This window comes from Ambystoma mexicanum, chromosome 2q (genome assembly GCF_040938575.1).
Source record: "Ambystoma mexicanum isolate Mex_15411 chromosome 2q, UKY_AmexF1_1, whole genome shotgun sequence".
Classification (NCBI taxonomy): Eukaryota; Metazoa; Chordata; class Amphibia; order Caudata; family Ambystomatidae; genus Ambystoma; species Ambystoma mexicanum.
In genome coordinates, this window is record NC_090924.1 from 733,042,481 (window position 1) to 733,114,569 (window position 72,089).

Below are 72,089 nucleotides of genomic sequence, written 5' to 3' on the forward strand. Positions count from 1 at the left end.
GAGGTTTATCGGACCAACATTCAATTTCTTTAAAACAAATATCAAAACAGCCCGGGCGAGTGCACACTCCCCGTGCGGATGGTCGAATTCCTCACAGTGTCTGTGTAGTGCTAGGCAGTGTGCATGCTGTTCCGGTGGTGTGCATGTATGTGAGTAGGTGTCTGGTGTGTGGGTGCTCGCAATACTGTGGCTGTTTCAGTGAGAAGTGTAGTGCTGGGCAGCGTGTTTAAGCAAGTGCTAGAAACAGTGTGTGTGGACAATGCTGGAGGTAGTGTGTGCAGAAATGTGGGACTTTTTGTGTGTGTATATGCTTTAATTCCACTTTACCTTAGTAAAGATAGCATAAATAACAATGATCTCGACAAAACAAATAATGCTTTGTGTTAGATGCTTTGCAATAGAGAGGCTCCCATGGGATAGGCTAGGCTGGGAAAGACTCCGTTTCAACACAGCCACTCAACTTGCCATGACCAAACAACACTTGAAGGCTGCATATGCCTCCTCACTTCCATCTCCCCTTTACCTACACTCTTATGCCAATAGTTTCACCAAACTAGATGCCATATTGTGCTACACATGGGCTCAAACTAAAAGTTAAGATGATCTAAGGAGGGGTTTTACACATGCAAGCATGGTGACTACCTTAACTAGTCACTGACGCAGGTTGCCCCAAGTAACATGCATGTCTTGGACTCAATTAGAGAGTCACCCTGTCTTTTCAATGGGACGGAGTGGTTAATCAGGGCCTAAAAGAAAAGCGCCCTGCTTTTATGCCTTGATTTACGTCCCTGCCCCATTTTCCACAACTGACAAGGCAGAGGAGGGGCACGGAGGGCAGCTAAACTCTTGACTTCCTATGTCTGGTCAGTGCATTTCGTTTTATGGCTGCACGAGGTTTTAATGTAGGCCTAAAACGAATGGATTCCTATGCAAACTGCATTCTCGAGACCATAGGAAGACATTAATAAATACTGCCCCAAAGTGTAATTTGCAGGAAGTATGTATTAATTCACAAGACAGAGAGGACAATGAAAGAGTAAAAGTAATGCTGCCTCACTTTACCATTTCTTATTCCTCTCTGCCTTTTGAACGTTTAAAATTGCACACAGGGGACCCCACAGCGCTGCTAGCATTGGGGTCCTCTGCATGCAATTAACATGTCATATAATATGACCCTTTGGGGGCAGGTATACTGCTGACTTCTGACTAAGTACTGCCATATACTTTCCTTGCTTAACTACAAAATATGTTTCAAAGAGTGGGTGTCGTTGGGTGCTACAGTAAGCGCCTTGCCACAGAAAGGATATGAGAACACGGGGGGTGGCCCCTGGTTTGGTATTGTTTCGTAGGCTAAGCTGTAACCTCTTCCTGGCACTGTGTGCTTTAGACAGAAACTGTGCAATTCCTCAAAATTGCAACGTGGTGGCATGGTGTCGGGGTCTACCTATTTTGTTCCCAAAGGCATGCTGGCTACATTTTTATGTCTTATTTACGTTGTATTGAATAACCCCACCTCTTGCTCTTCACGGAGTGGTCCTCCGCCATACCCCCACCTATTTCTACTTTACCTCACCTCCCCGCCTATGTATACCCCCACTACAACACTTACTGACTCAAATACTATTTTCCATATTAAGGGAGTTCTGCTATATTTTTAGAAATGTTCATTAAATAGATGCAGGCCCATGGTGGTGGGGTAAGGCAGTGTTTACACGTTGTCCAGTTCCCTACAGTGCTAACATGTCCCCCCTGTGCAAATAGATGTCAGATTGCCTGTACCATGTAACCTCCCACCCCTTTTGTTCTTGTACCCTAGGAGTCACGTTCTTCCCCTCATTCCATTCTGTTTAGGTCTTCTGAGATATGTTGTATGTTCTTAATAGAACAGGGCCATCAACCTTCCATAAAACATAGCCCAATTGCTCAGCTTCACAGCCATAAAGTTTAATTATGGGTTCTTGTATCCTATTGTTTGACCTTGGACTAACAATTGCATATGCTGCTGCATCATAAAGGTTAATGGAGACAAGCTCTTGGCCCGCCCAAATCTCCCGAGGGGGCTAACAGACTATCTCCTGGTATCATGCCTTCAAATAATTCTTGTTTTGGTACATTATTGCTGCATTGCTTTTCAGAACAATTGCTCTATGTGTTCCCTCTCAGGTCAAGGACTCACCATCTTGCTGTTCATTTGATTTTCCAGGGATTATGAGCTGAGAGGTCAGCCATCTTGTGTACTTTGCTGCAGGGTGGATTTAGTTTGGGTATCAAGAATTCCAGTTGCCCATGACGTTCCTCTTCAAATGTGATTCCATTGTTCTATTTGGTTCTACGTTGGTACATCGACCCTTGTTTGGTCTGTCATTTCGGTTGCCACTTTTTCATGACCATGGTCGACCACTCCCTTATTTTCTTCTTTTATGGGGGTGGACAACCCATGCGGACCTCTGTCCCTTACGCACTCTCCCTTTCCACACTCTACTCCTTGCTACCCCCTATAAATGTGGTTCTGGTCGCCATGATAAAAAAATTACATTTACCTAACAGAGGGCGATTTAACAATGATCAACCGTTGGTTGATGAATGCGTTGATGACATGAATAAGCTTGTAGATATGGAAAGGGCAATTTACAAGAAGGGTAGGAGAATGATCATGTATGATAAAATCTGGGGGAAGTTTTCAGATTTGTACTAGTCTCATTTTATGTTTTGTGTCTTCTGTATTTCTATGGGGGGGGAGGGATTTCTGAAATTGCATATATGTTTACTGTGCTTGTATATAGTTTTAGTGCTGACATTTAGAGTAATTATTGGTTTCTCTGTTGCAGATCTTTATATGTAATGTACATTTCTTATGCAAAATGTTAATAAATAATGTTTAAGAAAACAATGATCAACCATTGTACTTCGAATGGGGAGCACTCCTGCATGTTTGTCAAGGAACCAGAACTATTTTATAGGGGTAATTTGTATCTGTACGTCCATTTGCCCGCCTGCATGTCACACATTTCCTATGTAAGCTTATTTGTCATGTAACTGGTTTGCAACAGCACCCTGACCAAAATGACAGAAAAAAACCCCAAATGCGTGATTTGCCCTATTTTCGGCCGTTCGAAAAATCTGATGCCCGAAAAGTTTGACCAAATCACCCATTCTGTGCTGGGGGCTGCGGAGGTGTCCCCTCCACCATTGGTCACTATATTGTGAACAGGGGTTGCAGGGGTGTACCCTGCAGCATCCCCCAAAACAAACAAAAAAAGTGCTGCGGGGGTGTCCCCCGCAACACCTGCTCACTATACTATAGAGTATATATTACTATAGAGTATAGTGAGCGGGTGTTGCTGGAGACACCCCCGCAGCTGACCCGAAAAGAACTATGTAAAAACATTTTCAAAAAAGGGCTGCCGGGGACACCCCCGCAGATGACCCAAGACAAAAAAAACAAAAACAACCACAAAAAAAAGTAAAGGACTCTGCGGTGCCAGTTTCCGATTACGGAAGTGAAAGGGAACTGGCGTTGCAGGGACCAGCGAGTCGGAGGCAAGGTAAGTAGGGGGTGTGGAGGGGGTGTGGAGGGGGTTGGAGGGGGTGTTATGGGTGTGGGCAGGGGTGTGGGTAGGGTTGTGGGCAGGAGTTTGGCCAAGTCACAAATGTTCAGGAGAGAAAAGACCGAAGGTTATTTTGAAAAACAAATCTCAGTCTTTCCTCCCTCAAACATTTGTCACTCGGTCTTTCAACCCCAAACCCCCTGGTGCCTCAACAAAATAAATAAATTATTAATATTAGAACCTTCTCATAATCACATTGCATATTGTAAATATGTTTTAAAAAATTATTTGTGCTAACTAAAGTCACCTTCTGTGTGTCCTGGAATCAACTGATACATGTTCGGAGAACTAATCCACTCAAGACTGGAAAGAGTCCCTAATGTAAAAGTGACACAAACGGGAGCACTTACCTGATTGCCCAGTGACTAAATGACATTGTTACTAGCCAGCATCACGTGCAACTTATAAGCTTTCAGAAAGAAAAAATAACATGTTATGACAAAGACTCAAAACAAGCACTTGGACAAAGGGGTTAGTAGGAAGGAACAGAATTATCTACAACAAACAAAAGAATGCACGATATCATTCACATGTTGTATGCGAGGAAATGCAATAAAAAGCTGGCAAAACATTTGGTAAATGATCTACAACCTCGCCAAAATTCTTCTCTTCCACTTGGTTGACGTATGTGACCTCAGGGTTACCTTCTTGGTCTCAATGGAACGCCACTGTCGGCATAATGATCATAATGATATGTATATAATATGATTGAATAGTAGTACAGCTTGAAAAGGTTATCGACGAACACCTCCCACATAATGACACTAGCCAAGCTCTCTATGAGGGTCAATGGTCCAAAGGTTGTGCATTGAGTAAACTGCACACACCCTTTTTTCAAAAATGTTTGTTAAATTCAAGGACGTCGTGTGAATTGGCAGCAGTGTGAATTGGCAGCAACACTGCTTCCTTGACCAGTTGATAGCATCTTTATAATGGGCGTAACAGACACAATTATAACACCATGCAATTTAAGGCCCTCTACTCTGTGAAATGTGCCCCTGCACTCAACAATCTACAATTGAGTGGTTTCTGCATGTGAGTGTTCTATTACAGCTGGCCAGTATTTCACTCGGTTGTACTCTGTGATACAACAGATCAGCCCAACTCTGATGGTTTCTTTTTGTGTGAAAGGGCATGCAGCTTGCGTTTCATTAAGCATATATTCTACTAGTTACTTTAATCGCCCATGTGTTCCTAAGCGGGTGTATTTCCCACATGGGAATATTGAGTGATAATACATATCAACCGGTGAAGTTTTTCTTTTGCACTATATGCAATTCAAAGGACTTGTTTTATCATTCCTAGAATGTATGGAAAATAGTTAATGGGTTTGCCTCACTGCCTTGAATTATTGATTTCAAGCCAGGGCTATTTGTTCCCAATAGCCAAGCATGTGAGATATACATGTATATATATTGTTGATAAAGTAAGAATTTTTCATGGTATGTGATTGGTCAAGAGTGAGACGCTATTTTATGTTATTAACTGATCTTCGTTGAATATTGCAAGTTTCTGAAAATCTACTTTGCATATTTGAAAAAAAGCCAGAGAAGGCAAAGGTGTTTATAACTGCACTGTTCTCATTGGATTGTCTCAATATGCTCAGTTTTTTATTTTCACATGTCATCAATTTACCTAAAACAGCGAGAAAACATATGTCATAATGCACACTTAAGTATATTGCAAGTCACTGAGGAGATTGATGACAAAATAGAGGAATGAGCCCAAAGGCTGAGTTCATTTATAAAGTCACAGAAAATCAAGGTTTCAGTGGTTTCCCGCCATAATCAGTTGCATCTTTGCCGGGACAATAATTGACCACTAAACCTGGCATTAGGCTGGGCCTAGACTTCCTTTATCCTCATTGCCAGTCAGTTGACACTAAATAACCATGGCCACCCTCTCAACAATGTTTCCAGCCTGGCCACCAATCCGGGAGCCCTTAATGGGTTTGGGGTCCCAAATCCGGTATCAAGGACCCACAGAAAATATCTGTGATATTTTGCTTCTCTTTTTTAGGTATATTTGACCTCTCTACTCCCCCCCCCATCCCTCTACCACCTTGCTAAGAGTCATGGGGCCACCTGGGAGATGCAATATGCATCTTTAAAATGTTATTAAAGGGTGGGCAAGTTCAGGGATCCAGAAAGGGAAAGTGGGAAAAACAGCATTTTTTCTGTCAATTTAGGGGTCTATTGCCCCCCTCTGTGGTACCCACTTCATCTTACCTAGGATGGGGAGGCCCAGGGGGGTGCAATAGGCCCCTTTAAAAGGTTTTAAAAAGCACAAACTTGAGGCCTCAATAAATGTTTACAAAAAATGGCAGATCTTGCGACAAAGAAATTCCCCATTGGCCACCCTGCAGATTAGCTTTCTTTCATAATTACAAGCTAGTTGCCCCTTCTTAGGTTGGCACAACCAGAGTTAGGTCCCCCAGAAGACGGATGGGAACCCGAACACAATGTCTCAAATGGGCAAATATAGGTCAGCGAAATGTAGGAGTCAATATTTGGATACATTGGAGGAACCTTTAAAAGAAATCAGAGATTTGCACCAAACCACTCCAGCAGTCGAGTCAGGGTCAAGGTCCTCGTGAAGGTTTGACTGACTTTGTCCAGCAGATCCAGTTGTAAGCACAACCAAAAATTGCTCTCTGGGGAATGTACAGGAAACCAATAACCTTGCCACAAAATTGCAAGAAAGTTCAGAAAAAATATGTTAGGTCTTTATTTATGGGTAATGTTTCATGCAGATTACAGCACCGAAGTTATAAGGCACCCAAAAAGTGGTTGAACGCAAGATATAATATATGTATATATGCAGGATAGTCCATTTGAGTCAAGTCACACATTCCACAATGCCATCGCTGGAAGTTCACCTCCAGTTCTGAGCTACATCAGCAAAGCATTGTGGGTATGCAAATTAGGCCAAATGCAAATCTTTCTCTCTGGGAAATTGTCTTGGAGAGCAGTGTTACTTTATGCAGACCTTAATCAACCCAAGACACACATTTTGCAAGGCAGACAGACAACTACATAACTGGTTTCAGTCTCATTATGGATCATCAGTGCAGTATAGTCGTGGCAGCGTTGTGGTCGGAGCATGCTTTCAAAACACCAGAAAGGTTATGGTGGATTTATAAAGACTTTAAATAAAATCTTTCACCAGAATAATACATTTGAGCCAAGTCATTCATTCCACAATAGTAGCCATCGCTGGAAGTTCACCTCCAGATCTGTGCGACATCAGCCAAGCACTGTGGGTATGAAAATTAGTCCAAATGCAAATATTTTTCTCCAGGAATTTGCCTTTGCCTTAGAGGGCAGTGCTGCTTTATACATAGCTTGTATGAGGCACAACTTAGAAGACATTTACCTCAATGTGACTGAGCTGGGAGATCACATCCAATCTGTAATAATCTCTCTTTTTTTGGAAGGCGCAGTCTGGGAGCTCAATACAGCACTCAAGATGAGATTTCATCAATGGTATGTGAACTAAATATCTGGTTCCCATCACCCAAAGTTGAACCACATGGAAAGTCATAACCTTGTATGCGGCGCTCCAAAACTCCGAAAAACCTTCTCTGATGTCAGATGTTAAGGTCTCACCCCCCCTTTTGCTAAGCGTACTAGAATTTTGTAATCTTACCTATTCAATATCTGCTAGCTTTCAGGAAAGTGCTGAAAAGCGACCTCTTGAAACAAAAGCTCAGACCCATGACTATGAAAAACAATGCATGTGACTCCATCAGGGACAAAAAAACAGGTGTTCTTGAAGTTCTAGCCCAAAGGATTATGTTGACCCATGAATCCATCACATGGCCAACTCTGCCTCTTGAACCAGGCCTCCTAGATAAACCCGAAAAAAACCTTAAGCCATGCCACGCTGGAATCAAAATGCTGAACTGTGTCTTAAACGCATACCCAGTAGGTGAACTGTATAGCTACCAAGTAACCGCTTAAAATATTACTCTATTTCCTGTTGTATGTGTGCCCTTTCGAGCAATATTGTGTGTAACACCTCTTTATAGAAACAAAATTCCTTTTTTCCACAGTCATTACTACTCTTATGTATCCCAAAGTTACCTCTGCCCTCCTGTTGGTCTTGTCACATTGATCAGTCACTCAAAGGTGTGATCGAGATCATTTCTTATTTCGTGCCCAATAATAAAGACACCCATGTTTCTGCAGGCCCCCTAGATTCTTACTAATTTAAGGATTTTTATTTATTTAAGAACAGGATGCCGTTTTGAAAACAAATGACTTAAAAAGTAGGCAGTAATAGAGAGCTGAGGCCGTCCTAGTGTTAGGTGCCTTTCCATAAGAACATTGTTGTTCCTTATAATGCATACTGGGTGGTAAAGGCGTAAGGGTAGGAACATTAACGAGAGACAAAGACTGCAAGTCATTATAAAATGTTTATGACTGACAGCCTGGGATCAGCATTTACAAATGTACAAATTACATAGCGTAGTCCTGAGGGCAAAATGCAGGCAAGGTGGGTGGGGTGGTTAGTTTGTATACGAGGGTGGGGCCTTTGAGGGGCTCCCTCCATTGCTAGCTGAGTTACTCACAACGTACAGCTTCATTCCTTTCTGGAGGGATTGGCTGATGGAAATTGTCCGACTGATACCACAACTGGAGGTCGGGCTATTCAAAGGCCACTCTTGTCCCTCTTCTTCCCATTCAGATGGAGACGGATCAAGGAGTCTCTACTTGCCTGTGCCAGTGCCTGTTGTTCGGTGCTGTCACCACAGTTATGCAGTGAACCCTTCACAAATCTCTGACGTGAGCAACACCGTGAACATGTCCTTGGCAAGGATGAGCAATGGCGGCTGCACATTTGCAGATTGTGCCAAGATTTAGCCGATTGCGCCAAGATTTAGCCGGTGCAATAAAACCAGGCAGAATCCACCAGCATGATCCCATATTGTGGTAAGAGGAATACTCATGTTTCTCCAAATGTAGTGCCACCACCATGCATGAGGTGTTGGCATACTTGTGATGGGCCTCCATGTGCTGAAGTTTGGAATGTCTGGTTGGGATACATTTGCGGATAAAATGCTTTGCATGGATATTTACCATAACTACTCGTCTCATAGGGAGACGTTTGCTTGCCACCAGCCAAAGGTCCTTTCACATTTTTGCTATCCCTCATTTATTTTTACACCCCTACTAGGTGTTATACATCCCATGAAAAATCAGTGTATTGTTGTCAAAAACCCATATCAATTATATATGCATTATAGAGCACTAGATCAGGCACTGGCCCTTATGAAGTGTGATACTCCCCACGCATTTCCAAGGCATACTCGTGCACGTCAACGGTTAGGGGGAGTGATAAAAGGGAGAGGGTGAGAAAAAAAGTCATAGCAGAGAACAAACTGCAAAATATAGGCCGTTCTGTTATAGAACCCTAGTTGCTGCATTAAGGAACTTGAAACTGATTTATAGTTTCATTATTTCTTTCCATCAATGCCTGATAATATTGTTGTTTTTTTATTGAACCCGTAGATGTGCCCTACTGTTTTTTGCTGGTGATCAGAACTTTAGGTCACAAGCAGACATTGCAACCCTCGTATGCCTTAGCTGGAATGCCTAGAGTCCATGTTATAACTGGGAGATTGGTATTTAGTGCTAGAATACACACGGTGCCAAATGCTCTGATGTGTTGAAGAGAGCCCAGCGAGTAGTGTCAGCTGCCCAATTACAGTGGTGTCTACTGTGACCAACCACCTGATTGCTGGATAGTTTACTCAACTGCTTTGGAGACAATTTCAGTGGATTGCAATTGCTTCCTGAGACCGGGTGTCGCGGCAGTCAATCTTTTAATTTAGCCAGAATCCCTCCTCAACATTAGTCCAACTGTGGGTGGCTTGCCGGCGCACATTGCCACCTGCCTGGGATGTACATCTTTAAACAACAGCATAGTCCAGTGGGAAAGAACATTGTTCACATTTAACTAATATGAAATTTGCCAAAAATGTACGTCATTCTCTAAAGGCATAGAAGATACAGCCTGGGAAGCACCCACCGGGGCTCAATGGAGCCTACTATCCATGATGGGCCCAGGCTGTGTTAAAATGGTTGTGTGGGGCACGGGTTACGCCATAGAGTCGATAAGACCATGGGTTCCGGTGTCACAGAAAGGCCCGGGCATTGGCTGCGAACCCTGCAACACCGAGAGATCCTTGTTAGTGCTGCGCAACAGTTGGATTTATCGGCCGCCCTCTGCTCAAATCAGAGATTACACTTCCAAGTAGGACAACAGAGTGAGATGTGCTGCAGGGCAGCGGAACTTAAAAGACATGGCGCAAAGGAGGGAACGTAACGTCTCTGTGCGTGCTCCGCCCTCCTAATGGTGTTGCAGCCGCGCGCGCAGGTGCACCGTCCATTTAGTTCCTCCGGGGCCCTGTAGTCTGGAAAGAGTTGGGGGTGGGCATGCCATGGCTTGCTGCCAGTGGCCACATTTCTCGCTTTATGTGGCGTGTGGCGAGTAACGCCCCTCTTGGTAATATTGACACGTTTTTACAGTGTTGAAATGTCCCCCAGCTATGAAAAGAAGCCTACCCTGGCACGCGCACTTCCAGAAGGCGATGAGTGGTCAACCGTAACTCGGCCCTTTAGGTTAATTTCCATAAAAAGAGGAGTCCCACATATACATCAAAAAGTGACCCGACCCACATGGCAAAAAAATCAGAAGGTACCCCTAAAAGTTAACGGTTTGGTAAACAGAAATCGTGCGCTTTTTGCACACCCAATTCTTCAATACTTGACTTCAAAAATAAGACTCAATGAACCAGAATACATTTTTGTTATATCCTAACCAGGTTGTGCATGGCACAATTTTATTACTATAAAACTATTACAAAATATTAAAAAATACATTTTAGTAAATTTACAGCAGTTACTCATCAATGTATTTATGTAAAACGGCCGTGTATCCCCTCTGCACAAACTACAGCCTTCATCCTCAGGAAGTTGTCACCGTATGTGCGCGTTCTTTTTTTTAAAAAATATTATCTTCTAATATACTCTTTTCGAAGTTCAAAATAACAGTTACTGCCGGCAAATAAAAAGTTTGTGTAACAGTCTTAACTTTATAGGAAGGGGTCGAAACATTTAGAGCGGAAAATATTAAAACACAAATAGAAAAAAATATATAAGGGATGTCGTTACGTTTTCGAAACTATTTTTTTAAATTAAAATAATATATTCTCATATTTTACACTATTTCAGAAAACGAAATGTGATTTCGGTAAGTATTGATCTCGCAAAAAAACTAATTTACAATTCTGTGTATAAAAATATAATTTAAGGAACCTCGAGAAATATGACTTTTTAACAAGTTGCCTTAACCGACAAGACAGGTTTAGAGAATTGCGAGAAAATTGTTTGTTCTACTGAAAGTTCCGGGACACAAATGATACATAGAAAAATAGACTCTGCGCATGTTTTTTCCTCTTGGCCTTCCAAACCCACCGCTTTCTGCGTGTTCCCGATGCGGCCGGAGAGAAAAAAAATCATGTGACAATAAATTATCAAAACAAGTTATTAAAGGCTCTTGAAAGTCCCATTCACATCGTTAAAAACATCAACTCAAACGCCAAACAAATAAATATCCAGTAGGCTGCAGAAAACGGAACAACAAAGAGAATACAAACAAAGGCAAATAATATAGGTCTACAACACAAAGGACAAGAAAACGTCTGGGATCTATGTTTACTTTGTCTGCTTTGCTTTAGAGTGTCCTATTTTCATTTCTTTTGTTTCGGAGTTCTGAAAAGCCTGGTTTTCAGCTTGACGTGTTTGCCAGTCCCATACCAATAAATATCCAAGTTGCCGAGTGGAGAAGAAAAAAAATGAAGGCTATTAACGGGGTATAGAATAAACAAAGAAATCAAACTTCCGGGGTCTTTGTTTCTTTGAAGTCTACTTTGGACAGTCCTACTTTTGTTTTTATTGTCTTTGAGTCTTTCTCCGGCCACGAAGAGGTGGGCTTTCAGCTGGACTTTGCAGCCATTCCCCAAGGGTGGATGGTGTCCGAGTGTAACACCCATGTCCCTATGTGGTAGAGGATTTCCGAGTACCAGTGCACGCCCTCTTTTTGGGAGGGTGCCGGTGGGGAGTGGGGGGAGTAGTCTTGTGGGGAAAAGATGGACAGGATGCCATAGCCCAGTCTCAAAGGGGCAAAGGCCCAGTGCGCCCAGCTGTGCTCCTCTATGACGGCATAGCAGGAGGCCAGCACCTTGTCTATGACCACGGTGCCGTGTGAAGTCACAGGGGCGTATGCACCTGCACCCTCCTCCAGGTACACACGCGTCACCGTGGCCTCCTGCAGACCGCGACCCTCCTGGTCTACTGTGAGTACCCGGTGGCCCGGTCGGACTCTGCTGGCAAATATGGACTGGAAGCCGGTGCTGCTGCTGCTGTTCGCTGGGTGCCTGGCCGCAAAGAGGAGGTGGGCCGCGGTCAGGCGCAGCCTCTGCCGGGGGCGCTCCGTCTCTATCACGTAGAACACTTTTGTGACAGCCTCCTCCTTGTCCAGGAACATGAGGAAGTCGCTGTAGACCAGCCTGCCCTGGCCATCCGCGGCCAGCACCCTGTCACCCGGCCTCAGGTCTTTCACCGGTCTGGTCACTCCATGCTCCAGGGTTACCTTGGCGGATGCGGGAAAACAGCCCCCTGACTTCGCAGCCACCGAGTTCTCTGTAAAAGAAACGACACGACACATATTAATGCATTGCTCTGCAGAAAATGGACTGAAATAGCTGGTTTATGCGTTTATTAATAGCGAGAGAGAGACGGGGACTCTATTGCAGTGGTTTCCAAACATGATGTTGACTCTCGCTTCAGTGAAAATAATGTCGGCTACCCCTCGCCCCCAAAGTCCAGAAGTACGTATAGCTATTTTTTTTAAAAAAAGTCACTAGCCTCCATTTTGAAATAGCCATGCACGACCCCCTCTATCCACTCTTACTGATCCCCCCTAAGAGTGGGACCAGCCCCACATGTTTAAGATCACTGGACAATGGAGAGAGAGGTGTTGACAAGGAGAGAAAAGGTAACGTTAAAGAAGCTGAGGCGAAAGAGGGCGGCTGTGAAAAGCGTAGACGGAGGCAGTAGATTGAGAGGTTGAGTTTTACAGACACTCGCGGGGAGTCTTTTTCTTATATATGATCGCGCAGAGAGCGCCATTAAACATCTCCAATTGTTTGGGTAGTGGCGCAGATATGCGCACTGACTGTTGTTTTTGGCTGCACATTTATCAAGCTGACTTGTATCCACGCATTTGCGAGTCCCGGGGGTGAGGGTTGGCAAGTGCGCGACATTTCGTGCTAGAAAGAAGATACTGGCCCTTTGACAAATAAAGCGCCTTGCAAATGCTCATTCAAATAAAATTAAAAAATTATGCGAAGGCAGGCTTGGACGGGCCTATTGGGCAATAGGGAAATGGCCGAACCAAAAATGCAAAATGCTACTGTGGGCCCGTTTTTTTTTGGTCAAAGCGGGCCACTTTTTGGACCCATTTGGACCAGTTATGAGAGACTTCAGCATGCGGCTAGTAGCTTTGACCAGTGTTACTAAATGAATATTCTTTAAAATGCACAATTTGCATCACATTTTATTTAAAAAAAAAACCTCTTGGGTATTAGTCAAACTGTCACAAAAGGAATGAATTGCCATTTGCAACTGTGGGCCACTTTTTCATTGGTGCCCGAGTCAGGCCTTGGGCAGAGGTGAGCGTGTCCCGCTGAGTTCAACTCATAGATTCATTTATTAAATAAACACTACAAGGCCAGACTCGTTTGTAACAACACTAATGACAATTCGGAAAAGGGCGGGCGGGGCTAAAATTGGATTGGATTGATTTGCTAACGACTTTATCGCACCTGCTTAGCAAGTTAAACAAATGAGAGGGGGTTCCTGGGAAAGACATGGCCACAAACAAGCTCTGCGCCTTATGTGCCGAGAAGTCCTGGCGGGCAAACAGCCCCCCTGGGCCGCCGGGGCCCTCGCAGGCCGCCCCCGCCGGGGCTTTGTTTGCACATCCAGGCCGGGTTGAATGCTTCGAGTCGGGTAGCAACTCTCCAAACACGCCCGGGAATGGGCAGAGGTGTGGAAATTGCCTGGGCTCCCCCCTAATTAAAACCCCACAGTGGCTGGCCATTGTCATTCGGGGCTCACGCAATAAATGGAGCCACTCTTGGGCGAGAGAGGGGCCACTTGCCTCCCCGCGCCCCCTTTCCTCCCCCCTGGCTCCTATTTGCTCAGGTGCAGATGCCTGTGTGCCAATTCACACACGGACCCTCCAAAAGCCGGGCCCCCGCAACCCCTGTTTGCACAGCAGAGGCACTTCAGATGGGTATTTCAATGTGAAATGCAAAGGCTGTTCAGGAATAATTTCTGGAGCCCCTTCTCAACCGAGCCTCCAGCACCCCCTGCCTCTTATCCCCGTCCCGGAGAGAAGAATGCAGGGCTTTGGGGGGAGATGGGCCTTCGCATTCCCCTCGACGGGCGCTTCCTTTCTGCAAACAGAGAAGTTCAGCAAAGAGCCTGCTCGCCTCGGAATAACTCCGTTTTAATCTTCCCATCAAATGCCCGGCCATGACACGAGCTCTGGACAATTCCCCCTCAGACTTAGGCAGCGGGGCGCCGGCTGGGCCCCCTCTGTGCCCCGCGGTACAGTCACACGACCCCGCATGACACACTAAATATCGCCCCCCATGGCCCGGGTTGTCCCACATGCGAAGCGGGAGCGTTAGCTGCATCGATGAAATGACAAGAGTTTGGGATTAGGCTGTCCTTAACCGTGTGGGGGCTGGGGATCGGAGGGGGGGGGGGGGGGCGAGATGCCGAACTGGTGGCACTAAGGGGAAGCGGCCTACACTACACAGAGGGGGCAGACGTGTGACATGTCTGAATAACCACTCGGCATGGACACATACACAGGAGACACGAGGAGATTGACAGAGATTAGCTAATATATAGAGGTGAGATAGATTAAACAGGCAGACTGCTAGAGCGATGTAAAACAGTTGAAAAATAGACGCAGAGAGAGACAGTTAGAAAGGACATATTTTAGACGGATTGATAATATGTAAATGGGGAGACAGATCAAAAGATAGGGATGAGCTAGACAGAGATTAAATAGATAATACTTAGCAAAAGAGGAAGATAGATAAAGAACCAGTAAACGACAAGTATGTTTGGCCAGGCTGAGGGGGGCCAGACAGAACCGTATGGGTCGATAGATGGGCACATGTTAGGTGAGACGGGCAGATAGACACATGGATAGAGTTCACATATATTGATTCGGAGGTGTAATAAAAAAGATAGAGACAGACACATAGTCAGATAGAGAGATAGCTACAGGCAGCCAGTAAACAGACTGAAATGTTGAGTAACACACTCATAGAGAGATGTGCACAGATAACTAGTAGCTTTTAAGCAACACAACAATTCCCCACTCTTAATAGCTAACGAAGCAGTTAGTATTACACCACTCGAATCTAAATATTATCTAGGATAGGTTTTTACACGCTTTTTTTGGGGTGGGGGGTGCTTTTTACCACTTTCACACCACAACCCACCAGTGCAGGCCACATCAGACTAGAGACTAGACCACAATACTCTAGGCAAGACGATATCACAACCCAGCACAGCATAACAAAAGTATACCCAGACGGCAAAGCAGAGGCGCCCCCTGCATGCATGCCAGGCTGGGTATGGCCTCTGTGCTACCACTGACCCCGAACTGCCTGTCTCAGGACCACTCAAGACCTAGAATTCTGCATGGGCACTCACAAATGTAGCTCCCAAACGAGGGCTATGTCGACAAGCAGGGTCGGACTGGGGCATACAGTTGTCTCGGGCGCCAATGGAAAAAGTGGGCCGCAGTTGCAAAGGGCAATTCATTCCTTTTGTGCCCGACTGTTTGCGTATGACCCAACGGGGACGTTTTTGATAAAATCTGATGAAATTGTGCATTTTAAAGAATATGTATTCAGTGACACTGGTCACAACTACTAGCCGCGTGGTGAAGTAACTCATCAAAATGGGCCATAAAAGTGGCCCCCTTTCACCAAAATCACGACCCACACTAGCGTTTTGTGTTTTTGGTTCGGACATTGCCCTATTGGCCAGTCCGAGCCTGTTGACAAGCTATTCCTTGCCCATTGCCCAGCAGCACATGGGTCAGCACCGCGGTGCAGGCCTTGTATGGCACCAGTGCGGTGCAGGCTATGTGTGGGACCAATATGTTGAAGGCTGTTAGAGGTGCCAGCACAGTGCAGGGTGTGTGCAGAACCGGTGTGGTGTCAGCACAGTGTAGGGTGTGTGCAGAACCTGTGTGGTGTCAGCACAGTGCAGGGTGTGTGCAGAACCTGTGTGGTGTCAGCACAGTGCAGGCAAAACGCCATTGAAAACTGCTTTGTAAATCAGGCCATGTGTATGGTGCCAATACTGTGGAGGTTGTGTATAGTCAGCAATTCTGTGTCTAGTACTAGCACAGTACATTATGTGTGTTGTGGCAGTACAGCACAGGTTGTGTGGCAGGCTGTGTGGCAGCACGGTGCATTCTGTGCGCTAGCACAGTACAGCCTTTGCCTGGTGCCAGCACGGTACATGCTGTGTGTTGTGGCAGTACAGTGCAGGCTGTGTGTGTGTGTCAGCACGGTGCATTCTGTGTGTTACGGTGCAGGCCTTGCATGGCACCAGTGGGACTATGTTGAAGGCTGTTAGAGGTGCCATCACAGTGCAGGGTGTGTGCAGACCCCTCGTGGTGTCAGCACAGTGTAGGGTGTATGCAGAACCTGTGTGGTGTCAGTACAGTGCAGGCTGTGTATGTGGCAGCACAGTGCATGCTCCCTGTGGCATCAGTACGTTGTAGGCTGTGTGTACTTCCCGCCATACGCGAGAACACACGAGTTGTGACTAAGAGCAGCCACTTGACAGACAAATCAAGCTGTTTGACCAGATGGCGGCGGGGATGAAAGCCTCCTCATATTTTCACGGCCCTGTACATGTTTTATAAGCAATTTAGCCGAAGGAAGGCGCAGAGGCGGCCGTGGCTCGGTGGAAATGAATGGAGCCGGACCCATAAATGACCCGGCCACTTGTCTTGAGCAGTTTTGACGGTTGGAGGTTTGAAATAACCCACTTGCTTTTTTTGTTGCTGCGGTGGAAATTGGTTTTGCCCCAGACCGCTGTAATTGTGTTGCCGCGGACGGGGCTCAGCTTGTAAAGTCATGTTCCACATCCCCAGCCCAGCTAATCCCAAGGCCCTGTATGCGAGCGGGGACGTGGGCGGGGGGCAGGACGGTCCTCACCCTCCACTCCACTCCCTGACTCATTTACTTGCGAGGCCAGCTAATAAAGCTCGCGGTCAAGCCCGATAATTATAACCTGAAATAAATATGAGTTTGACAATATTGTTGACCGTCCCGGGTCGCAGCTGATGGAAACCATGCGGCGGCGGCGGCAGAGAGAAGGAAGCGGCCCGTCAAGAGATGGGACCTGCTTCTGCGCCCGGACAGGGACGAAGCGCCTTCATCTGACACGCTGCTCCCGCCGCCCCAACAAAAACTCATTTTGCAGATATAATTTAGCCAAGCCTGCGATATTTTAATTAACTGTTACATGAGTGTTAAGTTATCATCAAAAGGAAGTGCGCTAAATTGGAAACATGTTTCTTTTACGGCCAGCTCATGTCCTTGGAAGGGCCTGCAACATCTCAGCCAGGGCAGGTCCGGCCCGCGACTACTGTAGATGTTCCCGCCTTCCGTATGCTGGGAAACATTGTGTGTGTGGCGTAGATCTTCACAGCGATGCACATTGTACAAGTACACCACTAAAAGGAAAGGCTATCAATTGCCCATCTATCCATCTATCTGTCATCTGTGCTTGCTATCGGATATATTCAGACATGGCTCGGTTTGGAATCTTTTCAATACCTATAAAACACACGCACGTGCCCGCGTTTACATATGCATGCATTTTGCTGGGATTGGAACCCTCCTGTACGTTGGCGCACTGGATCGGATGTTAACCCGTTTTCAAATGACAGTACGCTAGGTTCTTCTTCAATAATATTGTACACCTTTTAGTTTTTTGAGCAATTATTGTATTTTATTGTATCAGTTGTTTACCCATGTTCGTTGGTTGACATTGGTTGTCACTTATGTGACATACATCCTAGTGCGTATGTTGTTCTCAATACAAATCATAATGCTACATGCTTAGGATTTCTAAGTGCCGACACGTGTTTCAACCAATGGTATTTACCAAAGCAGTTGATTGTATTTGGATGTCCTGTGCGGGTCTCCGAGTTAGCTATTGGTAGGTGGTCGGCTGGATAGAATCCGTTCCCGGTTGGGTTGTTGTCCTCTAACGGTCTCGCAGTGATCTGCTAGTGTTAGCTAACTACCACTAGCTCTCTGTTTCAGTGATGCCTCACCTACCTTTCTGTGTGAGAAGGCTATATATACCTGTCAACCTGTGTAGGTGGGGTCTCACGCGCCTCTCAGTGTCAGTGTTGCTTCACAGCCTGTCTGTGTGAGTAGGATCTAACCTGCCTATCTGGATAAGAGCGGCCTCTCTCACCTATTTATGTGAGTGATCCCTCACCTGCCTCTCAGTGTAAGCGTAGCCTCCCTGCCTCTCTCTGTGAGTGATGCCTCGCCTGCCTGTTGCTGTGAGTAGGGTCTGACCTACCTATCTGTGTAGATGAGGGCTTACCCGCCTCTATATGAGGGTGATGCTTCACTATCCTGTCTCTATGAGCAGGATATAACATGCCTATCCTTGTAAGTGTTGCTTCCCCACCTCTCTATGTGAGTGAGGCTTCACTTTCCTGTCCTGTGACTAGGATATAACATGCATATTTGTGTAACTGTAGCCTCTCCACCTCTCTATGTGAGCGCTGCTTCTCTTTCCTGTCTCTTTGGGTAGGATATAACATGCCTACCTGACTAAGTGGGGTTTGTAGGAGAGGTTATGATGTAAATAATGTGTGCAGTATAGTATATTCTGTGTGGTGTAGTTTACATTGATACTAACACTCCGTTTTGGGAAATAGAGTGGATTAGATTTGTTAGGCCAGAAAAGTACCAGCACAGCACCAGGAGCATGAACAGGCAGCTTTAAAAAATAAAGCAGAATTAAAAAGCTGAATGTGGAGGAAAGAGTCAGAGCATGCAAAGTAACAGCGTGATGGCCCTTGAAAAGAGCATGCTTATTGTTAATACAAAGGCAAATGCAGGAAGAATAGCAGAAAGTAAAAATGTTGCATATTCCTACAGGCAGCAGGTTGGGGTGATTAACAAAAATGCTGTGCAAAGGTCGCCAGAGTAAAGGCTGGAAAATTACGAGGGGTAATGAACGTAACATCACAGAGTTGGAGTGAAACTGTTGAAGAAAACATACAGAGGCATATGAAGGGGCAGTGGTGGTTGAAAAGGCTTTAAAAGGTGCAGGGAGAAGAGAAAAAAAGGATTTTTGACTTTGGTTTGGGCTACGTAGGCTGGGCTCTTTGCTGAAGTGGGTTGAAAACCTTTGGATTTTTGAGTAGACTTGATCTGCTGCCTCCCTCCGATTGAATTTAGAGACAAACCTTGGGACTGGCTCTTTAGTTTTGCTATTCGGAAATATAAAGTCTTTGGTTTTCTTGCTATTCCTGGTTCAAACTGGGAGGTTGCGAAAGACTGGTGCCTTGGGGTGCTGGTGGATGCGAATACTCGCTATCTTTTGGAAGCTTCTTGGAAAGAGAGATTGCTGTGCTGTCTGGCTGGGGAGTTTGGCGATGATTGTGTGCTGGGCTGCAGATCAGTGTAGCTGGGAGCTGGAGTTGCCAAGAGAATTCTCAGGAAATTCCAAGTTTGACTCTGGGGCAGTGTCCTGGCAGGGATGGACCGAGACGTATCTAGCTGCAGGAAAGATGCTGGTGAGCCAAGGGAGGGGCAACCCTTCTGAAAGGCAGAGAGTCTAGAAATCATTTCAGGGGTGAATATGAATAGGTGAACAATTAATTAGGACCCCTCCTACAGGCTAATTACCAAGGTGTCAAACTGGACACTAAGGGCATAACTTCCTTAATCTTGTTATTTACTGAATGTTTAATGGAGTATCCCGTTTCAAAACTTTGAAGGGGAATTCGTCCCTTTAGTGCGGGGGGGGGGGGGGGTTCATAATGTAACAACCCCTCCAATGATAAGCAAGAGAAGGGAGAAATATAACATAACCCAGAAAATAACTGAATCCATAATGCTTTTATAGGGCCTGCATACTAGTTGAATATGTGGGGTTCTTCTAAACTAAGAAAAAGATATGTTTATTCTAAAGTTGTCATAATAATGTAAGGTGTGTTTTGTGCATGTACCCCCTGATAAAGGGGTTCTTTCTTTGTGATTATACCCATGCATGAAAATGAAATAATGATAGTAGTTGTTTCTTGCTGATAAAATTGAATATATAAATTGTCTTACTGTAGAAGTGTGTAGTGGTCATTATTGTGTCTATAGCCTGTCCTTTTCCTTGCATCTAGAGGTAAATGGGCATTATGAATGAAAGGCACACTACGAAGCCTGAAGATGCCTAGCGAAGGTCCTGAGGTATAATAAAAGTAATAGAAAGGAAGAGTCGGGCTATTTCTTCCTACAAATATTTGGTACATTGGCTGGGAATCGAGCCCAGGTCCTAGTGTAAATCTGTCCCCTGGATGTGCACCTCCCCTTAACAAGCTCCAAACTCAAAATAAACATACATATTCACATACATTCCTGCCTATCTACCTACCCAATCTATAAAGACATGTGCAATGATGCCAGGACGTCAACACATATAGTATGTGGGAGGTATTTGGCCATCTGCATGGGGAGTGTGCGCTCGCCTGGGCTTTTTTGAAGTTTGTAATTAAAATGAATGATGGGAGATCAACCTCAGAAAATGTGTGGGTCTAATCCACAGACATTTTCCTTTGCTCGCCGCACAACAAACACATAGGCCCTCATTACAACACCAGCACTAAACCATGGCGCTATTAGCACCATGGTTGGTGCCGGTGTTGTAACGGGTCCGCCATGGTTCAATGGGTAATTACCACCCCATTCCAAGGTTGGCGGGGTGGTAATTCCCCATTGAACCATGGCCCTTCCCCATTTCCATTTTCGCCCCATAGGGCTCTATGGGATTGGGGAAGGCGCTAAGTACGGTACCGCAAATTGCAGTACCGTACTTAGCACCAAGGTCCCTTTGCGGGTCCCTACTTTAACGGCTGGTGTAGACCAGCCGTTAAGGTCGGTTCCCGCAAAGGGACCTCGTAATCATGGGGCTAATGGGTTAACGGCACCGCAGCCTTTTATGGTGCCGTTAACCCATTAGCGCCAGGGTCGTAATGAGGCCCATAGTCAAGTGTACTTCGGGAGAACACAGACTACAGGTGCAGTCCTCCTTGTCACATTTAGCTGGAATGTGACAGCCATGGGTACATCAAAGCATCTCTGAATGGGGAAGACAACACCTTCCTCTGGCCATGGCCAGCCTAATTAAATATCAAAGGCTCCATGGATCCGCCCTGTTCTATTGTCCAAGTTCTGTGTGATGGCAGCACACACTGATGAAACTTAAATGAAAATAGGCCTGCGAAGAGGCCTGGTCACAGAACTAACAAAAGGGACATGAAACACCAACACCACTTTGATGTGAAATGTGTCAGCTTGAAGCTAGCTCCGACCTCTCTGTATGAAGGGCAGTAAATGTCATGTCTGGGACAACTGTTTACAGTAGGCTGCCCCTGCAGGGAACCCCGTTTCAGTGGGAAGAAGTATGTAATTTGATGGAGACAGAAAGTCTATTCTTGCCACAAACTTCAAGGGAGACCTGTGCTTTGATGAGGCGTCACAGAGAGCTCAATTAACCAGATTGACACTTTGATCCACAACAGACAGAAAAATGGGTGGGACTTGGTAGTACATGTTGTCACCCCCTACCTTTCCTGTTGCAAAGCACTCTGGTTATGAACTCACGCACAAGAGAAGATTGTTGGTGGGGACCCAGTATTGGTTAATTAAGGTAGGCTTAGCCTGCACCAATCACTGGGGCCCATTTGGCTTTAAAAGAGGGCTGAGCCCCTCACTTAGCAGATCATCCGATGACTTTGAAAGGAGTAAGAAGGACTCATTTGGACCCTGGCTGAAGGTACAGTCTTCCTTACAGCTTCTGCCAGGGAAGGAAGGGCAGGATTTCCAAGAGGGAAGCAAGATCCCTCCCCTAAACATCTCCCAGGGAACAGAGGGGGATGCCGGACTCAGAGGACCCGTCCAGCAGCTCCACAACCAGTACCCAGGCAGCACAGAACGTGCCCTGCTATGTTCTGTCAGCAAGCTTCCTAGGTGGGAGTGCCAGAGAGTCTCTGACCAAAGGACAAGGCCGTTGCCTGCAAACGCTCTCCTCAGCCTTTGGCCGTCCGCCTTTAAGGATGACATGAGCTCTGCAAAGAAGCTATGAGGAGTGCCACAAAAAGCATCAACCAGTGTCCATCTTTTAAGGACATTTTTGAGACAGTTGAGCCCTCGAACCACGCCCGGCTGCACCACTGACTGTTGTCACGCTGCAGCCACTAAAGCCGTCCAAGACGCCTCGACTAGCATTCCAGATCCACCAACCAGCACAGAGATGACGATTCTTGACCCTGAGCCACTGTGTAGGCCAGCCTGCAGCGTCCATCCAGCCTCGCTTGCCGAACTTCCTGCTGTCTGATACCCACAGCTGTCTCCCATCTTCAACTCTGTTGCAGGAGCTGAAAAGCATCCTGCAACCGACTCGACACTGTCGAGCATCAAGATCACCTCAAGCACCAGGTACATTGTGGTTCAGTCCCCCTGGTCCTTCTCCGAAGGCCTCTAGTGACATTTATGACCCCTTTCTCCCTTGGTACTGAAACCAAATAACCATGTACAGTTAAGAATGATTGCTTTACTGACTACCTTCCTGTCAGTAGCCATAGTGCTTCCCTTTCCTTCATGAAACTGTCAGTCCTATGTGTTCCTTTACAGGGTGGGTTGCATTTTGTATTGTGCTAGAACTGTCTGTTGTAATAATAATAAAGTAGATATGTTTATACAAACTTGACTGGACAGCCCCTTTTATCATTGGGTAATAATTGTATTGTTGCTGTTTTGCAACTAACCAACGATACACGACCTTGCAGAGATAAGCCTGACGTTCCATCCATGTTACCAAGATGGGACAAGGAGGTTTATAATTGATTTGTGTTTCCAATCTGTTCAGATCCCTTCTGGTGTACTAGAGGTGTGCAGCTGATTAATGGCTTAGAAACCGATATTCATCCCTGGACCACTGGTGCCCTGGAAGTTGATTCTAAACATTGGTGGCAAGCGATTGGATCAGTTGAAGCCTTGCGCACAGCTTCATTACTAATGATCAAAGTACTGTTCCAGGCAATGTTTAGTCACTGCTAGGTTTTGTCATGGATCTTGACATTGAGACTGCAAAAGGCAGGCCCAAAGATGTCCTGCATGTCCTAAGAGAGGGGACTTCCCCACAGCACTAAGGTTAATAAACCTGAGTCGCTGACCAGCCTCCAAGCTTGGGTAGAAGCGAGGGTGGTTGGGGAGAAGACTCCAGGGGACGGGCGAGGCTCTGTGTACCCAAACTGACAAAACCTTCCGGAGGGGGAAAATAACGTGTCTCGCCAATCATCCCGCCAGGAGGCAAGTGTGGTTTCTCAACACTCGACAGTGTCAGTGAGGACAGAAGCTAGTGTGGTATCCCGGAGGTCCCAGGCCTCAGCACAGCCTCTAAGTGGCCCAGTAATTGTCCCGGCTGTTAATGAGGTAGTGGCTAGGAAGCTCCTGCTCAAGAAGAGGAGACTAGCGCTAGAGGAACAGAAACAGCAGGACAAGGCCACCATAGAGCGGAACAGTGCCGCCATAGAGTTGCTCTAGCTGGGTCTTGAAGAGAAGAAGCAGGCCAACAGATCCACCTCTAGCGAAAGCAGCAGTAGGTAGTGGCGCAAACCAGAGTGCCCGGGATAAGCTCCGGTGGGACATCCTCAAAGACTTAGTGCAGGCATATGAAGTGGGAAGGGATATTTTTGACTGGTTTGAAGCACTCGAGCTGGCTTTCCAGCTGAACGTGGTGGATGAAGTACACAGGGGTGCGTCCCTGATGAGTCGCTTATCGACACCAGGGACTGATGCAATTCTTCAGTTAACTCCAGAGGAAAGGCCCGTTTATCAGATCATAAAGGCATCCTTCAGGAAGTTCTGTAAAACCCCAGAACAGTATCTCAAGAGCTTCAGAGAGCTTGGAAAGAGAAGTGGGCAGACATTTGAAGCTTTCTCACACTTGTCATTGGTATATCTGAGCGGGTGGGTGACTGGTAACAAAGTTGACAATTTTAAAGGGATGTACAATTTGATTGCGTGTGAGCATGTGTTGAAAAATTGTGAGGTTGACCTACACCAGCATCTTGTGGACAAGAATATCACACACCCTAGGGAGCTTGCAAAGGCTGCCGACAGGTTTGTGAGTACTCGAGTCCAGAAAAAGGCTCAGGCAGGCACACCCAAACCGGAAGAGAAATCGGCAGACAAAAAAGTAAACAAGGATGGGAAGGGCAAAGGTCCAACCCAATCATATTCAAAGTCAGGTCCCCAAAAGGACAAAGGGAAACCCCAAAACTCCAGTTCAGCCGTGCACACTGAAAAGAAGATCGCAGGCACCCCTAACATTGGGACACCTGCGTTCTCACCACCCAAAGTTTGTTTTGTATGTAAGGAGAGGGGCCATAGGAAAGGGGATCCTGCTTACAAGGGCTTTCCCAAGCAAGCCATACTGAATGTTGGACTTGTGGAAGAGTCCATCATTAGTGTGGGCCTCTTAGAGGAGGTCTTCCCACTAGGCAAGGGAGTGGCCAAATGTGGATTGGTTACACTGAGTAGGAGCGGTACTGGGTCTCCAGAAGAGACCCCAGTTCCCAATAATACTCAACTCTATATAGAACATGTGTATATCAATGGACACAAAACTCCTGCGGTCCGAGCCACCGTGACTAGCATCACTACTGTCACCTGGCAGTTGGTACAGCCAGGCCAGTATATTGATGGGCCTGATTTGTGCGTCAGTGGGTTTGACGGAAAGAGTAAGTGCCCCTTGGTGATAGTAGAGTTCAGCTGGCGAGGTGAAATGACCCAGCCCCGTGTAGCGGTGAAAGACTCCTTAAGGCGTGGAGTGTTTTCAGTGGGCTTGTTGGAAGGATCCACATGGCTGGTAGCCTGTAGTCCAGTTCCACAGACTACTTAGTTGCCAACTACTGGGCGAGAGGGGTTACTAGCCACTGAGGATCCTACTTTGGTAGCAGGGTACCCAGGGACTTCAGAGTTGTCTGGCGTCAGTGCAGGAACCTGAGGTGGAGTACCAGGTGGGCGCAGATCTGAAAGGCCTGCCCAAGCTGGATGAGTTTGTATCAGCTGGGAGACCAGGTCCTACTGATTTATTTACAGCCCAGAAAGAGTGTCCCACTCTGGCGGGTCTGCTGAAGCAGGCAGAGGAGCAGGCTAGGGGTGAGGCCCTGGCTTGTTCAAATTGTACTGGGAGGATGGACTTCTGTACAGTGACCCAAAAGACTTGGAGGGCAAGGGCACTAGGGGGTTGGTGATTCCCCAATGCCACAGAAAGTTCCTTTTGGATGTGGCTCACCAGATTCCTTTAGTGGGTCACTTGGGAGTGACTAGGAAATCAGGCCAGTTGTTTGCACACATTTACTGGCTGCAGTTCTGCGTAAAGGTTAAAGAAGTTGTCCCGTCCTGCCTGACTTGTCAAGCTTCTGGTAGGTCAGCTGGTGCCACAAAGGCCCCCTTAATTGCACTACCCGTGGCTGGGCAGATTTTCAAGAGAATAGGCACGGATAATGTGGGTCCTTTGGATCCTCAAACCAGCTCAGGGAATAGATATATCTTCGTTGTGGTAGACCACACAAGATACCCTGAGGCTGTCCCTCTGAGGAGCATCATGGTTGTGAAGGCTCTGATCGGGATACTCTCCCATGTTGGATTCCCCAAGGAAGTAGTTTCTGACAGGGGATCAAACATCATATCAGCGTATATGAAGGCCATGTGGGAAGAGTGTGGAGTCACCTATAGGTTTTCTACATCCTTCCATCCACAAACAAATGGGCTTGTTGAGTTGCTCAACAAGACCCTGAAAGGCATGATAGGTGGCTTGGAAAAGCACCTGAGGAGAAAATGTGATATTCTCCTGCCATGCCTTCTGTTCGCCTACAGGGAGGTGCCACATAATTCGGTAAGGTTTAGCCCCTTTGAGCTTCTGTTTGGACAACCTGTACGAGGTCCGCTAGTAAAAGAGAGATGGGACGCCAACACTCATACCCTACACGAGATGTGGTGGACTACGTACTCGGCCTTCGGTCTAGAATGGCAAAGCACATGTAACAGTCGACCAAGAACCTAAAGGCCAGTCAGGAGCTGAAGAAGCATTGGCACGACCAGAAGGCCACAGTGACAGTCTATTCTCCGGGCCAGTGGGTGTGGATTATGGAGCCTGTGAAACCCAGTGCCGTTCAGGACAAGTGAACTGGGCCTTACTGTGTGCTAGAAAAGGTCAGTGAGGTGAATTATCTCATTGACGTCAAAGGACCTAAAGAGATGTGCAGGGTCTTTCATGTCAACCAGCTAAAACCCCATTATAGGTGGGATGACTTGGTCATGGCATTAGAGACTGATGGAGAGACTGAGGAGGAGACCATTCCCCTCCCAGACCTCTTGCACACTGAAGACACAGATGGGTCAGTTGAAGGTGTCCACCTTGCAACGGACCTGTCAGAACAGCAACTGACAGACTGTTGCCATTTACTGGAACAGATTGCCGGTCTGTTTTCTCTGACTCCCGGTCGCGTAGGTTGGTGCACCCATGATGTGAACACTGGAGACAATAAGCAGTGAAGAGTAGGATTCACCGGATGTCTGATGAGGTCAGGGACACCACCAAGGACGACGGTTCCAAGATGCTATCCCTAAGTTCATGAGCACCTTTGACCTCACAGCGGGGTATTGGCAGGTTGGCTTGACAGATGGATCAAGAGAGAGGCCAGTATTCTCAACCCCCGAAGGATATTATCAGTTCACTGTGACGCCCTTCGGATTGAAGAATGCCCCTGCCACTTTTCGGCAGATTGTTAACCAGGTTTTGTCTGGTCTGGAAAATGCCTATTTAGACGACATTGCTGTGTTCAGCCCCACCTGGGAGGATCACTTATCACACCTGAAACAAGTCCTTCAGGTGCTGCACAATGCAGGTCTGACTATCAAGGTCACAAAGTGTGAGAGAGCGCAGGCTACTGTCACTTACTAGACCACCTTGTCTGTGAAGGTATGAAACAACCTCTTGAAGCAATGGTACAGGCTGTGATGGATTGGGACATCCCGACCACACAGACGCAGGTGTGAGCCTTTCTAGGTCTCACCCGGTACTACCGGATCATTCATCAGAGGGTATGGGACCATTGCCATGCCCCTGAATGATGTAACTTCTAAGAAGATGCTGAAGAAGGTAACTTGGACCCCGCCTGTCAAACTTTTCATGATTTAAAGGATGGATTGTGTAGGGCCCCAGTTCTGAAAGTGCCAGACTATCGTCAGGAGTTCATTATCCAGACAGACATCTGTGATTTTGGGATTGGAGCAGTGTTAGTCCAGCTTAACTTTGAAGGGGTAGAGCAACCTGTAACCTACATTAGCAGGCGATTGACAAAAATGGAAAGAAACTGGGCTGTCATAGAAAAAGAGGCGCAGTTGTGTGGGCCTTAAAGAAGCTGAAACCCTACATCTTTGGGTCTCACTTTACGATCCAGACAGACCACCAGCCTCTGCGATGGTTAATGGCCATGCAAGGGGAGAACCCTAAGATTTTGCGTTGGTTCATATCCCTACAGGGATTAGATATGGACATCCAGCACAAGCCAGGCTCCCAGCATGGAAATGCAGGTGGCTTTACCGGTACTTTCGCTTTGATGATGAACCAGACCCTCAGTAGGATGATGGCTCACATGTTGAGGCTGGGGTGCATGTGAGGAATTCGGCCATCTGCACGGGGAGTGTGCGCTTGCCTGGGCTTTTCTGAGACAGTCGAGCCCTTGAACCATGACCAGCTGCACCACTGACTGTTGTCACGCTGCAGTCACTAAAGCCGTTCGAGACGCCTCAACCAGCATTCCAGATCTGCCAACCAGCACAGAGACAGCGATTCTTGACCCCGACCCCCTGTGTAGGCCAGCCTGCAGCCATCTGTCCAGCCTTGCTTGCCGAACTGCCTGCCGCCTGATACCCACAGCTGTCTCCCATCTTGAACTCTGTCGCAGTAGCTGCAAAGTGTCCTGGAACCGATTCGACTCTGTCGAGCATTAAGATCATCGCAAGCACGAGGTACATTGTGGTTCTATCACCCTGGTCCTTCTCCAAAGGCCCCTGGTGACATTTATGTCCCCTTGCTTCCTCGGTACTGAAACCAAATAACCTTGAACAGTTAAGGATGATTGCTTTACTGACTAACCTCTTGTCAGTATCCAGAGGGCTTCCCTTTCCTTTGTGAAATTGTGTGTCCTCTGTGTTCCTTTACAGGGTAGGTTGTATTTTGTAGTATGCTAGAACTGTCTGCTGTAATAATAATAAAGTAAATATTGTTATACAACCTTGACTGGACAGTCCCTTTTATCATTGGGTTGTAACTGTATTGTCGTTGTGTGGCAACTAACCAAAGATCCACGATCTTGCAGAGATGAGCCTGCCGTTCCGTCCATGTTACCAAAATTGGACAAGGAGGTTTATAATAGACTTGTGTTTACAATCTGTTCGGATCCCTTCTGGTGTGGGGCTAATGTCAAAGTATGTATATGCAAACAACAAACCCACAATGCATACATACATACATGCATGCTTATACTTGCACCCAAACGCAACCCATTGTTTTGCATGTCCCAAAGTGCCAATCCATAAAAAAGACAGAAGTGCGCTATATAAATCCCAGAACTATCCACACAACACACAATTTCACTCTTGTGGATGCCTCCCAAAGATACCATTAGCAACTATTTATATTTTCAAATGCTGCATCCTCCTGCTGCGATGTCATAGTCACCGCAGGGTTTAAAGCCGTTTGTTCAGTCAGGTATTTTTTTTTCTCATTTTTAAGGTGCTGCAGGGAGAAGAGAGAGTGAACTCGGGGCCCTGTCACAAGTGTGGCAGTATTTCCATTGGAAACACTGCTAAACTTATTCACCATTTCCGCCACTCTCCATCTGCCATGGAAAGTGTGGTGGAGTGGTGGTGTTGATCCTCTTTCCTGTAGTGTGTTGAGAATCTTCATCAGACGGTATTCTGTCTGTGGTAAATCCAGACAAGTGCTGGAGGTATTTCCTCCACGTGACCCCAAACTGGGAATTTGTTGGCACAGGAAAGAGGTGGTAAAGCAGCAGAAAGAGACTTACCACCACTTTAGCACCGTCTTTTCCTGCACTGCATAAAGTTGTAATGAGGCCTTGGTATTTTGTATGTTATATGCAGTCCCTCGTGCCTCCTGTCTATACCTCCTGCAACGCTGGGCCATAATGGGCAGCACAGTGGTTGGCAAAAGGGCAGGAGGGCATAACAACTTAAAATGAAAGACCGGTAGCTTTCAACTATGGGGTGCATTTCACCTAGGGGTTCCAAGTGACAACGTGAGCTTTGCTCTTGTGTAACCTCTCAGTGGAACATATCCCTGTAGCTGATAGTCACGCATCTATAATTCTATAGATCACCCTTACGCATACATGCACAGTGCTAAGGCATACAATCATCTCGTCTCCTCCGCCATTTTGATTTCATCAGAGCAATCCACCGGCTACCAACAGTCCCTGCATGTTACTGCTGTGATGATCGGTTGACATCTTACCTGCTTTCACAGAGCAATGAATGTGGGCCTTGGACTCGAAGTAAACCCAATCAAAGCCGGCCTCCACGGCCAGCCGGGCCAGCATGCCGTATTTGCTTCGGTCTCGGTCTGAGGTTGTGATGTCCACGGCCCGGCCTTCGTAATGCAGGGATTCTTCGGAGTGGTGGCCGTCTTCATCCCAGCCTTCAGTCACCCGCAGCTTCACCCCAGGCCACTGGTTCATCACTGAGATGGCTAGGGCGTTCAGCTTATCCTTACACCTCTGCAGAGGGAGACAAGAGCAGGGTTTTCTGTTAAAACATGGGCAGTGCACAAAGACCATGACAGATACACAGCAATCTAAACACCTTGCCCTAGGCTCTACAGGTTGTCTGTGGGTTGTGGATGGGGCGGGCGAGAGTGTTGCTACGGGTGCTCTGGGCTGATAAGAGCCAAAGAGCTTCCAACCACAGGAACTGCCCCTATCCAGATTCTGACAGATGGGGAGGGGCTCTGATCCCTGCTTCTACCTCACCCACAGTGATTGCTTTTGTGCAAACCTCTCTCTTGCCCTGTGCCTCATCGGCTCTATTACCTGCAAGAACTGGAAGCGCCTTGAAAAAGGCTCAGTACTGTGTTAGGCATCACATATGAAAGAAAAACAAACCAACTAGACCTGTGCATAGCGGCCATGCAGTGTGTAATCTAGCAATAATGTGTAGAACACATTAACTTTGTTGCTAAGTTATATGAACGTTAACACACTATTTAACCCCATTCATGGATCCATGCATCCGTTAATCCATCCATTCCTCTCTTTCCCTTACCCACCAAGCAATCCAGGCAGCATTTGCATCTATCTAGCCACCAACCTATCAATCCATGAACCTACCTATCCATCAACATTCATCTGGCTGTTTGTCCATCCATCCATCTAGAAATCCATCCTCCCCTGTCCATATTTTGTTTCTCCAACCTAGAAACCAAGCCTCGCCCTCTCCACCCTTCCGTCCAACCACCCATCTTTTCTCTCGTTCTTTCATCAACCTAGAAATCAGTCCATCTGTCCACCCATCCACCCAACCTCATTCTTTCACCCAACTAGAAATCCATCCATCCATTGATCCATCCATCCTCTTACCCACCTAGAAATCATTCCACCCATCCATCCATCCATCCATCCTCCCTCTCATCCTCTCCTCAACCTTGAAATCCAGCCTCTGCCCCATCCAGTAGAAGCCCCAGCGTTTAGCAGGGTGACGTATTGGGAGGCGTGGTGGTGGGTCAGGAAGGGAGTGGCGTCAGAAAAGAGGGGTGGCCCACCCTAGCACCGGGCGGCATGGGATGTCACTGGCAGGTGACGCCGGAAGTTGGAGCCAAAGGGTCCCGGGCGGGAATAAAGAACCAGTGAGCTGCAAAGGCAGCATTCGTTCATTTTCCCACCCAGCCACCATATTAGATCAGGGGTTTGTCATGTGTTGCGTTAGGTTGGGGCACATTGCATTGACATATGCTAGGAGCTCAACCATTTGGGTCACTGTAAGGGAGATGTATTGCTGATTTCGGTTATGGTCCTAGGTTTGGTGTGGAACGGTGAGGTGTCATGCCAGGGGCTTAGAGAGCGGGCAGTCATCATCAGTCTAGGGGAGCCGGTCTGTTCGGTTTAGGGGCTCACATATTTCCCTCAGGCCCGTCCCGGAGCATGGGGGTGGTGGCCACTACCACTCCCCCACACTCGAATACGTAAATGTCGTAGTAACCATCTTTGCCTTCCTAGGAATATTTGTGTCTGCTTGTTTCTGGTGTCCCTCGCGGGCCCTGCCGCATGCGCCACCCACATCTATTCATCCATTCATGCATTCCCATGCCAGTGTAGCCACGTGTCTCTTTTGCAGGTCAGGCTTATGTGCCGTTTCCTATGCAGCAGATTGCTTGGAATCGCACAGATGGTGCTTGTATACATTGAACTTTGGAAGTGTTCCTCTTGGAAACACGCTTAAAGGAGCCCCATATTCAGTACAAGTCTCCAGGAGCACGGCTATGCTCTCAAACATTCAACTCCCTTAATTAAACTTGCCCTTTGCGGGGCAGGACCGGCTTCGGAATTTTACATTTACGGCCCCGCACCACTGGCACCCTGTTTGAGTTACAGGAGGACCCTGGAGTGACCTAAATGGCTCGTTTTGTTGACACGGCGCAGGCTTGTCTTTAAAACTGCGTCACGTGCCGCAGAATAAAACGCTTCTGAGGAGACCTCTCCCGTCCGAGCTGCGAATCCGAGACGAAGATTTGCACGGGAATGTCTCCGGGTCTGTGCACCTTAAGTCCGTGTTGAAAAGCCGCTCAACGCTTTCGTGGCTGGAAGGAGCCGGGCTTGGCGCATCACTCACTAGAGCACTTAGAAATCGCAGGTATTCGCCGGGATCTCCCAACAGGAACCACTCACCCGTCGGCAAACCCTTTCACACATTCTTGCCTTAAAGAAACCCACGCCCCATTCTATTCCTCCTCTGCCCCCCCCCCCCCAAACCCGGGCAGAAAGGGGCTGTGAATGATGTGGGGAAGCAGGTGAGTTATAGGACCGAGCAGCAACGGCAAGGACAACAAACAGCCTTTCTCTGAGGGGCCTACGCACGCTTTTAACCGTGGCCGGATCTCGGCTCACAGGGACGTGGCCGCCTGTGTTTTCTTTGCCAGGTCTCTCTCTATTCTAAGAGTTAACAAGGGCCGACATGGTCGGACTGGCACGGAAAAATAGTCCCCACCATAAAGCCGAACCCGAATTTTTGACTTGTCTATAGAGTAGTACCCGGGGATGAATGTGTTGGGGGCATAAAGGACGCTGGCTCGGCAACATTGGTTAGAACTGGCAGCTGCACGGTGCACCGTGCACTGTGCCCTTACACAGCAATCTGGCCCTCGGTGCATCAACCCTTCGGTATTGCCGTGTTTCCTTTTAGGCCAGTGGGCGTCTGGGGTCAGTCAGATTGGTGGACGGGTTAAATAACATGCTAGGCCGGTGGAAAACATAAGTATGAGTGCAGTAATCTGCTGCACCAGGGCGTTTGAAAGGAGACTCACCGCCACGGAGGTGCAATTAGTCCCACTTTTCGGCCGAGTTAATTCATAACGTGTAATTTGCACCGCACCGCCCATCTCCAACACAATCTCCGAGGACGGCTCCTGTGCTGCTTTTTGATCTGAGAACGTGGGCCATGTTTTGGCTGAGTTTGAAGGCAGCACAGACACACTGGCAATGAAATACACGGAATTGCTTCGATGCGCTGTTTGCTATTCAGGAGAATTGCGCAGCTGTGGCCAAATACCGGGCCAATTGCGCATCCAGACCCACGGAGCTCTACATACCGCGGTTTGACTCCAGTGGGCGCAGATGAGCATTTAGGACATCTCTCTCTCTCTCTCTTCACCTGGTGCCTGTGCGAGTTCGACTCACGCACTCACTGCACGCACTTCCGTTAAAGAATTACTTATTGAGTGAGCATCGCAAAACGCGAAGGTGCGCAATGTGCGTTATCTTATAGTGATAACCTCAGTGGTGCACAGTTGGGGCCATCGAGCCTAAAAGTCGATGGGCTGTTTGTACCCATTGAAAAACCCTGAATATGTAAATGAATTCCATACGACTCCACTGTATGCAAATCTATCTCCTGAATATTCACGATGATTATCCCGAAAACCTAAGGGCCACGCAGATCATAGACACCACTACTTGCAAAGCCTTTTCTGTTGGTCCTTGTATGGGGTTGAAGCAGTGGTGGAAGTGGAACAAAGAAACTAGTGGTACTCTGGCGACATCCAAAAAGGTGGCAGTGGGATGGTGGGGCAGATGGGGGAGGGAAAATGTTGGGGGGGGGGGCACAGTGCAGGGCGGGTCAGGGCTGACCTTTGGTTTGCAATGTTCATGTTGCAAGGTAACTGGTGCTTTGGGAGGTCTTTCAGTTGGAAATGTTCCATCATGTTTATGAAAGCCTTTGCTGCTGAGAAAAGAAAAGTGTTTGCAGGGGGTTTAAGGCTGCAAAGCCATGGATGGACGGACATGCCTGGCATTGCTTTAATGTCTGGGCCCAGCTGATTCCATATTTAGCTCGGGTGCACCCCAAAAAAGCAAAGCAAACTAGTGGTCCAGCCTACCAATGATTTATAATACACTTCCATCTCTGGGTTGAAGTGTGTGCTGGCATCAGGGGCCAGTTGGGTGCATGTGGGTAGCCCAGGACGGGGTGGCAGCTGGTGATAGTCTCTGTAACCTTTGCTGGTAGTGTGAGTCCGCGTGCCTGGCCTTCACCAGGACAACTCTCCCCACACGGCACCCACATGTAAAATAACTCACCACAAAGGACCTTTTCAGAGCTCCCGCAGGAGGGGGCGGGGGTTTCTCGCTCTGCTCCTGGTCTAACACTAGTGGACGTGACGAGAATAACTGAGCGAGACTAGTCCTTCTTCCACTCTATACTGGAAGGGCAGCCAAATGGACACCCTCAGGAAGGAAGGCCCGAAACTCGGCCGGACTCTGCGCCTGCGCCGCTGACCTGCCATAGAGCAGTATTAGTGCAATGCTCCACAGATCGCTGCATTCCAGGGAGAAATGGGCTGGCTTAGCAGAGGCAGCTTATAACTTTCCTAGGGGGTTGGGGAGGGGGTGCCGGTGGTTAAATTTTAGGGACATTTCATTGAAAGTATAGGGACATTTAGCACAGATTGCTTTTACCAGGGGGTGCCTGGGCCCCGGAGCACCTGACTACGTTAGAGGGAAACTCATGGCATCAAACGCCCATCATCCATGGCCTGACTGGAGGTCTGTTTACTGTTCTGCACGTTTCTCTCGGGCTCTCTTCCTCTGCATCTCAGCCTGTTTAATCATGCAGGCCTACCTGCTTCTAAGTATGTGGGCGCCTCTCCCACTGCCTATATGTGGGCCCTATCTATCTATGTTTTCTGTGAGTGTCTATAGATCTATGTATTTATCGTTGGGCCTATCAGTCTATCTATGTCTCTGAGTGTCATTCTACCTATATTTCTATCTCTGGGCTTATCTACATATCCACCTACCCATAGTTCCACATATCTAGCTATCCCTCTATCAATCTATGTCCGTGAGTCTCGGTCTACCTATATTTGAATGTATCTGTGGGCCTATGTATCTACCTAGCCCCAGATCTACCCACCTATCTATGTCCATGAGTGTCTATCTACCTATCTCTGGGCTTACCTATATATCCACCTACCCATATCTTCATATAGTATGTCTGTCTGTCTGTCTATCTATCTGCCTTTCTGTCTATCTACCTGTGGCTTTATCTGTAAAACCAATCTACAGGTTGACAGTAAGTTTGCTCTGCAAAGTCTGTGTTGCCAATATAATGCCTCCGACTCATACTAGTCAGGGTCAGACTGGGGCCAAAATCCTTTCAGGCACCAATGAAAAAGTGACCCACAATCAGCTGTAGGAGGTGCCGAACAAAGTAGTGGAACTGTGACCCGAATGGGGGACTGAGTAGGTGGGAAGGGAGCAACATCCAATACATTTTTCAAGGGTTGCAACCATGCTTTTTGACAGCCTATTGAGTTGAAACATATTTCAGTTTAGCTGTAACTGCTATTGGGTGGTAAAGTGAAGAAGTGTGCTTTAACTTAAAAAAAGAACAGTTGCAGAATGATGAAAGGGGGTGCAAAAAGTAGTGGAACTGTCAACACTAAAAAATAAAAGTAGTGAAACACTGCTCCCGACCGTTACCGCTCACTTTTACTACTGCCCACAATCACACAATGCAATTCATTATCGACAGAGGTGTTTTTGGTAAAGTATTTGTCAAATAATGCATTTGAAAACATTTTTGCTTAGTAACATTGGTTAAAACTAGCTTGGTAAAAAATTCCATCCTACAATAATGGGCTGGCACTTCGGGCATTGCCCTATTGCCCGATAGGACAGTATGAGGCAGGTACCCTGCAGGTCTGGGCTCTGCTTAATGTGTTCCGACATTTTCCCAAGTGGTTCCCACTTCACAGTTAATATAAAACCTAAGCGAATGCACTCTAACACTTACTCTCCTCATAGATGCCTAGGCGGTGTGCCGATTAACACCTTCCTTGTTAGCGCCCAGTTGAGGGGCGCATTTGTAGTAGGGCCATTGGTACCCCAACTGTTAGAAACGCAGGGGCGTGTGTGGAGCACGTTTTAAACAATTCTGCCTAAGCTTTGGCGGGATAAAGAGAGTAAGGAAGAGAGACAGAGAAAGACAGAGAAAGACAGAGAGGGCAGGGGGTGAGGGGTAATGAGAGGGGGCGAGGGAGAGAGAAAGAAAGTCGTAGGGCTCGATTTATGGAATTATTTGCGTGAGAAATAGGGTACTTCTGGGCCAAACTGCGTGCAAATCAACGTTTGTCGATTCATGGAATAGAATGCGCAGTACTTTTCCTGGACTTGCATGGAGTTCCTGCAGGCTCAGCACGTCTCTGCGAGCTGTCGAGGGCCTTGCGTGAGACTCCACGCAGAGCGTGGGAATGGCTTGCGCAGAGGGCTTGGAAGGGGGTAAAACACTAAAAATGGGGAAGAACTTGCAAAAAAGTGTTTGTTCCGAGGGACGTCCTGAAGGCAGTCCTTCGCACACCCACAATTGCGCGGCATTATACGTATTCATGGATTCGATCGCGCAACATCGCGGCTGGCAAATTTCCAATCAAGTCCTTCATACTAGCTGCCACCTGAAGGCAGGCGTAAGTACACTTGTGCATAGGAATGGCAGCGCAGTGGTGGGTTTGCATGTCAGATTTTTGGGTGCGTGTACCCAACCAAGGTTTCGATCCAACCTAGGAGTGCATGTACGCAGTTTAGCGGGTGCAGGTACAGTTTACGGGGGTTCGCACACAGAATTTTTGAGATTTCAACCAAGTTACGATTTTTCATACGCATGTTGTCGGGGTGCCAGATACGGTTATGGGGGACTCTGCGCCGGGTCCCCAAAATGCCAGCCTGCTTGCAGGGGTCCCCATGCACTTTTTGAAGGGTGTGTGTATTTGTGCTTGGGCGAGCACGCAAAGGTAGCTGTCCTGGCTCTTTCTGCTTTGCGTGGGGGTGTGCCAGGGGCGTTCCAGGCACGGCTTGCGAATATGGCTACTTTGCCCAGTAAATTCCATGAATATGCGGTGTGCGCAGGCTCGCACAGTGTTCTTCTCGGCGCGCGGCCCCTACCGGATTTCTGCGCACATTTCCATGAATCAGGCCCATATAGAGAGGAGATTTAAAGAGACACAGAGAAACTCAGAGAGTGAGAGAGAGATGGGGAGACATTCAGGCCCTGATTCATGGATTTTTTTGCACTGTTCAAAGTGACTTTGCACTGCTGACACACCCTGATTCATGGAACTATGCAAAGTGTATTTTTGCAGTGCAAAGTTAGTGCAAAGTCATTTTTACAGTACAAAATGACTTTGCACTGACTTTGCAATGCACAAATACGCTTTGCACAGTTCCAGGAATCAGGGTTTGTGTCGGCAGTGCAAAGTCACTTTTTAGCAGTGCAAAAAAAATCTGTGAATGTCTGTGTGACACAGAAAATGAGGATGCATGGAGCAGAGAAAGTGTATGTATGAGACAACGAAAGAAAGATGAAAAGTGACAGGAGAAGGAGAGAGAAAGTGAGAGGGAGGATAAGGGAGAAAGATACCGGAGATAGCCGGCTTTTACATCCGTGCAGAGCTTGCTAACGCAGGTTCGAATCCCAGCAGGGCCAAACTCAGCCTTTCATCCTTCAGAGGTCGATAAATGAACACCACACACCGTGGGTAATAATAAGCAGCGCTCAGATACCTGAGGGTTCGTAGCGCTATATAAATGCTAAATTAATTATAGAGACAGAGAAAGAATGTCTGTGTGTGACACAGAGAGACCGAGTGTGCATGGAGCACAGACATGTGAAACGGAGAGATAAAGAGAGACAGCAAAAGAGAATGGATGGGGCTGAAATAAAATGCGAGACAGTGAAACAGAGCGAGAAATTGCTAAATTGGCACACACAGACACTCGAGAGAGAGAGCGAGCTAGGGAAGCGTAAACAGAGAGACACAAGCGACAAGACGGAGTGAGAGGCGAGACAATACATGTGTATGCGTGTGTCTGTGTATGTGTGCGCGTGACAGGCTGAGAGAGAAGGGGGCAGTTGCTGTGTTTCTGAGACAGGGGCGAGAGAGAGTGTATGCAGCGGGGAGTTTGAGTGGTGGGGTGAGAAAAGGGAGGGTCTGTGAGAGTGACCGACTTCCAGAGCAGAAGAGAGGGGGGTTGGAGCTCGTGTCTGCTAGACAGTTAACAAGAAGCGCGTGAAACAGGAAGGAGAGCGGAGGGCAGATGCACTGATGGGGGAGGACAGTGCGTGGTGGTGGAGGCCGACACGTGGGCCTCCGAGGGCTGAGCGCGGGAGTTGGGGCACTCAAGCGGCAGGCAGCACGCGGAGGGCGTGAGCGGGAGGCGCCCTGCCTGCACGACTTGCCTTTTATTGCCGGCTCGCGCGGGATTGTCAGAGTTAAAAGCCGTGAAGCCGGGGCTATTTATTAATTCATTGGGTCGTGTGCCGCAAATCAAGCCGACTGTGCTCAGCCACCGTGAAGCGCAACAGGGCCGTGCCGGCTGCGGTGGGGCTCTGCGATTAGCCGGCCCTCTGTGCCTGCCTGGCCCAGCATCCTCAGGCGGGCACTGGGCTAGAGGAGGCCCTCCGAGCACACACAGCCGGGCGAGCACGCTGGCCCGGGACCGGCTCTTACCTTCTAGAAATGACCGGGTCCATCGGACCTGGGCAGCGCAGGCGTCTGGCGGGCTATAAGTGCCAGGGTGGGCGTTTCCCACCTATAAACAAGCTTCCACACATGGGTCTGCCACTGCACACGCCTGAATGGGCTCCCAGTGCCAGGGCACGCTACGACCCCCACTCCCACACCCCTTCCGAAACGACTGCCCCATAACGCCCTGCCAGTGCAGAGTGCCAGGCTGAGCCAAGGCCACGTATAATCGAACTATCCCACAGGTGTCTGCCAATTCTCCCAGTGCCAGGGTCATCTATGACCATCTAGGTGCGAACTACCCCATATGACCCTGCCAGGGGGGCACATACGGGTGGGTCGGGCTCACCCAGTGTCAGGGTGGACCATGAGTATCGTGAAGCGAAGTGTCCTATATAGACCTGCCAGCGCCCACTGCCGGGCGGGTTCACAGTGACTGGGTGAGATATTAACACCTGGGCGTGATCTGGCCCCCTGGACCATGCCAGTACCCACAGGCAGGAAGACCACAACGCAAGGGTGGCTAAGACCACCTAGATGCCCTTCCCCCACGAAGACCTGCCAGCAGCTAGAGCTGGGAGGGGGGGGGGTTCTGTGCCAGTCACCCACAGACACAACGGCACCCCAAGCACCTAGATCCACGTGGGGTTCACGGTGCCAGGTTTAGCTATGAACCCCCACAATGCCCAAAGACACATGCCGCTGCACACAGCTTCTGGGCACCCAGCGCCAGCGTGGGTAGGTGCATGTACAAATAAAACGGCCCAAAGAGACCTGCCAGCGTGCACAGTCTGTGTGCGACCTTGCCTTTCGGCACCCAGAAGCTAACAGGCCCAAAGAGACCTGCCACTGCACAGAGCCCGTGGGCACCCAGTGCCAGCGTGACTGTGTGAACCAAAAAAAGAAAAAAGCTCGAAAGAAACTCTCCGTGGGCACAGTGTGTGGGGCACCCAGCATGTAGGCACCCAGAAGCTAACAGGCACAGAGACCTGCCAATCCACACTGCCTGCGGGCTCCTAGTGCCAGGCCGGGCTATTGGCGCTTACAAGCGAACAGCCAATTGGCGCCTGCCAGCGCAAAAAGACGGGTGAGTTCTCAGTTGCAAGGGTTATAATATAAGCGCCTAGAAGCCCTTTCACGTGTGGTGTAACGCCACCTAGCAGCCAAAAGCCCCGCTGGGATTTAGCAAGCCCCGCCACGGTCATGCCCGAGTGAGCTCTAAGAGGCGGCTAGGGCACGCTCGGCCTGCCAGCGCTACACACACAGCCCGCTGGGCCCCCAGGGGCAGGTTGTGCTAGAAGCGAACACCCCCTTAGATAAATCAGTCCCTTTCCTGCTAGACTGGCACTGGTGTTTCGGAGTGATCACCGGCCTGCAGGGGGAACCACCACTCCCCCCGGCAGGCCGACAGGCATGCTGCCCACCGGCCAGCCCGTGCGCATCACACGCGAGGGGTAAACGTCGCGAGGTTCGTGGGGACGAAAGGCGACCCGCGTCCCTCGCCTGGGCCTCCTTCGCCTGTTATCTAGTTCACACACAGCTCCAGCCTGGAGCTGCTATTCAGAGAAAAAATGCCCGGCCCTTTATCAGCTGCTAAATTTGGACCCAACTACCGGGTTCTTTGTTTTCCCTCTTAAGTTAATATTAACTAGTAGCTAACGCATTCAGCAAATATTTTGAAAGTCGAAGAACTCCATTCAGCGGGGATCTTTACACCGCTGATAGGTCTGCGAGGCAGGTACTGGCGCTTGCCAAGAATGCGGCAGCACAAGGGTCTGCTACATTATAAAAGGGAAGCACGCAGTCGCCACTTGACAAGTTTGTTTAATGTTAATATCAGGGCGGTAGCGTGCCAACCCGGGAGGCGTGCGTGCGTGCGTGCCCACGTCCGTCCCTCTGAGACCCAACCGGCCAACAGCGGGCTGAGGCGTCCGCCGCCTGTCATGGCATCTGGAACGTGTGTCGCTTGCTGCGCCTGGGCGGGAGGGGAGCGGTGTTGGCGGGAGGTCAGAAGTTCAGGTTCTGGGAGCTAATTCGGGCGAATCGTTCCGTGCCTTTGGGGGGGTCTATGCGTTCTCGGAGCTCGTGGTACCGCCGGCCTGTGCATTAGTGGTTACCGGTGTATGTGGGGAGTAGGAGGGGCCGCCACCCACACACGGCTGGATGTAGCAGTCTGACAGTTGCGGAGGACGAGCCGGGATGTGCAGCTGTGGCATGCCAGTGCAAACCCTATAGGCGGGCTGAAATGGAGAGCGTGGGTGCGTGGGGATCTCGAATGTAGGACGTGGTAATGCGCTGGCACGCACTTCGATGCGTGACATCCCAGGGAAGGAAGGGCACTTGCGCTCTCGCGCACACTCTGCGGGGGAAGGAAGTGCACTTGCGCTCTCGCGGTGACATCCCGGGTAAGGAAGGGCACTTGCGCTCTCGCGCACACTCTGCGGGGGAAGGAAGGGCACTTGCGCTCTCAGGCACTTCCCTGGTGCGCCTGTAATTACGGGAGGCATCAGGACTGGAATGAGTGAGACGCGGTATTGTGTGTCTCTGATTCCTGCAGGCAGCAGGGCTGGCATGAAGGAGAGGGGGTGATGGCAGGAAATCTCAGACGCGAGGAAGAGCAGGCGCGGCTTTCCCACCTGCGGTGGCAGCGTGTCCCGCCCGAATCCCTGCAGGCAGCGGCGCTGGAAGGAAGGAGAGGGACGCGTGCTGCTGCTCTCCCATCCCGGGGGCTGTGGAATCGCACGGTGAAGACGAACCGCTGTGCGTGTGTGTGTAATTCCTGCAGGCAGTGGGCCTGGGATGCAGCGGAGGGGGTGGTTGCAGGAGGTTTCAGAGGCAGAGGGACGCGTGTTGCTGCTCTCCCATCCCGGGGGCGGTGTGCTTCTAATTCATGGAGGCAGCAAGGCTGGCATGCAGAGGCGGTGGTGTGTGCATGGGATCTCACAGTGGAGACGGGGGCTCGATGCTCTCCCTCCCCGACACGGGGGAGCGGGGGGGGGCTGGGGGTCTGATTCCTGTAGGCAGCGGGCCTGGGATGAAGTGGATCCGATGGGTGCCTGGCCATTTCCAGCGGAGGAAGGACTGGGTAGGATGCTGAGTGAGGGACTGTGATTAGCGAGGAGGGACGTGCGGGTTCGCCGCGACTCCGGTGCATGACGCCCTCGCTCCCTGGGGTTGCTCTGCCCCTGACCCCCACCCCATCGGGAAAGAACGAAGCACCAGCAGAAGCGATTACTTGGAGGAGACGAGTGCAGGGAGGGCCAGGAGCTCCCGTGGAAGAGGCTCGCCAGCGCCTCCCTTTCCCCAGCGAGAGGAGGACAGAGGGTGGGATGGAACAGGTGCAGCAGGCTCCAGAAGCCGACGCCGCGGCCCCGGGGGGCGGGCCCAGCCAGTCTTCCCGACTGTTCCATCCCCTGCAAACCTCAAACCCGGCCGGTCCATAAGAGCGAAGGGCGCAAGTGGCGCAGAAAACACGCGCAGCGCCTGGGGGGGGGGGGGGGTGGGGGGAATTGCCTGCGCTGCCCCCAGGCTGGCGATGCGCAATAGCGGGGAGAGAGCTCCACGGCTTCACACTGCGGAAGGCAGGGCCTCACCCATCCAGGGGAAGAGGGAGATCTGATGGACCAGAGCACGGGAGCACCATGAAAGGATGCCCCGTGGATGCTGCGCTCCCAGAAGGAAACAGGCTCGGTGTGCCTTGACATGCGCCTCGTCCCGCGACCCCCTCGCGCAGGGGGACACACAATAAGCATGACCTATATTTAACAGGAACCCCTTCACTTCAGCCACATCCAGGGGACCTGCACTGCTGGCTGGAGTTCGCCTCCCGCCTGACCTCAATTGCGCGCATCGGAGAGAAAACGGCCCTCCACGCGCTCAGCCTTATTCAATATTTATCCGCGCGCATCCCGGGTAATGTGATTTAAAGCAGAAGTGATGCAATGCCGATAACTTGCAGGTTCCTCCCAGATGGAAGAAGCGCGGCTTCCTCTGGGGGTGGGGCGTCAATAGATTCACGCTCCGGTGGGCAGCGCTGCTAGGGGGATGCGCTCCCCCTGAGCGCTAGGGCTTCTGGCGGAGGGGTCGATTCCAGCCGAGCTGTCTTCTGTGGCTGCCGGAGTAGGCGCATTTTTTTCCTTTCATGTAGGAAATAAATAAACTACACGAGTCGGCTGCGTGAGTAGAACGGACGCAAAGCAGCCCTAACCAGTATCCGCAGACCGTTAGCTGCGCACACGCAGCGCAAAGTGCGGATGCGGACCTCAGGAGCCAAAGCGCGAACTCCAATTCTAGGCAGACACTGCACACCGGCTTAGGGGGTTCAGTGGAAGCAATCATTTATGGAAACGGCTATGAACACCCCTGACAACTTTTTTTTAGTTAATTAACATCTTATAATAATGCACGGGGCATCATTAAGGGTGTGGCTGGAGCTTGGCATTTACATTGGCATCAGGTGCAGAAAGAACACTTAGGTCGTTACAAAAGCAGAAAATTGTAATTTATCTGGCTCTACCTGGGTCATTAGCCTGTCCGCTCCGGTGTTCTCTTCGTCCTTAAAAATGATGTCCGGGTTGTAATTGGGGGTGAGCTCTTTGAAGCGGTCGGAGTTGCGGGTGATCTTGCCTTCGTATCGCCCGCTGGCCCCCAGGGTCTTCTCGGCCACGTTGGGGATGAACTGCTTATAGGCGAGCGGGGTCAGCTTTTTGGGCTGCCGCCTTTTCCCAATGCCCCGACCAGGTCCGCAGGTCAGCCCGGAAGGGACCAGGAGGGCCCAGACCAGGGTCCCGAGCAGTAGCCGCCTGAGCAGTAGCCGCATCTCGCCCATGGAGCACTCCCGGCTGCCCTCCGCAAACAGCACCGCTCCTTTCTCCCTGGCTCCCGGGTCCCCCTGGGCTGCTCTCGGATCAGCGCTGCGAGGTCCACTGGTCCCTACCAGAGCAGGCGTGGAGGTCGCCGCCAGCTGACCACATCGGAGGCGGGTGTCAAGACCGCGATCAGGAGGCAACCAAAAAACAAAACACAAAAAAGAAACAGGGATGTGATTTTAATGGAAGCTGCCAAGCTAGGGACGCTTGTGAGAGCAGACCTGGCTAAGAGCTATATTATAGCAGGCTGGCGAGGCTTCTGATTGGCCCAGGCGAGGCCCTTCTGATGTTTATGAATCGTCGACGAGGCACGGAGCTACCGCCCCCCCCACACCCCTCTCCCCAGATTTTCCTTTTACCTGAGACTGTGGTGCTGGCGGGGCGGGGCGGGCGTCTCTTTCTTGGGATAACATCAGTGACACGCGGCTGCGCGCTGTAAAGGTTTCTTGGCATCACCCGGGAGCATTGTGTGCAGGAGTGGGTTGCAATAGGTGACATCCTCTGAAAGAATATCCCGAACTGCTCGGTGGTTTTCCAAGGCGGCTCCCCCCCCCCCCCCCAGTCTTCTGAGCAGACACACATCAAACAGAGTTGCAACAAAATCTTTAAGCCGCAACAAAAAAAATCTGCCAATTGAAAACATAATTCTAGTTAAGCAGCTTTTATATGTACGTCCCTGCCCCCCCCCCCCCTTTCCCAAAGGAACACACATGAGGAAACTTATCCGAACTGCGCGGTGCGGTGCAACATTTCGTGCAGGTTTTTTTTCTTTCTGTGTTGGATTAGCTGTGAGTAAGCCCCGTGTCATGCCCCCTGTAGTGCTGATAGCAGCGGAGCGATAGAAACATGTATGCGACTAAATAGGTGTGCGCTCTGGGTGTGTTTGCACAGATGCACATTTGGGATGTTGGTGTGCTTTATCATGAAAGAAAGTGCATATCCGCCCAGGTCCCCTGGGGTTGTGGGGGGCAGGTCGTGTTTATTTTGCACGGGGATACCATTTAAGTCGCTGGAGGTGAGCTGGAAGGCGGATCCCACTGAAGTCTATGGGAGGCGCTTGACACAGTGCGAGAGTTTAGATTAATCGACGGGCGGGGCGAGCGGAGGGATTGCACCCTTCGAATGGTGGCAACCCTCCATTCTTCCTCCTTTCAGTGTATTGGGGATACACACGGCGGGCGCCGGGGTGCACGCCAGCCAGGGAACAAGGTGTTAACAACTTCCAATCGGGAGACATCGATCCAGGGGCAGAGGAGGGGCAACACCGCGTTAATGGCCCGTGTCAAACCGTATCTCCAGTGGCCGGCCTCACAAAGCGGTCCGTCCCGCAGAGGTGCTGATGGGCAGGAGGGCCCGCGCGGCAGGGGGCGACAGCGAATGTGTGTGGGGCTGAACGGGCCGCATGTCATGTCTTGGCAGGTGACCCACCGTCCCCCTAACCGCACGCACCCTCCCACCGAGTTGTTTGGGGTCTTTGAAGAGATACGTTTGTAGAAACAGAAGCAACAGGTAAATAACACAGCACCGCTCAGGCCAACCAGACCTTCTGCGTGTGTGCAAACACACCTTTACAACTCGGTTTTCTGGAACGCTCTGAAGTTCAGTTGAACCCGTGGGGTGGAGGGAGGGAGTAGGGGGTGGAGGGAGGGAGTAGGGGCTGGAGGGAGGGAGTATGGGTGGGGGGGGGGTGGCGGGTATTCATCCATACGGAATTAAAAGGTACCTAAATAATATCTTTTTTTTTTAACCAAACAGCTATATTGGTCTTTTTGGCTTACTGCACAAAAACCCAGACTCATTTAAAAGTGGAAAAGGTCGCTTTAATGTGACAGGCCAAAGCTTACAATCAAAAACGCTTAACTGGCTCCATGGCCTAACAAGCTAAAGAGATGTTTGAACAATTAATTAAATAACTTAAACATTTTCATTTTCATTTTCCCCCCAACAATTAAATAATTAAATAACCAATTTCCTCCCTAATGATCCCTTGGATCCTACCGTCTCCTTGCCCCTTTTCCAGGCGTCCCGCTTTCTCCCAGGGGGCATGCCCCTCCAGGCTCAATACCTGTTCCCCCGGGGTGACCTGCTTGTGCAAACAGTGCCACCACCTCCTTTTCCGTGTCATTCCCCCATTGTGCTTCCCTCCCCCCACATCAAAAGGGGCCATGCCCCCGGCACCAGAAAAACCCTCCCCCGAGGAGTTCTTTCTGCCCCAAACCCCCCCCCCAACTTTCCTACCTCAAACTCTTTACCCAGTCTCCCAGCCAAGAACCCAAGTCCGCCAGGTAGTGACTATTCCCATACACGGACAAGTGTACCCCATCCTCCCTAAAGATAAGAAAACCCTCATATGTTATTTCCTTATGGTCCATGACCCTCACCGCCACTGAGGCACAAAATGTTTCCATTTCCCTGTTTATCCCCTTCCGGGCCCGCTCTATTGCTCCCTCACTTCTTGCTCCCCTCCACACTCTTCGCGGCAACAACTTAGTCCACACCACCACCGCTTGAGGCCACATATCCCTAATCCACACTAAGTCCCTCTTCATTTTCCTTAGCAGAGCCACCCCCGTATCTCTCACCAGGTCATTCTCCCCAGCATGCAGCATCACCACCCGTGGAACTCCATAGCGTTCCCTCATCCCTGCCAATATGGGCAGCAGCTGATCCCACCGCAAGCCCCCCAAACCGTGCCACCTCACCACCACTTCCTTGTAACTGCACCCCAACTGCCTTCCAAACACCCTTTTCTCCGCCTCTTTACCAGCCCACTTCACAATTGAATGGCCAACAATCCAAACTTGTGCCAACTCCCCTTTCTTTTGCACAGCATCTGAAACAGAAATCACAAAATTACTGACAAGTCAAATTATTACAACAACAACATCTTGCCCACAAAGTCCTCCACCATCTTTCTTCAACAATCCCCTTTCCCAAAATCCCTGACGTAACCCTTGTATTTCCCCGACCTCCAACGCCCCAAACTTTTCACTTTATCTTCCGAAAAACCCAATCTGTTACCCTCAGATGCTGCGCCCATCCTAAAAGAATGAGTCCCGAACTCCTCAGACTTTTCTCCCACCGTGGCCAGCGCCTTCCGCAATACCCCCAGCACCTGTGCCGCTGTAACCGGCGATCCGTCCGCATGCTGGAAAACCAAACCTGACTTACCCCCACAGTGCTCCTTCCACACCTTACCTGCCTGAACTGGGCATAAAACCTCGCTCCCTCGACCCAGCAGGACCCAAGCGCCCCTTCCCTTCTGATCCGTCTTAGACCTTTTAATCTTGATGTCTAAACCTTCTTCTGTTATTCGCACATCTTCCCATTGCAGTCCCCCTACCCCCCCATTTCCCCCAACCAACTCAGAAACCCAGAAGGCCCCAGAAAATAACCATGTAAAACAAGCCGCAAACAGTTCCCCCTCCCATATCGACCAGCAAACTCCCCCCACCACCTCAATCAACCTCTGCAACAATTCAGCCGATATCGGCCTCCTCTTATCCTTGTCCCTCTTACTCTCCCGTGCCCATCCTTCCAACATCCTACTCGCCATTTCCCCCCCACTTGGTTGAAAACCCCAAAACCATTTCCCGTAAAAGGCAATCCCTGCTAGCTTTCCTGCTATCGTTGCCCTTGACCAGCCCCTGTCCATGCATCTCAGAAGGAAATTCGTGACATCATCCCTCCTCCGCTCTTCCGCATCCCATCTACCCTTCCAACTACAGGCTCCTCCTCTAATAAAATCCTCCCAAGCCCTCCTGTATGACTTCTTAGATGCCGCGGCCATTGAACCCTCCACCAGAGCAAGCGCTCTCAGCTTCCTATCTTCCACAGCTCCTCCGGAATCTGCTGCCCCTCCTGATCTGCATCTGGAGCCAATCCACGGAATCTCTGCCATTGAAAACGAGATAATGCATCAGCGATGCCATTATCCTTCCCTGGCACATATGTCGCCTTAAACACCACATTCCATTCCATACAACACAGGACACATTCTCTCATCAGCCTTGCCACCCTCTGATCCCTAGCTGACTGTCTGTTTACCACATGGACCACGCATTCGTTGTCGACATTGAAGTTCACCTTCTTGTTTTGCAACTCCTTCCCCCCCAACTCCAATGCTACTAGTAATGGAAAAAATTCAAGAAATGCTATACTCCTCCCTTCCTTCAACCATCTCTCTGGCCACTTTTCCGCACACCACCCCCCCCCCCCAAAACACCCCAAAACCACCAGCCCCCGCTGCATCCGATAGTATCTGAACTTCCCATGTCACCGGGTCTCCCTGCAACCACATTGACATTCCATTGAAACTCTCCAAGAAGCGCAGCCAAATGCTGCAATCCTCCCTCACTGCCCCCGATACTCTTATCCGATGATGTGGGCACTTTGCTCCCGCCATGGCCCTTGCCATGTTCCTGCAAAACGTCCGCCCTGGGGCCACCACCTTACATGCAAAATTCAGATGCCCAACCAATCTCTGCATCTCCATCAGCATCATTTTCTTGGCCCCCACCGCTTTCTCCAACAGTACCACCAATTTGCTCACCTTGTCGTGCGGCAAGCGTGAGGTCATGGCCACTGAATCCAGTTCAATTCCTAGAAATGTCAACACCACTGCCGGCCCTTCTGTTTTGTCTTCCGCTAATGGTACACCTAGCTCCTCCATCAATTCCTGAAACAACTTTAGCATTTCTCTGCAATCCTCCTCTCTTTTTTCCCCCCTAATGAACAGAACATCATCCAGATAGTGCAGCACACTCTCCCAACCCGAGCTGAATGAGAAAACCCACTGTAGAAAAGAGCTGAACCATTCAAACAAAGCACAGGAAATTGCACACCCCATTGGCAATGCTTTGTCTATGTATATGAGGTCCTCAAACTGCAAACCTAACAACCAAAAGTCCTCCGGGTGCACCGGCAATAACCTAAACACCGCCTTGATATCGCACTTGGCCATGAAGGCCCCTCGCCCTTCCTTCCTTATCAGCTCAACCGCTTGGTCAACGCTTGCATACACAACCCCACATTCGTCCGGGGCAATGAAATCATTAACTGACATACCCTCCGGCCATGACAAATGATGAATCAGTCTGAACTCCCCCGGAGCTTTCTTGGGCACCACCCCCAATGGGGATATCACTAAGTCACCCGATACGTCATCAAATGGGCCCACTATCCTTCCTGCCGCTATTTCCTTGCTCAATTTTTGTCTTACCACCTCAACATTTTCTCTTGCCGACTTCAAATTTTCGGCCCACCGCCGCACCCTTGGACCCTGGTAACCTAATCTGAACCCCTGACAAAACCCCTCACTCAAAATCTTCGCCCCTTCCCTATCCGGATAAAATTGCAACCATTTTTCCAACACACCCACTTTAACTGGAGTAAAAGCTTTTCCCCCCAACCCCTTTTCCTGCACCTCTCCCCCTCCCCCTGTCTCCTTGTTGGAAACACTGCGTGAGAGGGTGTTTTCCACCGCACTTGCTACACTCGTGCCTGAACCTACACAGGGTCCTTGCGCAGCTATCCTTATTGTACCCCCAGCACGCTGCTGAGGACTGTCCTCTGCCTCCTCCGCCCACCCCCTCATGGGCGGGGCGACCAAGAAAGGGGCGGAAAGGCACAGGCAGCCCACTTGCTGTATGTAATGTCGGGGCAGGCCTTGTTGGGGCCATCCATTGCAGCCAGAGATCCATATCTATCTCCCCCCAGACCGCCTGACTGTCCTCTGCCATTCTCGCTCTAAATTCCTCATCATACCTTACCCAGGCAAAGCCCCCAAAGCTCGTAAAAGCCTTCCTTATTACATCAATATATTTAAGCAGGGCCACGCAACGCTCCGGGAATTTTTCGCAATACATACTGGCATAAATGATAAACGCCGACGTCCAATTCTCAATGGTCACCGGGACCCTCGGGCGTGAAGCCAGTTCCCTCTCTTCCTCCTTAGACCCCTCCTTCGCTCTAACTTCCCTATGGAGCAATTTGAAGACATCCACAAATTCCCCTGCCTGGATCTTTTCCCTGGTCGCTGCCATCAAGTGCGCCCCCAATGGTTTTGTTATCCCCATGAATGGCAATTTCTTCTCCTTTCCTTTCAGTTCCGCCTCTTTATCTTTACCAGCTTGCACTTCGAGCCCCAATGGCTCCACCACTTTGTCCATTTGGACCTCCACTGAGCAAATGCTCTTTTCAACCCCCTCGGCTCCAATGGCCTGCACACCAACTTCTTTCGTTACACCTTGAAAACCAGCCCGTTCATCCCCTATCCACCTATTTGTTACCCCTCTCTGCCATGCAGATGACCATTCCCTTTCCCGCTCACCTCTTTCCACACCTGCCACCTGTGGCCTGGCGTCCACACCGGTGCTCCTCCTCTCCATTCTTAGAGGGCTCCTGCTGCGGGGACAAAACATCTCAGCACACTCACCCAGCCAATAGTTCCCTTGACCCCTTTCACTCCGTCCACCCTGCACTTCCCTTTCCCTATCCCACCTTGAACTTCTTCTCTCCTCCCCCTTTCCCTTTCCGCCCTGTACTCTTCCAATTCCCATTGCCCCATATATTCCTCCCAACCAACTTCATCACCCCTTAAATACCATTGTGGATGCGAGCTCATGCCCGAGATGAGTTGATGATCTTCTTGCGAGCCCGGGGCGTCCGCCCCGCCACTCCTTTGACGTCTTCTCGGCGGGGTTGTGGGAACCCCTGCCTGGTCCTCTTCTCTCGGGTGAGGCGTTCCGATCTCCACCCTGGAATCCTCATTGCTAGGGGCTATGCTGCGCCCTCTAGGCTCTCCTTGCGTTGACCGAGGAGGGGCCGTACTGAAACCCTCAACCTCCACCTGAACAGCGGGGGCTGCGCAGCGCCCTCCGCCCTCACTCCTCCTACCCGGGGGGCCGTTCCGCGCCCCACCCTACCCTCCTCAATTGAAGGGGACCTCTCCCTCCTTCTCCCCCCTGCACTCTTCTGCAGGTATTTACCCCCTCTTCCCCTCTGTCCTGACACCCCCTTTTGTGCCCCATCCCTGCCCCCCCTGTCGTTCCCTTGAGCCCCACCCTCTTGAGCATTCCCCTCTTCCCTCGGGCTATCATTCCCTTCCTCCCTCCCTGGCTGCCCACCCGACATCCTTACTCCCCCATCCGCCCTCCTGTCTATCTCCCTCCTCATTTTCCTGCCCCTGGATTCCCAAACCTCCCCCCCCCGCCGTAGGGGTGCAAGCCAACACTGCCGCAAGCGCCCCATCAGCTGCCGCTCTACGCTGCGGTCTTCCTCCCCCTCACCCGTGACCTCCCCCACCGCCCCCTCCAACTGGGCCTTCGATGCCCTGCTGATGATTTCCAGGGCCTCCCTAAGAGCCCTAGCATCAACCAGCCCCTTCTTGCTAACCCCTTGGCCCACCATCGTGCACTACTACTCAGAGAGCGCACTAAAACTTCACCCTGACGCTCACTAGCTCAATATGCCCCCGAGCCGGTACCTACCCGTGGAAAAATTACTACTAGCCGAGGGAAAAACCAGCAGAAAATGCCCTATAACCCTAATAACACAAATGGGTTAAATAACCCCAAAATAGCAATTTCTCTTTTTCTTTTTTTTTTTTCAAGAATTTTTTTTTTTTGTATTTGCCCCCCCACCTAAATAAATACCCCTCTCCCCAAGAAACCCCCCCCTCTCCTACCTCTACTTCTTCCCCTGCTAAATGCACACCACCCGGGAGCCCCCTGCTGCTGCTGATAATCACCCCTAATTCCCTTGAACTTAATCCCTTTTTTTTTTTTTGAAAAACCCTCTAAATCAGGTAACAGCCCACTATAGCACCGCCCGCTCTGCCCCCTGGTGGCCCACGAGCTGCACCGCACTACTGGCAGCCCAGCAAAACAGCGCGGCCCCTTTAAGGCGCCTGCCCTGCCCCCTCTGACAGGAGGCTGTCACCGCGCCGGTATATTCCCCACAAGACAGGGCCGCCTGGGCTCTGCTAAACACACCCCCGCAAAACCAAGAGGATCCGGGCAGGGAAGACCCGGCGCCGTGGGGAGAGAGAAAATGGAAATGTCCGCGGCTCCCGCACGGAACCACCCGATGTGCAGCCCCCACCAGGCCTGCACTCCTCCCCCACCCGCGCGACGGAGGAAGAAGCCCTAAATGGGCCCGACGAGGAGAAAATCCCCTCTCCCTCAACAAGACCCCGTTCCCCAGAAGACCGAAGACTGCGCAAATGAAAAAACCCGCCCACACGATCCCGCCGCCCCACCGTGCACGGACTCCAACGGTAGCTCAGGTAAGGAGGGGGGTGGGGGGGTAGCTTATTTACGCTACTCCCCACTGTGTGAAATTCGCCAACACAAAGTTGTTTTTTTTTTTTTATATAACTTCTAAATAACTCCTAACTACCTGCGCCACCCCCAAAATACTAACTAACCCTCCTCACCTACTCTATTCAGCACCAAAGGCCCAGCTAGCTTCAGGGAAGGCTCGGGAGCGGGCGACAGGACTGATACAATTACCAAGTCCTAACCATCACCTGCCTCTCGAACCTTCCCTGAGCCCTTAAATACCCCTAGGGAGGCGCTCTGCCCCCCCACGGCCACTCGCTGGCCGTGTGCAGCGCCAAAAAACTCCCTGAGGGGAAACGCTTCGCGTTCCCCCCGGATCCCCCTTGCGTCAGTGTGTAACCAGGAGAGCAGAGCCTGCTTGAGCGACTGCAAACGCACCGTTCTGAAAGGGCCTCTTGTTTTACAGTTCAGGGTACCTGTGCTGCGACTCAGAAAGCTTCCCTTTCGTGGCTTTTCAGCGAGGCGAGGCACCTGGGAGCGAGGGGCCTACAGTTTACCTGCCAGACTCGCACCGTTTCAACTCTTCCGCGCTTTCTGGCGTGAACTCCCGGCACCAAGGCACTGCGAGCCTCTGCGAGCGAGCGAGAGAGAGAGAGAGGGCTCGGCCCGTTTGATGTGGTTCCCTGCAACAGCACGTGTTGATGTAACAGATTATTAAATAATGTCGGGTAGGGCAAAAAAATACTAAGGACGCTCCTGATGGTGTGGGATAATGCAAAGCTTTTAGCCTGTCCCTGATCCCCGCCCCCCCCCCCCCAGCAAAGAGGATCGATACAGGCAGCCAGGCAACTCGCGGAGGCTGCCAGGGCGAGAATAAGGCCAGGCTCCTCATTATCTGCCCAGCGCCATATGCACTGAGCAGTTACCCGCAGATTAAGGGGAGACGGAACACAAAAGAAGGAATTAATCAAATTGGGACGATCAGCGCGCCAATAAACGCTTCACAGCTAAGCGAGGTTTGGGAGGAAGGGCTCGCGCCCAGCGCCCTTCGCCCCGCCCTCAGTCACCTGCCCTGTCCAGGGTCCTCATGCGTAAAGTACATGTTGGCTTGACTCAGACTCCTGGTTTTCTGTGGGATGCAAGAAGTCCCCGCTTGACTGCACAGGCTCTGGGAATTAGCAGTTTTCCCTGCCAGGTTATAGCCCACCGGGCAGATAGCACCCACAGAATGTCCAGGCTCCCAGTGCAGGGGTGCACCACCCAGATGGAAGGCTGAAAGGAGGCCCTCTCTCCGTTGGCTGAGCTCTGTCACTTGATTGCCTCCACCGGCCACACCCAGGGTTCAGTCCACAGTTAGGTGGCAGCCCGTGAGCCCTTGGCCCTCAGCCCCCGCCCTCCTTGACGTCAGTTTCTCCCTGGGTACTGATTCACCAGTAGGAAGGCTGGCATGCAAGGAGTGGGCCTCGAAGACTTCCTGCCAGAGAAGACACACCATTGTTGTGAGTTTAGTAGGAACCTGACTTAAAGACTCATTAACAGGCCGAGGACAATGGGCGTTTCTGGGAAAGGGCCGCTGCTCGTGTCCCTGCATACCTGTATTCCTAAGCACGTGACATTTGCGGAAGCAACCCATGAACTCTCTTCATCTTTTCACAATCTTAGTTTGCCTGTTCTGTTTTAAAACGGGTTCCTATCTTTCTGCTCGCACCTTCTCTGTCTCCTGGCTTAATCAATTCTCTACTACTTTTCCACTTGCCTATGGGGCCCCCCAGGGTTCGATCCTATGTCCTTTACTTTTTTTTCTATAAATACAAGGCCTCTTGCTGCTATTATGGCCTCTTTCGGCATCCTCCATAATTTCTGTGGGGATGACTCCAAGACCTTCCTTTCCTTTTCCACCTTTTCTTTAGAACTGCAATCTTATCTCTCTGTCTGTCTACTTGCCACCCAGTCCTGGATGGCGCCCCATTATCTTCATTTGAATCCTTCTAAAACCAAGATCATCTTCCCCACTTCTACTATTCTGCCTCCACTGCCTCCCCCTCCATTCTCTTCCCCACTCTTCTATTGCTCTTTCTTCTACTGCCTGAAAGCTGGAGATAATCTTTGATTCTTATTTATCCTTTTTCTAAACACATTTACACTACATCTTGCTACTTCCGGCATCAACTCTATAACATCCGCAAATCTTGCCTTCTCCTCACATCTCATGCCATTACGATCTTGCATTGTTCTTTGTTCTTTTTTTGACTTTTTTGCTGTTCATGTATTTTCTTTGGTCTTCCTGCTTACAGACTTGCCCCTCTTTGCTCAATGGACAATCCTTCTATACGTCTTCTCTTCTCCCTCTCTCTCCGGGATTCTACACGCTCTGCCTTGTTTTCGCTCCTTTCGCCCTCTTTCGACGCTCGTCTCATCTACCAGTTATATAGTTTTTAAAGGTCTTGATGATATTGCACCTCCTTATCTTTCTTCTTTCATTTCTCTCTATACTCCCACTAGTACAGCCAGGTCTCAGTCTCAGTTTCTTCTGTCGGTCCCGCGCCCAACATGTGCGCCTTCCAGATTCAGTTCCTTTTCCTTGTCTGCGCCAAATCATTGGAATGGTCTTCCCTTGTCTCTCCGTTCTATCTCTACTTTTCAGCATTTTAAAACTTGACTTAAGGAGCACCTAATTTCCTCTTGATTCATCTTCTTTTCTGTTCAATTTTCCACCCATCAGTTATTGTACTGTACTGTATTGTTTGGTAGCGCAGCACTTTTGTGTATGGCGCTATACAAATCTAATAAAATACAAAAATACAAATACAGGGGGTGTGCATATGCTTTAATTCCAGACATTATGCTGCCTTGTGGCTGATGATGCCAGCGCCAAGTTCTGTCTTCAAACAGTACATCTGTACATCAATATCTGTACATCATTTGGGACCTCATTAAGGATATAACCCGTGGCATTGAAGCAGGCATTGGCAAAGGCAACTACTTTGGCTTCTGTAAGCAAAATCGTTTGCTTTATTGTTACCATTACCAACATATGCCAACTACCTAAATGATATGCCAGGGTGTGCTATAACATGCAACCATGCTCACATTTGACACGTTTTTCCTTCATTTGGTCCCATACTCACATCAGATGCCATGTACCCCAGGACATACACCGGTACACGTGCCATACGTTAAGTACAGCAATCTACTGGAAAGTACTCACATTGTATGCCAGGCATTATCATCAAATGCAAGGCACACACATTTTAAGACCGGTATTTGCATACATTCTTATATATTCCTAATTTTTGCCAGAATTTCCATTATATGGCCACAAACTGACATCATATCACAGGCATATCAATTACACATGCCCACACTCACACCACTGGTCAGTTAAAGGACAGCTGTGGATGTTATATAGAAGATGATTCAATTAAATGCTAAGGTACTCCAGAGGAGCAGTTAAATGCCTCTGCAGGAATTCCCGCCCCCCTACCTCCTGTATGTTGGAAGCCTGAGATTGTGCCATGCTTAACACCAGCAGTTGTGACCATACCACGGCGAGTAGCCGAAAGAAGTTATCCACTGAGAAAACCCTATCAAATGTATCCCTGAAGAGATGATAATCTGAGGGAGGAACTCCCTGAAGGAAAATGAAAAGGAGCAAAAAGAGGAGATGGTGACTTCTCGAAAGACGAGCGTGACACCCTGAGGATACTGGCTGAAGAGAATGTGTGGATTTTACAGAAACTCATGACGAAGTTAAGAATCGAGTAAACTTTCATATGCAAAAACAAGATTGCGCGTGTGCAAAGCACTCCAGAAGATGCAAGTCATTCAATAACTTTACAGATGCTGTAACGCAAGTAGATTAAGTAATCTTAGAAGCTGGCTATATGTAGTGAATAGACTGTAGGCAAAGCTGCCATTGTATAGAAACGGGACATCAGTGCCATGAATTTAGTAAGACAGGCCGCATGAAGAGAAAAGGTGACAACTGTGTCGCAGTTAGAATAAGCTGAGATTGTGGAAACGATGGGGCGAGGCTGTCTGGCCTGGTTTCAAAATTGAAGCAGCCAAGGTCGGTTATCTATTCTTGAAGGCAACGAACATGTGAAGCTGAATCATCCCTTCTTAAGGTGCAAAGAAAGAACACCAAGCACGCCAAGTTTTATTAATCTAAGACATTTAAATGCTGCAAAATGGACCAATTCGTGGTCTTCTGTCACATGAGCCAAGGATGGAAACAGAGTTGAGCGTGGAGTCCTAGAACAACGATAGAGCTCACACTCCCATATATTATCAGAGACAAGAATACTTTGCAAGGCCAAGTTCAAAGACATTCTGCATGGCAGAAGGAATTGGGGATGAGAGATGTTGGGCTAATTGGGTGGGAAGTTAAGTCGAGTCCACCTCTTGGCACCTGGGTCTGAGCTTACGTGCTGCTAAGTGAACCAAATGTTCCAGACATGGCAAGAGTGTGCCAACCTATTATAGAGGGCCATATAAGAGAGGTTCTTATAGTTTGAAAACCAATGATATATTGTGTACTTAATGTGTTAAATATTACATGTTTTAGAGGTAGGCATAAATTGTCCACCTGACAGTAGATGGTCAATCACACTCCCAGTCCATATAGAAATTATACTTAGATGTTTCCCTTGAACGTATCACAATCCCTCATGGGTTTTTCTTATTTTCCATGTATTATGACGTCACGCTTGACTTTTTTTTTTGCATATAAGGATGTCTTTATGAGAAATGCACTGATAGCTCGAGCAAACGTCCATTGTAACTCCCTATTTTAGATCATTGTTAAGTAAAAAAGCACCATTGCCAGCGTCCTGATTTGGTTTGATTATTTTATGTCAGAGTTATTCTGCATCCCATCCATTGCATGCACGATACCCAATGGGCCATATGCTCAGTACTTCAATGAAGCACTCAGCATTGTTATCAAAAGTCAGATACTCACATCGTATGCCAGGTGTTTCCATAAAATGCCCATTTACCCCTAACATATGCCAAGCATTGATATCAAATGCAGTTATGCATATCAGGGGCCACAGATCATCAAATGTCAGGTACTCACATCCTGTACCAGATATTCCCATCCAATGACCAGGTGCACAATTACTATGTTAGGGATTACTATTAAATAAAATAAAACATTTATGTACTCCCAGCATTCGCTAGATATTGGCATCATTTGGCCAGAGACTCACATTGTTTGCAGCTTATTCCTTTCCAAAGGCCAGGTACACACATAGTATGGCAGATGTTACAATTACATGCCATCATTATATGCCAGATATTGCTAGCTAGTGACATGGATGCATATATGATTGCACATATTGTCATCTAATGCCCAGTACTCACATCATATTCTGGGTGTTTCCATTAAATGGTAAATACTCATATCAGATGTCAGATATTCCTGTGCAAGGCAAGAACGTACTTTCATATGCCAGGTACTCATCAAATTAACAGGTATTGTTCTCACTAAGTTTCAGCGTTTCCATTAAATGGGCAGACATTCTTACCATTTGACATGACGGGTATTGCCATTATTTGGCAATGTGCTCACCTTATAGCAAGTTCTTCCCATACTTGTTACAGACGTTAAATGCTAGGTCTTACCATCCGATTTATTTCCAACATACACCAAACTAAAAGTATTGTCACTAAATAGCAAGTAATTACATCAGATGTCGGATATTTTGGGGGTACATATAAGCTATTCCAAGCATTGCCATCAAATGTCAGGCACTCAAACTATTTGGCAGTTATTTACCTCAAATGAGAACTACTCACATCTTACACCAGATATTAACAGCACATGATCAGGTACTCTCACCAGTTGCCAAGTATGCCATCATTTTGCCAGGAACAAAAGCCAGATACTTCTAATGACAGGCTTTGCTATCAACTGTCAGGTACTCACATCATGCTCTAATTGCTACATTTGAATGCCACATTGGGGAAAACTTGTATAAATACTTGTGTTTTTGAAATGTCCAGCTCTCTCTCATCTCACTTTGTCTGCTTGCACATGCTGTGGGGTATTGAGACCCAGACAGATGCCTGTTAATAAATGTACATTACACTTTGACCTTGTGACTGGCGTATTTCTATTATGTGGTATTCAGCCTCGATATTCTTTAATGTTTCAGATGGTGCCCGAATAGGGACCCTCAATATTGATGTCACATCGCTAGATGAAGATGAGGCTACCGGACCGGGATCGGAGAATGACGGGGGCCCCTGCAAAGTGAGACGCAATTCCCCCGCAGTACTGCATGCCCGATCCCTGGACGGTGAGCAGCGTTTAGTAGGACATCACAACGAGGGTCCCCGTATCGAGATCTGTTTGTCGAAAAATGCCAGCCACGATAATTTGATGTCCAATCGGACCCTTTGATTGATTGAAATCAGGTGAGTTGTACCCCGATTCCTAAAACATTCTGATATTTGTTGCAAGTGTTGTCTCTGCAGAAACAAACATAGCCAGGTAAAATCGCGATTTAACTATGCCTGGGAAATTGTCATCCTGTTTCACGGTATTATTCCGCAGGGAAAGACAATCTTTGAAACAAGGCAAACTAGCGCCACCCGAAGTGTCGCCGGCATATTTAATGTATTGTAAGTATGGCCTGGGAGCTATCGTATTTAATTAAATTTGGCACAGACAGACCAGACATGTTTCTGAACTACAGTGACCAGTTTATGGTAATTTTGAAATTGCCTGCCTAGAGCATTTAGAATCTGTATTGAAGAGAAAAAAGGCTAGGCCTGCAGTATTTAATGCAGTTAAAGATTGGAGAAAGGAAGCTATGCAGCAACTCAAAGTAGAGAAAAGCATGCACGTAAACACATGACGAATGCTGTGAAAGCATTATTGCATGGTCAGCAGAAACAGTCAGAATCCGTTAGAGGTATGGATAGGGCTTTCCAACTCTGAGGCCGATTCATGGAATAATTAGCGCGGCGCAAGTGGGCAAAAACGTGCGAATCGCAGTGGAATAGCGAAAATCGCAGTGAACGTGCGAAAATCGCACGAAAAGCAGCGCACGTCGATTCATGGAAGGCCGTGCGCGAGAAAACCAGCGGATGTGCGAAAAAAAAGTGCGCGGCGCACGTTGGCGCACGTTGGCGCACAGGCCATCTAACAGCGTGCGCCAGGTCACAGCGAAAATCGCACAGGCCACAGCGAAATTCGCACATAGCGCGGCGCACGCAATAAAAGTAGGCGGAACACGGGCGTAACACTCGGAATGGGGAACAACTTGCCAAAACGTGGGCGTCACGGGGGAAGTACAGGGCACAAGTGCGCGGAACGCCCACACGCTCGCCTACAACACGTATTCATGGAATAGAATAGGGGAAAAAAGCGCACGCTCAAACCAGCGCACAGGCACAAACACGACCGCCACAAGAAAGGAGGCGGTAGCGTCTCTGCGGCTGTAAGAAATGTGCGCCAAAAGGTGCGCCAACAAATAGCACCTATATACTGCCATGATGAATGTCCCATACTGTGGCCCTCCAGGAAAAATGACGTGCAAAGGGGTACCCACAAACACGGACACCCGCTGACAAAAAATACGTGTGCATGTATACCGGGGTGCGCGGGAAGTGTCACACGCGATTTGCAGGGTACGTGCATCACAGGGGTTCGCGTGAAGTTATTCACACGATCGGGCCTGGGGGAGCGGGCTACGTGTATTACAGGGGTTCGCGTGAAGTTCCTCACGCGATCGGGCCTGGGGGAGCGGGCTACGTGTATTACAGGGGTTCGCGTGAAGTTCCTCACGCGATCGGGCCTGGGGGAGCGGGCTACGTGTATTACAGGGGTTCGCGTGAAGTTCCTCACGCGATCGGGCCTGGGGGAGCGGGCTACGTGTATTTCAGGGGTTCGCGTGAAGTTCCACACGCGATCGGGCCTGGGGGAGCGGGCTACGTGTATTACAGGGGTTCGCGTGAAGTTCCACACGCGATCGGGCCTGGGGGAGCGGGCTACGTGTATTACAGGGGTTCGCGTGAAGTTCCTCACGCGATCGGGCCTGGGGGAGCGTGCTACGTGTATTTGAGGGGTTCGCGTGAAGTTTCACACGCGAATAGCCTGGGCGCGTGTATTTCAGGGGTGCGCGGGAAGTTTTACACGCGATTTCTGCACGGTACGTGTATTTCAGGGGTTCGCGTGAAGTTTCACACGCGAATAGACTGGGCGCGTGTATTTCAGGGGTGCGCGGGAAGTTTTACACGCGATTTCTGCACGGTACGTGTATTTCAGGGGTTCGCGTGAAGTTTCACACGCGAATAGCCTGGGCGCGTGAATTTGAGGGGTGCGCGGGAAGTTCCTCACGCGATCGGGCCTGGGGGAGCGGGCTACGTGTATTACAGGGGTTCGCGGGAAGTTCCACACGCGAATAGCCTGGGCGCGTGTATTTCAGGGGTTCGCGGGAAGTTCCACACGCGAATAGCCTGGGCGCGTGTATTTCAGGGGTGCGCGGGAAGTTCCACACGCGAATAGGCTGGGCGCGTGTATTTCAGGGGTGCGCGGGAAGTTCCACACGCGAATAGCCTGGGCGCGTGAATTTGAGGGGTGCGCGGGAAGTTCCTCACGCGATCGGGCCTGGGGGAGCAGGCTACGTGTATTACAGGGGTTCGCGGGAAGTTCCACACGCGAATAGCCTGGGCGCGTGTATTTCAGGGGTTCGCGGGAAGTTCCACACGCGAATAGCCTGGGCGCGTGTATTTCAGGGGTGCGCGGGAAGTTCCACACGCGAATAGGCTGGGCGCGTGTATTTCAGGGGTGCGCGGGAAGTTCCACACGCGAATAGCCTGGGCGCGTGAATTTGAGGGGTGCGCGGGAAGTTCCTCACGCGATCGGGCCTGGGGGAGCGGGCTACGTGTATTACAGGGGTTCGCGGGAAGTTCCACACGCGAATAGCCTGGGCGCGTGTATTTCAGGGGTTCGCGGGAAGTTCCACACGCGAATAGCCTGGGCGCGTGTATTTCAGGGGTGCGCGGGAAGTTCCACACGCGAATAGGCTGGGCGCGTGTATTTCAGGGGTGCGCGGGAAGTTCCACACGCGAATAGCCTGGGCGCGTGTATTTCAGGGGTTCGCGGGAAGTTCCACACGCGAATAGCCTGGGCGCGTGAATTTGAGGGGTGCGCGGGAAGTTCCACACGCGAATAGCCTGGGCGCGTGTATTTCAGGGGTGCGCGGGGAGTTCCACACGCGAATAGCCTGGGCCCGTGTATTTCAGGGGTGCGCGGGAAGTTCCACACGCGAATAGCCTGGGCGCGTGTATATCAGGGGTGCGCGGGAAGTTTTACACGCGAATAGCCTGGGCGCGTGTATTTCAGGGGTGCGCGGGAAGTTTTACACGCGAATAGCCTGGGCGCGTGTATTTCAGGGGTGCGCGGGAAGTTTTACACGCGAATAGCCTGGGCGCGTGTATTTCAGGGGTGCGCGGGAAGTTTTACACGCGATTTCTGCACGGTACGTGTATTTCAGGGGTGCCGGGGAGTCCCACATGTGATTTGACAGTGTGGGTCCTCCCAGGTGTACCCTGTACACCCTCCACGGCCCCTGCAGGCAGCCCACACCACAGGGGACTACCCTGCATCCCTGGTCATGTCCCGCAGGCAGCCCACCCAACATGGGCATGCCCCCCAGCAAAGGCACATGTCTCCTTGAACTAATGAACACCAACACATGTCCCCTTGCACCCCCACCCCCCAGCACTGTGGGGCACATGCCAGCAGTCCCCCACCCATGTCCAACTCATGTCCCCCACCACCCCCACCCCCCAGCACTGTGGGGCACCTGCCAGTAGGCCCCCACCCATGTCCAACTCATGTCTCCCACCACCCCCACCCCCCAGCCACCAGGGTCACCCTCCACCAGGGCCCCACTCATGTCTCCCACCACCCCCACCCCCCAGCACTGTGGGGCACCTGCCAGCAGGCCCCCACCCATGTCCAACTCATGTCTCCCACCACCCCCACCCCCCAGCACTGTGGGGCACCTGCCAGTAGGCCCCCACCCATGTCCAACTCATGTCTCCCACCACCCCCACCCCCCAGCACTGTGGGGCACCTGCCAGCAGGCCCCCACCCATGTCCAACTCATGTCTCCCACCACCCCCACACCCCAGCACTGTGGGGCACCTGCCAGCAGGCCCCCACCCATGTCCAACTCATGTCTCCCACCACCCCCACCCCCCAGCCACCAGGGTCACCCTCCACCAGGGCCCCACTCATGTCTCCCACCACCCCCACCCCCCAGCAGTGCAGGGTCACCCTCCACCAGGGCCCCACTCATGTCTCCCACCACCCCCACCCCCCAGCACTGTGGGGCACCTGCCAGCAGGCCCCCACCCATGTCCAACTCATGTCTCCCACCACCCCCACACCCCAGCACTGTGGGGCACCTGCCAGCAGGCCCCCACCCATGTCCAACTCATGTCTCCCACCACCCCCACCCCCCAGCCACCAGGGTCACCCTCCACCAGGGCCCCACTCATGTCTCCCACCACCCCCACCCCCCAGCAGTGCAGGGTCACCCTCCACCAGGGCCCCACTCATGTCTCCCACCACCCCCACCCCCCAGCACTGTGGGGCACCTGCCAGCAGGCCCCCACCCATGTCCAACTCATGTCTCCCACCACCCCCACACCCCAGCACTGTGGGGCACCTGCCAGCAGGCCCCCACCCATGTCCAACTCATGTCTCCCACCACCCCCACCCCCCAGCCACCAGGGTCACCCTCCACCAGGGCCCCACTCATGTCTCCCACCACCCCCACCCCCCAGCAGTGCAGGGTCACCCTTCACCAGGGCCCCACTCATGTCTCCCACCACCCCCACCCCCCAGCACTGTGGGGCACCTGCCAGCAGGCCCCCACCCATGTCCAACTCATGTCCCCCACCACCCCCACCCCCCAGCACTGTGGGGCACCTGCCAGTAGGCCCCCACCCATGTCCAACTCATGTCTCCCACCACCCCCACCCCCCAGCCACCAGGGTCACCCTCCACCAGGGCCCCACTCATGTCTCCCACCACCCCCACCCCCCAGCACTGTGGGGCACCTGCCAGTAGGCCCCCACCCATGTCCAACTCATGTCTCCCACCACCCCCACCCCCCAGCACTGTGGGGCACCTGCCAGCAGGCCCCCACCCATGTCCAACTCATGTCTCCCACCACCCCCACACCCCAGCACTGTGGGGCACCTGCCAGCAGGCCCCCACCCATATCCAACTCATGTCTCCCACCACCCCCACCCCCCAGCCACCAGGGTCACCCTCCACCAGGGCCCCACTCATGTCTCCCACCACCCCCACCCCCCAGCAGTGCAGGGTCACCCTCCACCAGGGCCCCACTCATGTCTCCCACCACCCCCACCCCCCAGCACTGTGGGGCACCTGCCAGCAGGCCCCCACCCATGTCCAACTCATGTCTCCCACCACCCCCACACCCCAGCACTGTGGGGCACCTGCCAGCAGGCCCCCACCCATGTCCAACTCATGTCTCCCACCACCCCCACCCCCCAGCCACCAGGGTCACCCTCCACCAGGCCCCCACTCATGTCCCCTATCACCCCCACCCCCCAGCCACCAGGGTCACCCTCCACCAGGCCCCCACTCATGTCTCCCATCACCCCCACACCCCAGCAGTGCAGGGTCACCCTCCACCAGGCCCCCACTCATGTCTCCCACCACCCCCACCCCCCAGCAGTGCAGGCTCAACCTCCACCAGGCCTCCACTCATGTCCCCCTGCACCCCCACCCCCCTGCCACCATGTGCAGCCCCCACCAGGTCCTCACAATCCCCAATCATGTGCGTAATGGTCAGCCTCCACAGCCAAAAAGACATACCAAGTAACCCATTCACCCACATGGAAATGGAAATCACATGTTACACCCCCAATGTACATGAAGCAAATGAACCCATGTCCGTCACACACATATTTTCAAATTGAATGGGAAAACACACAACATGACATGCATGAAACCAATGAGATGAAACCACACAGTGAACAATGTAAAAAAAAATGTATTGAAAAAAATACAAATGCCAAAGAAAGAAAACTAACTACAATGTAAATGTGAAAAAATAAGCTGCATGTCCGCATAAAAACACAAATCTAGAAAATCAAATCAAAAAAATTATGTCCAAAGTGAAATGTAAAAACTCTCCATGCAACAAAGAACTATGTACAAAAATAACAAGGGTCCATCATCACAACTGAACTAAGGAAACCTCCTAAAAAACCTACCTAAATATCAACTATATACAAAAAGTGGAGCAGTGTCCGTCGACTCCAAATAATAATAAGAACGAAAGGAAACCTAAAACTAAAGAACTATATACAAAGGCGGCGGGCAAGTCCAGCGGCTCACTCTGTGGTGTTCCGGGCCAGGGCATCATCGAACTCCTGTTCGATGTCCCGGAGGCGGTCCAGTTCCATGGCCCCGAGGGTCCGCAGGGACGACGCTGTGTCCTCCTCCAACCCCCTGCGGATTGCCTCGAGGCACTCGGCCCGCCTCAGGGCCCTCCGCATGGAGTTCTCCGCCCTGACCATTGTGAGCCGCGCCTCTTCCGCCCGCCGCCGCTCCGCACCTATGGCGTGGCCCAACCGCTGCCACACGGAAGACACTCTCTGTCCTGGGTCCTCCTGCCCTCCGGCCGATGCCTGCCCCTCCGATGTCGAAGGCCCCGAGCCTTCATGGCTCCCACCATCTTGCTGCTGCTGCTGCTCTGCCTCTGCCCGTGCACTGCCTCCTGCTGCCTGCACATCCTCCGCCGGCTGGGGTGCACCTGTTGATGTGGCCACCCCTGCTGGACGTCCGACTCCCGACTGTGGCAGGGATGCCTCCTCCACCAGCCTGGCCGCACTGTCAGAGGCAGCTCCACAGGGCACCCAGGTGACTGATGGGTGGGAAGATGGCACAGAGGACGACTTGCGCGTAGGGGGTCCAGTTGAGGAGGGGGTCGGAGCAAGCCCCATCAGACAGCGGAATCCGGCCTGGGTGACCTGTCCCAGCAGGCTGACGTGGTCAACGAGCCATTCGAGATGACGTGCAGTCTCTCCATGAAAAGACTGCAGGTCACCTCGCATGGCCCGTTGACGCAACGCCACACCAGCCAGGACAGGCTCAACCCGGACCTGGATAGCCACGTCCGCAGGCAGAGGAAGGCCAGTTGACGTCAGCTCATCCCCTGCCTGAAAACGGGTCTGGACGTAGGCATCCCTGCTGGTGCAAGATGATGCAGGGACAGGATCGGGGACAGGATTGCACACAGGCACCTCCGCGGCCGCCTGTGCTGCCTCCTGTCCCTGGTCCTGGACTGCACCACTAGCACCAGTGGGATCCCCACCTCCAGACCCTGTCTCTGGTGCTTGCGCGGCCCCCTCCTCCACCAAACCCCCCACCAACCTGGATGACTCTGTGCCATCTTCCCCTGTTGGGCCCTGTGGGGTCCCAGCTGCCCCTTCTGCTGCCGAGGAGTCCAACTGCAACCTCCGCCTCTTGGACCTCCCCCCGGCAGCTGCGGCCTGGGACGCGGCACCGGACTCCTCACTCCCCGACGAGATGACAACACGGGAGGGGAGCCGGGCCTTGCGTCTCCGGCTGGCGGTCGGATCCCCGCCGCTGTGCTCCACAGCACCTTCTCCGCCCTCTTCATCAGTTGACGCTGCAGACAGGGAGAAACAAAACACAGGCATCAGGGCACTGTACAATGGACACATACACGCATGACAGTTGCACATGAGTGGCATTGGCAAACCTCAGACATGTCATCACAATCCCCAACACACATGTCATTGCAACTGGCACACATGAGCCATACCACAGCCATATCGCAACTGCCACCACCATCCCCACACATACAACAGCATCAGCAGCCAAAGGGGAGCCATACATCACATGCAACACAGGAAGTGCACCACACATGTACACACACCACCACACTTGCATGCATGTCTACACCTCTGCCAAGTGTCGCACTGTTCAGACGGGCATCCATGTCACATCTGCCAATCAGGCTTCCACATACCGCTGTCACATGCATCCATGTAGCATCACTGTTGCACCTTTGACAAATACACACACATGCACATGTACACAGTGCTCATACATGCAGCCGAAAACAACATACATGCCTGACATCACGGACATGTCTACTTACATACACATTCATCCAAACATGTGTGCACGCACAACTGCATTTGCCATGCAAGCCCACACACACAAGCACCATCCATGTCTCACACATTACAGCCCTCGCATGTGTCAGCCCCACGGCCCTGTACACCCCCACCCATACTCCACCCCATACAAACAGATGTGCAACTGGCACAATGGGGAATGATCACCACACGCCCTGCTCACAACCAGGATGCATGTACACTCACCGCTCGACTCCAGACGGCTCTGCTTCTCTAGGACCTGGACGTGGAGCGCTGGGGATATGCGTTCCAGGACCCCCATCTGTTCTTCCGACAAGTGGCCCCGGCGCCTCTTGGCATCCGCTGCCTTCAAGAGGCGCCGGGCCTTGTTCAGGGTCCTGGACCTGAAGTCCTCCCAGCGCTTCCTGACATGTTGTAAGTCCCGGACTGCCACCCCCTCCGCGTTGATGGCAGTCACGATGTCTGTCCAGATCCGAGTCCGTCCTTCCTTGTCGGCGCGGGAACTTCCAAAGAGGGCATCATACTGCCCCAGGACTTGCTCCACCAGGACACCAACTTCGGTGGCACTGAAGCTGGTGCCCCTCTGCCTCTCTGGCCGGGGGTTGTCAGTGGTCACAGATGGTGTTAGCCCCGACATGACAACCCCAGAGGCAGGAGTGGGTGGGCAACTGGGTCCTGGGGCTGGGCTGTGGAGCGATGGAATTCCAGTCGGGAGTCTTCTGTTCCAGCAGGGGTGGTCACAGCAACAGCACCCCTGGCTGATGTGCAGGCAGCAAATGGCAGTGCACGTGGGCAGCAGGCAGTCAGGCAGCAGCAGATAGCAGGTGGGAGCGTGCTCGGGGCTCTGGGGGGCAGTAATTCGGCCTTCTGGGCAGGAGCGTGAAAATCCTGCACGTCAGCGTGAAAACCGAGGAAAGGCCCTTAGCGTGGAAAGACTGCACGTCAGAGTCTCATTGCGTGTGATTGGTGGAAATGGCCGTACACCGGGATACAGGTGCGCTGACGTACTTGCGTGTGTAAGTGTCCGCGCACACCTCATATACACGTACATAGGCCAATCGCGTGTACACGCACTTTTGTCCAATTACACGCGATGAGACTCTGACGTGCAGTCTTTCCACGTGTGCTCTGTCATCACGTGCTGTGTGGGAAACACCCGTGCGGGTCACGTCACAGACGCGCTTACGCGCTGAGGGCCTTTGGTCCAATGGAATCGCGTATGCGTGCTGACGCGCTTACACGCTAAGGGCCTTTCCTCGGTTTTCACGCTGACGTGCAGGATTTTCACGTGCCAATTCACTCCGTACCAAGCTGGCCACGCGTGAGCACACGGGAGACCACGCTCCTGCCCAGAAGGCCGAATTACTGCCCCCCAGAGCCCCGAGCACGCTCCCACCTGCTATCTGCTGCTGCCTGACTGCCTGCTGCCCACGTGCACTGCCATTTGCTGCCTGCACATCAGCCAGGGGTGCTGTTGCTGTGACCACCCCTGCTGGAACAGAAGACTCCCGACTGGAATTCCATCGCTCCACAGCCCAGCCCCAGGACCCAGTTGCCCACCCACTCCTGCCTCTGGGGTTGTCATGTCGGGGCTAACACCATCTGTGACCACTGACAACCCCCGGCCAGAGAGGCAGAGGGGCACCAGCTTCAGTGCCACCGAAGTTGGTGTCCTGGTGGAGCAAGTCCTGGGGCAGTATGATGCCCTCTTTGGAAGTTCCCGCGCCGACAAGGAAGGACGGACTCGGATCTGGACAGACATCGTGACTGCCATCAACGCGGAGGGGGTGGCAGTCCGGGACTTACAACATGTCAGGAAGCGCTGGGAGGACTTCAGGTCCAGGACCCTGAACAAGGCCCGGCGCCTCTTGAAGGCAGCGGATGCCAAGGGGCGCCGGGGCCACTTGTCGGAAGAACAGATGGGGGTCCTGGAACGCATATCCCCAGCGCTCCACGTCCAGGTCCTAGAGAAGCAGAGCCGTCTGGAGTCGAGCGGTGAGTGTACATGCATCCTGGTTGTGAGCAGGGCGTGTGGTGATCATTCCCCATTGTGCCAGTTGCACATCTGTTTGTATGGGGTGGAGTATGGGTGGGGGTGTACAGGGCCGTGGGGCTGACACATGCGAGGGCTGTAATGTGTGAGACATGGATGGTGCTTGTGTGTGTGGGCTTGCATGGCAAATGCAGTTGTGCGTGCACACATGTTTGGATGAATGTGTATGTAAGTAGACATGTCCGTGATGTCAGGCATGTATGTTGTTTTCGGCTGCATGTATGAGCACTGTGTACATGTGCATGTGTGTGTATTTGTCAAAGGTGCAACAGTGATGCTACATGGATGCATGTGACAGCGGTATGTGGAAGCCTGATTGGCAGATGTGACATGGATGCCCGTCTGAACAGTGCGACACTTGGCAGAGGTGTAGACATGCATGCAAGTGTGGTGGTGTGTGTACATGTGTGGTGCACTTCCTGTGTTGCATGTGATGTATGGCTCCCCTTTGGCTGCTGATGCTGTTGTATGTGTGGGGATGGTGGTGGCAGTTGCGATATGGCTGTGGTATGGCTCATGTGTGCCAGTTGCAATGACATGTGTGTTGGGGATTGTGATGACATGTCTGAGGTTTGCCAATGCCACTCATGTGCAACTGTCATGCGTGTATGTGTCCATTGTACAGTGCCCTGATGCCTGTGTTTTGTTTCTCCCTGTCTGCAGCGTCAACTGATGAAGAGGGCGGAGAAGGTGCTGTGGAGCACAGCGGCGGGGATCCGACCGCCAGCCGGAGACGCAAGGCCCGGCTCCCCTCCCGTGTTGTCATCTCGTCGGGGAGTGAGGAGTCCGGTGCCGCGTCCCAGGCCGCAGCTGCCGGGGGGAGGTCCAAGAGGCGGAGGTTGCAGTTGGACTCCTCGGCAGCAGAAGGGGCAGCTGGGACCCCACAGGGCCCAAAAGGGGAAGATGGCACAGAGTCATCCAGGTTGGTGGGGGGTCTGGTGGAGGAGGAGGCCGTGCAAGCACCAGAGACGGGGTCTGGAGGTGGGGATCCCACTGGTGCTAGTGGTGCAGTCCAGGACCAGGGACAGGAGGCAGCACAGGCGGCCGCGGAGGTGCCTGTGTGCAATCCTGTCCCCGATCCTGTCCCTGCATCATCTTGCACCAGCAGGGATGCCTACGTCCAGACCCGTTTTCAGGCAGGGGATGAGCTGACGTCAACTGGCCTTCCTCTGCCTGCGGACGTGGCTATCCAGGTCCGGGTTGAGCCTGTCCTGGCTGGTGTGGCGTTGCGTCAACGGGCCATGCGAGGTGACCTGCAGTCTTTTCATGGAGAGACTGCACGTCATCTCGAATGGCTCGTTGACCACGTCAGCCTGCTGGGACAGGTCACCCAGACCGGATTCCTCCGTCTGATGGGGCTTGTTCCGACCCCCTCCTCAACTGGACCCCCTACGCGCCAGTCGTCCTCTGTGCCATCTTCCCACCCATCAGTCACCTGGGTGCCCTGTGGAGCTGCCTCTGACAGTGCGGCCAGGCTGGTGGAGGAGGCATCTCTGCCACAGTCGGGAGTCGGACGTCCAGCAGGGGTGGCCACATCAACAACTGCACCCCAGCCGGCGGAGGATGTGCAGGCAGCAGGAGGCAGTGCACGGGCAGAGGCAGAGCAGCAGCAGCAGCAAGATGGTGGGAGCCATGAAGGCTCGGGGCCTTCGACATCGGAGGGGCAGGCATCGGCCGGAGGGCAGGAGGACCCAGGACAGAGAGTGTCTTCCGTGTGGCAGCGGTTGGGCCACGCCATAGGTGCGGAGCGGCGGCGGGCGGAAGAGGCGCGGCTCACAATGGTCAGGGCGGAGAACTCCATGCGGAGGGCCCTGAGGCGGGCCGAGTGCCTCGAGGCAATCCGCAGGGGGTTGGAGGAGGACACGGCGTCGTCCCTGCGGACCCTCGGGGCCATGGAACTGGACCGCCTCCGGGACATCGAACAGGAGTTCGATGATGCCCTGGCCCGGAACACCACAGAGTGAGCCGCTGGACTTGCCCGCCGCCTTTGTATATAGTTCTTTAGTTTTAGGTTTCCTTTGTTTTTTCTTATGATTTGGAGTCGACGGACACTGCTCCACTTTTTGTATATAGTTGATATTTAGGTAGGTTTTTTAGGAGGTTTCCTTAGTTCTGTTGTGATGATGGACCCTTGTTATTTTTGTACATAGTTCTTTGTTGCACGGAGAGTTTTGACATTTCACTTTGGACAACATTTTTTGGATTAGATTTTCTAGTTTTGTGTTTTTATGCGGACATGCAGCTTCTTTTTTCACATTTACATTGTAGTTAGTTTTCTTTCTTTAGCATTCGTATTTTTTTCTAATACATTTTTTTTTACATTGTTCACTGTGTGGTTTCATCTCATTGGTTTCATGCATGTCATGTTGTGTGTTTTCCCATTCAATTGGAAAATATGTGTGTGACGGACATGGGTTCATTTGCTTCATGAACATTGGGGGTGTAACATGTGATTTCCATTTCCATGTGGGTGAATGGGTTACTTGGTAGGGCTTTTTGGCTGTGGAGGCTGACCAATACGCACATTGTGAGGACCTGGTGGGGGCTGCACATGGTGGCAGGGGGGTGGGGGTGGTGGGAGACATGAGTGGGGGCCTGGTGGAGGGTGCCCCTGCACTGCTGGGGGGTGGGGGTGGTGGGAGACATGAGTGGGGGCCTGGTGGAGGGTGACCCTGGTGGCTGGGGGGTGGGGGTGGTGGGAGACATGAGTGGGGGCCTGGTGGAGGCTGCCCCTGCACTGCTGGGGGGTGGGGGTGGTGGGAGACATGAGTGGGGGCCTGGTGGGGGCTGCACATGGTGGCAGGGGGGTGGGGGTGGTGGGAGACATGAGTGGGGGCCTGGTGGAGGGTGCCCCTGCACTGCTGGGGGGTGGGGGTGGTGGGAGACATGAGTGGGGGCCTGGTGGAGGGTGACCCTGGTGGCTGGGGGGTGGGGGTGATAGGTGACATGAGTGGGGGCCTGGTGGAGGCTGCCCCTGCACTGCTGGGGGGTGGGGGTGGTGGGAGACATGAGTGGGGGCCTGGTGGAGGGTGCCCCTGGTGGCGGGGGGGTGGGGGTGATAGGGGACATGAGTGGGGGCCTGGTGGAGGCTGCCCCTGCACTGCTGGGGGGTGGGGGTGGTGGGAGACATGAGTGGGGGCCTGGTGGAGGGTGCCCCTGCACTGCTGGGGGGTGGGGGTGGTGGGAGACATGAGTGGGGGCCTGGTGGAGGGTGCCCCTGGTGGCTGGGGGGTGGGGGTGGTGGGAGACATGAGTGGGGGCCTGGTGGAGGGTGCCCCTGCACTGCTGGGGGGTGGGGGTGGTGGGAGACATGAGTGGGGGCCTGGTGGAGGGTGCCCCTGGTGGCTGGGGGGTGGGGGTGGTGGGAGACATGAGTGGGGGCCTGGTGGAGGGTGCCCCTGCACTGCTGGGGGGTGTGGGTGGTGGGAGACATATGTGGGGGCCTGGTGGAGGGTGCCCCTGGTGGCGGGGGGGTGGGGGTGATAGGGGACATGAGTGGGGGCCTGGTGGAGGCTGCCCCTGCACTGCTGGGGGGTGGGGGTGGTGGGAGACATGAGTGGGGGCCTGGTGGAGGCTGCCCCTGCACTGCTGGGGGGTGGGGGTGGTGGGAGACATGAGTGGGGGCCTGGTGGAGGGTGACCCTGGTGGCTGGGGGGTGGGGGTGGTGGGAGACATGAGTGGGGGCCTGGTGGAGGGTGCCCCTGCACTGCTGGGGGGTGGGGGTGGTGGGAGACATGAGTGGGGGCCTGGTGGAGGGTGCCCCTGCACTGCTGGGGGGTGGGGGTGGTGGGAGACATGAGTGGGGGCCTGGTGGAGGGTGACCCTGGTGGCTGGGGGGTGGGGGTGGTGGGAGACATGAGTGGGGGCCTGGTGGAGGGTGCCCCTGCACTGCTGGGGGGTGGGGGTGGTGGGAGACATGAGTGGGGGCCTGGTGGAGGGTGACCCTGGTGGCTGGGGGGTGGGGGTGGTGGGAGACATGAGTGGGGGCCTGGTGGAGGGTGCCCCTGCACTGCTGGGGGGTGGGGGTGGTGGGAGACATGAGTGGGGGCCTGGTGGAGGGTGCCCCTGCACTGCTGGGGGGTGGGGGTGGTGGGAGACATGAGTGGGGGCCTGGTGGAGGGTGCCCCTGGTGGCTGGGGGGTGGAGGTGGTGGGAGACATGAGTGGGGGCCTGGTGGAGGGTGCCCCAGCACTGCTGGGGGGTGGGGGTGGTGGGAGACATGAGTGGGGGCCTGGTGGAGGGTGCCCCTGGTGGCTGGGGGGTGGGGGTGGTGGGAGACATGAGTGGGGGCCTGGTGGAGGGTGCCCCTGGTGGCTGGGGGGTGGGGGTGGTGGGAGACATGAGTGGGG

General features: G+C 51.4%; 1 protein-coding gene across 1 annotated transcript; it reads right to left on the reverse strand.

Annotated features, from left to right (window-relative positions):
- Positions 1-10,416: 10,416 nt before the first annotated feature.
- Positions 10,417-43,436, reverse strand: SHH (sonic hedgehog signaling molecule). The gene is made up of 3 exons (XM_069647956.1): positions 42,864-43,436; positions 29,576-29,837; positions 10,417-12,316 (listed from the first exon to the last, which is right to left on the reverse strand). The coding sequence occupies exons 1-3, from the start codon at positions 43,173-43,175 to the stop codon at positions 11,610-11,612; spliced, it is 1,281 nt and encodes a 426-aa protein (XP_069504057.1). The 5' UTR covers positions 43,176-43,436; the 3' UTR covers positions 10,417-11,609.
- Between the last annotated feature and the right edge of the window lie 28,653 nt (positions 43,437-72,089).

Excerpts from the sequence above, each read along its gene's own strand:
- SHH (XM_069647956.1), bottom strand. The coding sequence starts at position 43,175 with ATGGGCGAGATGCGGCTACTGCTCAGGCGGCTACTGCTCGGGACCCTG. Across the intron at positions 29,838-42,863 it reads CGGACAGGCTAATGACCCAG|AGGTGTAAGGATAAGCTGAA; the intron begins GTAGAGCCAGAT and ends CTCCCTCTGCAG. Across the intron at positions 12,317-29,575 it reads TCATTGCTCTGTGAAAGCAG|AGAACTCGGTGGCTGCGAAG; the intron begins GTAAGATGTCAA and ends TTTCTTTTACAG.